This window comes from Cervus elaphus, chromosome 25 (genome assembly GCF_910594005.1).
Source record: "Cervus elaphus chromosome 25, mCerEla1.1, whole genome shotgun sequence".
In the NCBI taxonomy this organism is placed as follows: Eukaryota; Metazoa; Chordata; class Mammalia; order Artiodactyla; family Cervidae; genus Cervus; species Cervus elaphus.
This window is the reverse complement of record NC_057839.1, coordinates 20,398,093-20,470,181: the sequence shown is the minus strand read 5'-3', so window position 1 is coordinate 20,470,181 and position 72,089 is coordinate 20,398,093.

Sequence of the window (72,089 nt, the reverse complement as noted above, 5' to 3'; positions counted from 1 at the left end):
TCTGCAGTTGCTGCATGACTTCGTGCCCTCCCTGTACCTCTCTGAGTCTCAGATTCCTATGCCTGGAATGTTTGTCTCCCAGCTCTGCAAGATGCTGGCTCCTTTTCATTTTTTAAGCCTGAGATTGAAGATTTTCTTCTCAGACCAACCTTCCCTGGAGACTGGATTGAAAAACTTTCCTTGTTGTTCTCCATTGCAACCCTGGTTGGCTTCCTTCTTAACTCGGTATTTGTATTACGCATTCACTTTGTTTCCTGCTTTGCAGCATGTATCTCCGCTCTACCACATGCAGGGACCATGGCCTCCTTGGCCTCAAGTTTACCCATGCCAGGCCAGAGCTCACCCACAGAGGTCATCAAATAATATTGCCCACCTTGAATGAAAACATATGAAGTGGGATGAATACAATACTTGCCACACCTGATCATTGCAAGGATTGCGTGCATCTGGCACCTGAAAGCAATTAATTAAAAGTACCTGTTCTGCACATGCTCTTTGTGTTTTAGGGCTGGTGTGGCCCTACAGATGGAGAGTGGAGGTAAAGCAAGTGGATATTCACGATTCCAAGACATGGGTGTTACAGTCCCCATTATACAGATACAGACAAACAACTGAGACTCAGAAAGGAAGAATGATTTGCCTTCCAGCTGAATATATAGATTTGCTTTGTTTTTAGGAAGCAAACCAGAACTTAACACATGAAGTGCCCTTCAATCAATTACCTTTAATGGTTATGATGTATATATTTATTCTGGGGCTATAGTTTAATTCTGTGTGATAACTTCTAGAATAATCTATTTAGTCTGAGAGCCCTTAAAAATAAAAAATATCGTCTATCCCTAAAGATGGATTTGATTTTGAGAGTCAAGTTATTCAGAGGCAAAATAAATGATTAAATTATTAAAGAGGTCACCTAGCAGGATGATCCCTTTTGATCTATAACATGGGTTGTGAACATGACTTTTGTTCCAGTTCATTGAGAAGAATAAACCCATAAAAATACCCAAGAAAAAAAAAGTAGTCGTCTTTTTAAAGCATAGCAAAAGACAAAGAATAAAACAAAAATCTTCCACAATTAATGTACCCAAGAGCAACCATCACTAATATTTTGGTGTATTTTTTTCCTAGCCTTTTTCACATTTTTTTGAGGTCAGGATCATTCTTCATATACAATTTTATATCATGTTTTGCTGTATTCTATTTGTTTAAAATTTGCAAATGTTTTTACCATATCACTGAAAATTCTTCTGACATATAATTTATAACAGCTGCATAATAGTCTATCTTTTGGATGTTTCAGAATTTATTTAAACAGTCTCCTGATGTTGTTTTCATTTTTAACCACATATTTGTACATAAATCTTTGTCTGCATTTTTGCCTTTTCTTTTGGATGATTTCCTAAGTGGGGAGCTGGTGAGTCAAAGGATATGAACATTTTTTACAAATTTCTTCCTCTTTCTAAAGAAAATTTTATTCTCTTTTCTGGTTGCAATACAGACTCATCGCAGAAACAAACCAAAAACCTCTGACATTTAAAAACAAAAACAAAATCACCACTGTTTGTCTCTGCATACTCACATAATTTCTTCTTTCTCTTTTTTTCTTACATTACTCCTTCCTTCCCTTCCAAGTAAAACAATGGGATCATATTACTAACATTTTTTGAAACTGCTTTGTAATTTGCTTTTTTTTAACCTAGCAGTACACTGTGAACACAAAGATACAGTATTTTTGTATATGTTAAATTGATGTCCACAAAGACCTTATCAGTGTCCACTCTCATCAAGATATAAATTGTTTCCAAATATTCAACTTTTCCTATCAAATTTTTGTAGCTCTTTCAGCATATATAAAGCTCTCATATGTACAAAGGTTTGTTTCTGAATTGAATATTCCCTTTTAGACTGAAAGCTTCATACAGGCAGGTCAATTCATTGCAGTCACTGCATGCCTGTTATTTATGCACCATGCTCTGCTCAGCTTGGAGAAACTCAGGTGAGCAAAGAAGTACTGGAATTCCTACAGAGAACTGATGCCCCAGGCTATCTTAAACTAATCTTGCCAAAATTTGTCACTCCATCCTAAAATGCTGCAGATATAAGTAAAATATACACCACGCCTGAAAAAAGAGCCGGATAAGTAGAAATGTTGAATTCTATGAAATGCAATTTGTATAGAAAGAAGTTTATTTGAAATCTGACTGAATTTTAGGTACATGATACTTCCCTAATAAATAAACATGGCCCTTTAATTTTATGTTAAATGCTTAATGATAGGGTTTTAATTCTCCTTATTATGGTTCTAAAAGAAAGCGCAAATGTTACATGTACTGGCTATGCAGACAGTGGGGAGAAAATATTTTAGGTTGAATTTCTCCAGAAAAAGAGGCTGCTTGATTTACTCCAGTTTCCAAAATGCAAGCCCAAGAGCACTACTTGCTTGAAGGTTTTAATTTCTCAAAACTTAAAGCAGTAAGGCAATATCTGGCTTTTATTCTTTGATTCTCTCTCTCTCTCTTAATGAAACATTAAAAGGACTACTATACCTTTGATTGAACCATTAGAGACAAGTCAGAGGACTACAAAGAAATAAAAAGCTCTGTTTCCCAGGTACCTCTAAGGTAAGGCTGCCTGACTGCGCAGGAGCAGGGCTGAAAGTGGGTAGGGGCAATGTAAGACTTTTTCTGAGGAAAGGTACAGTTATGTCACAGAACTGTCTTGAAAGCTAATTTATAAAATGAGAAAATAAAAAGTGCTTTGTCTGGGGTGACAATATCACTAGGGGTTAGCACATTGTAGTAATTGACAATTCTACTCTTTCTTATTATTAATATCAAAGCATTAGCAGATTTCTTCTGAAATCATAACAAGCCATGATAAGAGTGTGGCTAATGCCTTACTTTGATGTTATTAAAAACTCTAATTCACAGTTTGGGTAACCTAGCCATGCCCTGTGCCACAGTATTAATGCATAGAGGGAAAAATTTGGACTCAAATTTCCTGGATCATGAAAATTCAAAACAAAGGCAATATTGCTGCCACTCAAATCTGAAAAGCCATTCTGATTCAAAGACCAGATTTCCTGATTAAAAATTTGCAATCAGATCAGGTTTTGGAAGATGCAAAGCTATGTGGGACAAGCATTATTAAACCTTTCAAAGTTCTAGTGTAGCCACTCGAGGTTTTCCACTGTGCCTTCTGGAGTCACAGTCACCTTTGAAGTGTTTGAAGCTGTGAGTCTCAGTTACTTATTATTGGGACACATTTGCCTTCACTGAACAGTACAAAGCTTCTAAAAATATGCATCTGAATGACCCTGCAGGTACATTACTACAATATTCATCTGCATTACTAACTCCTCAAATTCACACTGGATCTATTAACAAGTATATTTATAAAATGGATAAAAGATACTGGAAAAGATAATCTTGCTTCAGACACATACTTTGAGCAATATACATTTGAGAAATCACCCCATACAAAAGGTGGTCAATCCTATTTTAAGGTCTGGCCCGCAAGCAGCAGTGACAGAAAACACCAAGTAATTCTTTATAGATTGTAGATGTGAAGATTTCTTTTCCTTTTTTTTTTTTTTCCTTGACAAAGAACAAATTCTTCTCTTATAACCATAGCCTCTTCAACTAAGTTATCCTTCAAGTGCCAGACTTAAAGATGATCTGCTATGGAAGGAATCATGTCACTGTAAGTTTGCACTAATAAAAATCTCCCTGCTCTCTAACTTAAAGCTCCTTTGTTCCTGCAAGGTAAGTCCATTCACCGCTTCCCTGGGGCCATTTCATGTCCAGAGCGCTGTGGCAGTGCTCCCAGAGATGAGAATATAGTCTAGTTTTATCTTTAGAGCATCTTTAAAATATAGATTACAAGAGAGAAGCTGACGACAAAGTGCTGCAATGTGGTATTTAGAGAGCGCCGTGCTCCGCAGACAGAAGCCTGCCACTACATTAATTCATCTCGCACCATTTTCTGTTCTCATTATAATTTTATCTTAGGAATTAATACATTCTGCCATTTTCTATTCTGGTTACAATCTAGAGAAATCCGTGAGGCTGAATACATTTTGTACCACTTTGTTCTGCTTATAATGTTAAGATGTTTTGAAGAATGGATTAGTTCAATGCCACTTTTCCTACTTTATCTTGAGAATGAGAAGTTAAACAGTTAGAAAACTTTACCCAGCATTGGGGTGAATGCATTTTTAGTACCAAGATTGCATAAAGAAGGGAAAGTAGATAAAGTCTTGGCTTTTGCTTTTAAAGTCACATTGGCCTTCCAGAAATTTTAAAGAGAACATGCAAAAAGTAACAGAAAATATATGTAAGGAGTATCAGCCATATGATGAAGGCCTTTCAAAGAAAGAAAAGTTCTCATCACGAGCCATTCTTTCTCCTAAGTGAAGAAAAATGAAGTCCCTCCATCACATGTTTTTTAAAAAGCCCTAACAGTTGAAACTACACAAAAATCCTAACAAAGAGAGATTCAAATTTAGTTAGATATGTAAAAAAATGTAAAAATGTCCTCTTTATACTACAGGTACCAATGTCGCTAAGCTATTTTGAAGAATCATGTAATAATCAAGTTTATTGGTCACCAGGTCAAAATGGCAAGAATGATTTTTTATGTAGGTTTCGACCGGTGAGAGAAGTGCTCAACAAATGAAAAACTATTCTGACAAAGCATGGTCCACTGGAGAAGGGAATGGCAAACCACTTCACTATTCTTGCCTTGAGAAGCCCGTGAACACTATGAAAAGGCAAAAACACAGGACACTGAAAGATGAACTTCCCAGGTAGGTAGGTGCCCAATATGCTATGGAGATTAGTGGAGAAATAACTTCAGAAAGAATGAAGAGATGGAGCCAAAGCAAAAACAATACCCAGCTGTGGATGTGACTGGTGATGGAAATAAAGTCTGATGCTGTAAAGAGCAATATTGCATAGGAACCTCGAATGTTAGGTCCATGAATCAACGCAAATTGGAAGTGGCCAAACAGGAGATGGCAAGAGTGAAAATCAACATTTTAGGAATCAGTGAACTAAAATGGACTGGAATGGGTGAATTTAATTCAGATGACCATTATATCTACTACTGTGGGCAAGAATCCCTTAGAAGAAGAGGAGTAGTTATCATAGTCGACAAAAGAGTCTGAAATGCAGTAGTTGGATGCAATCTCAAAAAACGACATTATAATCTCTGTTCGTTTCCAAGGCAACCATTCAATATCATGGTAATGCAAGTCTATGCTCTGACCAGTAATACAGCAGAAGCTGAAGTTGAGTGGTTCTATGAAGACCTACAAGACCTTCTAGAACTAACACCCAAAAAAGATGTCCTTTTCATGATAGGGGACTGGAATGCAAAAGTAGGAAGTCAAGAAATACCTGGAGTAACAGGCAAATCTGGCCTTGGAGTACAGAATGAAGCAGGGCAAAGGCTAATAGAGTTTTGCCAAGAGAACACACTGATCATAGCAAACACCCTCTTCCAACAACACAAGAGAAGACTCTACACATGGACATCACCAGATGGTCAATACTGAAATCAGACTGATTATACTTTTGCAGCCAAAGATGAAGAAACTCTATACAGTCAACAAAAATAACGCTGGGAGCTGACTGTGGCTCAGATATGAACTCCTTATTGCCAAATTCAGACTTAAATTGAAAAAAGTAGGGAAAACCACTAGACCATTCAGGTATGACCTAAATCAAATCCCTTATGATTATAGAGTGGAAGTGACAAAGATTCAAGGAATTAGATCTGATAGACAGAGTGTGTGAAGAACTATGGATGGAGGTTTGTGACACTGTACAGGAGGCAATGATCAAGACCTTCCCCAAGAAAAAGAAATGCAAAATGTCATGGTTGTCTGAGGAGGCCTTACAAATATCTGAGAAAAGACGAGAAGGGAAAGGCAAAGGAGAAAAGGAAAGATATACCCATTTGAAAGCAGAGTTCCAAAGAATAGCAAGGAGAGATATGAAATCCTTCCTCAGTGAACAATGCAAAGATAGAGAAAAACAGTAGAATGGGAAAGACTAGAGATTTCTTCAGGAAAATTAGAGATACCAAGGGAACATTTCCTGCAAAGATGGGCACAATAAAGGACAGAAATGGTATGGACTTAACAGAAGCAGAAGATATTAAGAAGAGGTGGCAAGAATACACAGAACTATACAAAAAAGATCTTCACGACCCAGATAATTAGGATGGTGTGATCACTCACTCACCTAGAGTCAGACATCCTGGAATGCGAAGTCAAGTGGGCCATAGGAAGCATCACTATGAAAAAAGCTAGTGGAGGTGATGGAATTCCAGTTGAGCTATTTCAGATCCTAAAAGATGATGCTGTGAAAGTGCTGCACTCAGTATGCCAGCAAATTTGGAAAACTCAGCAGTGGCCACAGGACTGGAAAAGGTCAGTTTTCATTCCAATCCCAAAGAAAGACAAGGCCAAAGAACGCTCAATCTACTGCATAACTGCACACATCTCACAAACTAGCAAAGTAATGCTCAAAATTCTTCAAGCCAGGCTTCAACAGGACGTGAACTGTGAACTTTAAGATGTTCAAGCTGGTTTTAGAAAAGGCAGAGGAACCAGCGATCAAATTGCCAACATCCTCTGGAACATCAAAAAAGCGAGAGAGTTCCAGAAAAACATCTGCTGCTGCTGCTAAGTCGCTTCAGTCATGTCTGACTCTGTGTGACCCTGTAGTTGGCAGCCCACCAGGTTCCCCCGTCCCTGGGATTCTCAAGGCAAGAACACTGGAGTGGGTTGCCATTTCCTTCTCCAATGCATGAAAGTGAAAATTGAAAGTGAAGTTGCTCAGTCATGTCTGACTCTTAGCGACCCCATGGACTGCACACTACCACGCTCCTCCATCCATGGGAATTTCCAGGCAAGAGTGGGGTGCCAGTGCCTTCTAGAAAAACATCTACTTCTGCTTTATTGACTATGCCAAAGCCTTTGACTGTGTGGATCACAACAAACTGTGGAAAATTCTTAAAGAGATGGGAATACCAGACCACCTGACCTGCCTCTTGAGAAACCTGTATGCAGGTCAGGAAGCAACAGTTAGAAATGGACATGGAACAACAGACTGGTTCCAAATAGGAAAAGGAGTATGTCAAGGCTGTATATTGTTACCCTGCTTATTTAACTTATATACAGAGTACATCATGAGAAACACTGGGCTGGATGAAGCACAAGCTGGAATCAATATTGCTGCGAAAAATATCAATAACCTCGGATATGTAGATGACACCACCCTTATGGCAGAAAGTGAAGAACTAAAAAGCCTCTTGATGAAAGTGAAAGAGGAGAGTGAAAAAGTTGGCTTAAAACTCAACATTCAGAAAACTAGATCGTGGCATCTGGTCCCATCACTTCATGGCAAATAGATGGTAAAACAATGTAAACAGTGAGAGGCTTTATTTTGGGGGGCTCCAAAATCACTGCAGATGGTGACTGCAGCCATGAAATTAAAAGACACTTGCTCCTTGGAAGAAAACGTATGACCAACCCAGACAGCATATTAAAAAGCAGAGACATCACTTTGCCAACAAAGGTCTGTTTAGTCAAAGCTATGGTTTTTCCAGTAATCTTGTATGGATGTGAGAGTTGGACTGTAAAGAAAGCTGAGCACTGAAGAATTGATGCTTCTGAACTGTGGTGTTGGAAAAGACTCTTGAGTGTCCCTTGCACTGCAAGGAGATCCAACCAGTCCATCCTAAAGGAAATCAGTCCTGAATATTCATTGGAAGGACTGACGCTAAAGCTGAAACTCCAATACTTTGGCCACCTGATGCAAAGAACTGACTCATTTGAAAAGACCCTGATGCTGGGAAAGATTGAAGGCAGGAGGAGAAGGGGACAACAGAGGATGAGATGGCTGGATGGCATCACTGACTCAATGGACATGAGTTTGAGTAAACTCCAGGAGCTGGTGATGGAAAGGAAGGCCTAGTGTGCTACAGTCCATAGGGTCACAGGAGTCTGACATGACTGAGTGACTGAACTGAACTGAATACAGTTTGGTGGGCTCCTCAGGTGGTGCTAGTTGTAAAGATCCCAGCTGCCAATGCAGGCAATGTAAGACTCAATCCCTGCATCAGGAGATCCCCTTGAGGAGGGCATGGCAACTCACTCCAGTATTCTTGCCTAGATAATCCCATGGACAGAGGAGCCCGGCAGGCTACAGTCCATAGGGTCACAAAGAGTCAGACACAATTAAAGCAACTTAACACACACATATACAGTTTGGGGTAATATTACAATTTTATGGAAAGTCCAACTGTGGTGATGACAGTAAACTGTCCTTCAGTTTGCTAGAGGAAGATAGGCATGCTGAATATCATTAGGATGTAAAATACCATCTTAAACTATTGTTTTGTCTTTTACCTGCTTCCTTCCCCCACATGCTCTAGACCTTTCTCTAGTTTCTCATTTGCCTCTCTCTCTTATTCAACAACACACATTTGTGACACCAACTTGGGAGTACATTCTGCATTTGGGAAACAAAATAAAGTTAATTGATATCAGTATCTCCAATCAAATTAGCTGATTTAACCACAGATACACTACTCAAGTAAAAGCCCTTACCTTCATCTATTTAGTTTGTTCTTCTTCCATTCCCTTTGGTGTCAATTGCAAATTTTAACCCCCTTAAAAAACAAACAACAACAAAAAAAACCCCATTCCTTTCCAGTTTCTCTCTATTCTCTTCAGAAACCATAACTTCTTTTTTGCAGGAAAAACCAAAGAAAAAGGCCAGCATAGGACCCTCTTCTACCGTCTCCCCAAAATGTATCAAAATTTATACCTGCTCTTCCCTGTGACCAATCCAGGCCATGGGTGAAGTGTTCCTTCTTACCTCAGGGGCTCCTCAGTCCATCTGGTCACAGCCTCAACCACCCCACTCCCTCCAGGATCTCACTCCATCAATTCCTGGCTCTCCCTCCTATCCATTCAACCTCCCCTTCTGCTACTAAAGGGGTGGACTCTTTAGCATAAACTCAAATATCAGGCCTCTTAACCTTAAAATATGACAATTAATAAATGCCTACACATTTTAAATCCCAGATACCACTCAAATTATCACCTTGTTTCTTATTTCCACTCACAGCAGAACCTTTTCTCCTCCTACTAATTTCTAACACTTTGTAGTGTGGCTTCTGCCCTGTTTCACCACAAGACCTGCTCTCCCAGCCCCAAGGTCACTAATGGCCTCATTGTTGGAATACCTAATGGACACACTTCCATCTTTATCTTGTTTCTCCACAGTGTTGACGCTGTAGACTGCATCTTCCTGCTTGAAGCTGTTTTGTTTTGGTTTCAATTTTTTTTTGCTTCAAGGACACTATACTCTCTTAATTCTTTTCCCTCACATGGCTGACCCTTCTCAGTTTCATTCACTGGTCCTTTCACACTCCCCTAAAATGTTGCTGTGTCCCAGGGCTCCACTGTTGGCCAATATCTGCTTCTCTATGTGTTTTATGGGTTAACTTGCCCAGATCTATGGAGTGTCTATTTCCTGCATCTTTATAACTTCCAAATTCAAGGCTTCCTTCAGCCTTGCCTGCCTGCCTGCCTGCCTGCCCCTGACTCCCTGTTCCGCATCTGTTTGTACATCTTGGGATCAGCAATGGCCGCTTTCATCAACATCACCTCATCTTCCTTAAGTCCTAGCCAGGCAGGGTAAGATATGGAGCTCAGATCACTTTCAGATAGCTCTGCAAGGAATGATTTCACTTTTCACGACTGAACAGTTAGACAGAAAAACAAGGGGCTTCCTTGGTGGTCCAGTGGTTAAGACTCTGTGCTGCCAATGCAGGAGGCAAGGGTTCAATCCCTGGTCAGGGGACTAAGGTCTCATGTGGCATGGCCAAAAGACTTAAAAAAATTTTTTTTCCTTAAATACAAAAAAATGAATAACACAATTTCTATTTCTCAAGCCCTTGTATTATACATACTGGAATTCACCCAGTTCTATCAGGCTGTCTTACAGATAACCTGGGATCACCAAGATAACCTGAGATCTCAAAAAATTACTGAGCTCACTAAGCATGTTACCAGCATCACAGATTCCCACCTACCTTGTCACCATTACCTGGCTACTTACAAACAGTCTCTGGTTCTCAGACTATGAACATAGCCAGGTGTCAACACTGGTTAGAGTCCACACAGTGACACTGGAAACAGTGGCAGACTTTATTTTCTTGAGCTCCAAAATCTCTGCAGATGGTGACTGCAGCCATGAAATTAAAAGATGCTTGCTCCTTGGAAAAAAGGAGCATATTCAGGCAACAATCTATGACAAACCTAGACAGCATACTAAAAACCAGAGACGTTACTTTGCCAACAAAGGTCCATCTATTCAAAGCCATGGTTTCTTCAGTGGTCATGTGGGGATGTGAGAGTCAGACCATAAAGAAAACCGAGGGCTGAAGAATTGATGTTTCTGAACTCTGGTGTTGCAGAAGACTCTTTAGAGTCCCTTGCACTGGAAGGAGATCTAACCAGTCAATCCTAAAGGAAGTCAGCCCTGAATATTCATTGGAAGGACTGATGCTGAAGCTGAAGCTCCAATACATTGGCCACCTGATGCAAACAACTGACTTACTGGAAAAGACCCTGATGCTGGGAAAGATTGAAGGCAGGAAGAAAAGGGGACGGCAGAGGATGAGATGGTTGGATGGCATCACCGACTCAATGGACATTAGTTTGAGCAAGCTCTGGGAGTTGATGATGGACAGGGAAGCCTGGCATGCTGCAGTCCAAGGGGTTGCAAAGAGTTGGGCACGACTGAATGAACTGAACTGAACTGGAACAAGAATATGCAATACAATAGGGGAAGGTTCCAAAGATCAGAAAATGGTTCACATAGCAGTCATCTTTCTTAAGAGTCTTCCAATAAGACTAGTTTTGCCTGTCAGAGGAGCAAAGATTTAAACATCATAAAATCAACTCTCAAGACACTTAGCATCCATTTTATACTTAGAGAAGATTTCAACAAGCTACAAGTGTATAATTTTAAAATTCAGCTTATTCAGCAGTGTGAATATAGAGAAGATAATTGCATGTCACCAATTTAGAACCATCAATCGGAAGAGAAGTTATCCAAGATCTCTCATGGTATTTAGGATAAGGTTAAATAGAAGGAAAAGTCTTTTATAAATATGTGAAGAAAGGGGGCTAGGGTTATTTCTATGTACTGTTTATATTTAGTTGCCCCTTTTATTCTAAAACTACACCATTGTTGCTATTTGTGGCTTAAATACAACCTACAATAAGGAAATGAACAAACCATACCTCTAAAATGTTCAGCTAAAGTCAACTTTAAAAACTCTCCAACGGAGGCTCTTCTGAAGAGACAGCATTGACTTTGTGTTGCCTGGATAGCCATTTTAAAAATAAATCTACCATCTGAAAGAACTCAGACCTAATGGTACCCTCCAAAGAAGATACTTGATTCTCACTGGAAGTGGAGTAGCTGATTCTCTCTTCTGTGGACTGAACACAGATGGGACTTTAATCAAACATAATTTGAAATGACACCTGCTATTAAAACATTATTATGTGTGAAAAGCAAGGCTTTGAGACTGAACATATGAATAGACATTTTCACGCCTTCCATTCACTTTCTCTAAACTTCCAAAACAGGTTTGCAATAGCCTAGGAGAAGAACAGTGCTTAGGTGCTCAGGGACCACCTTTAGTAGTACAATGAAAGTAGTTCACTCTTCCATCTCATTCAATCCTGGTTCTTGGCTGCAATTAACTCTAATTGCAATGGCAGCCAGTCTGATGGAGACTCTGGGCTGTTAGGAATGGAGCTGAAACCACTCATTTCCCTGAAGACCATGGACCTTCAGGGGGTAATGACTTTGTGTCATTATATCCAGAACCAAACTTCAGCTGAGAGACTAAAGGTTAACAGTTCTATTTCCCATTACCCAGCAGCTCTGGCTGGTAGTTCCTATTCATGTTGTGATAGCCTCCAATAAGTTTCTCATCAAATCTTACTGCTTCAAGCTTAAAAGACTCTCTCTTTAGTGAGAAACAGCATTTTTTTCCCCAGGAAAATAAGTTTTAGAAATGTTAAAAAAAAAAATAGGAAAAGTGCATGAGACAAGGCTTAAAGACGGCATAGCACTTTTTGATGTATTTAAATGAGAAAAAGAAAAACATAAATATATGTCAGCTCAAGCAAGAAAAACCAAAATAAACTTCTTACTTTTTCCTACTATATTACAGTAGCTAGAAAGACTGTACATTTTTTCTTTTGCATTTCTTCATGTAATCATCCTTCTTACAATAGTATTATGTAAAGCAGAGGCATAAACACATTGTTCATTTAAAACTAAGCATTCAGTTATAGTCCAGGGATTACTATGGAAAGTTGTTAAATAGATCCCTGGGGCAATGGAAACTAGATTTTTTTTGTTTTTCTTGGTTCCCATCAGACTCATTTCCAAACCCTGTGGGGTTTTATCAAGCTGGGTTTCAAGTGTCCTGATCCTTTCAGACTCCAATTAACTTGTGCTGTTATGTTAGTTTTAATTCAGGCTTGTGTTGCTCATCTCCAGTGAGAAGAAAACCAACCTAAGAAATGAGGTTAAGCAAAGTGCTGGCTGGGAATTTGTTAAAAAAGAAAAAAAGAAGAAGAAGAAAAAATGGTTCCCAAGAGAGGGAACAAACATTCTAAGCTACTTTGACTATTAGAAACAGAATCTCTGATAACCTCACAGTGTCTGGTCTAAGGAGTGACAACAAAGGTAGACACCCACCCAATGGCTCTGACAGAAGCTGGACCGTGCTTGGCAGGCCTGCGAGCAGCAGGCAGATTTGTACAGCACACAGCCAGGAATTAGGGAGCAATCGCAAGAGTTGCCCACTTCCCGTTTTCTGCCTTGCATTCATCTCTCTCTCGTTCATTCCTATTGAGCCAACTCTGAAGCTGTTGAAACAGGATTGGCTATTGCTCCCGTCAGCCACCTGGCAGCCTTCAGCCACATCCAGGTTTATTTAAACCAGTGACTGGCTTCAAAAGAGAAAGCCAACAGAAAAAGAGAAAGAAAAGAGAGAAGAAAGAAACAGCATGCAGACAATAGGTAGGCAACTCGGAAGTTTTACATAGGAGCTACTGGTTCCACATCAGCAAGGCAAACAGGAAATTTTTAAAGGGAACCTAGACTTGAGTCAATCATGAGTAATAATCTTTGTAAAGGGTGACTATAGCATATGCTTTAACAAGGAATAGACTAAACAATGTGGCCTGTGTGTCTTCTTTAGTGTTTACTACATTCTTTTTGTAGAAAGCCCCATGACATTTAAAAAAAAAAACTTTTTTGCATCCAAGTTTATATTGTACCATCCTCATGCATACAAATGCTCTTATAATGGCAAGGATAATATTAATGTTTACTGTGACCACATACTTGGTATTGTACTAAGCACTTTACTTGTCTTATCTCAGTTTATTTTCACAACAACCCTACAAGAAAGGTCCCCCTAAGATGTTTATTTGTGAAATACCACACAAACCTCTCATTTAACTGATGAGAAAACTGAAGATAACTTACTTGAGGTCACATAGCCAGTAAGTGGTGGTGAGCTGGGACTCAAATCTAGGATTTTTGGCCCCAAAGCCATTTTCTTAGAGCAATCACTCTGAGAGCAAATCTCAAGATCTAATTCACCTGAGCCTCTGATTTCTCAGTCAGTTTAATGAGGATATTGGACGATACTATCTCCTAGTTCTGAAATGATCTGTTAAACAAAGCTCTGATAACTTAGCAGGAAAAAGGAGTGTTCTGGAGCCCTTTTCCATCAGCCTGCAGGAAACCCTGTAAGGGGCAGCTTTGATCTCCATTCGGTGAGTAAGAGTCCAAGATCTACAACCAGATCTCAGTCTCTCGGTGTGAACTCCAGATATGCTTGGGAATAAGTGTATCCAAGCATTCTTCCTGTATGTGATGAATCTGAGAAGGTCTAGTCTTCTATCTAAAAAAAAAAAAAACAAGGAACCCCTTCATGGATTCTATTCATCAGCTACAAGCCTTTCTTTTGCGCCTCTTATAGCAAATTCCTCATAGGAGTGTCTATACTTAATGTCACCTCTCTTTGTCTCCCAGTCTTCCTCAACCTCCTCAAATTGGGCTTTGGTCCCATGCATCCACAGAAATCTTTCTTGTCAAGGTTACCCACAACCTTCATGATGTTCTTCACCTACATGGGCCTGGAAACAAATTGTAGCACCATGATACAGAAAATTGGGTAAGAAACAAACTTATAGGTCAAAACAACAATTTACAAACTATCTTCACTGCAACTCTTAAGTGCAAAAAGCAACTACACATTGTTAAACAGAAATATTCTTTTCCATAAACTACCTTATTACTACAACAGTTTCTTTGTCTTGCTACACTACTCTTTATTGTGTTCAAGAAAGTTGGTAAGTAAATTTTATGTGAAAAGCGAAAGTCACTCAGTCGTGTCCAACTCTTTGCCACCCCATGGACTATACAGTCCATAGAATTCTCCAGGCCAGAATACTAGAGTGGGTAGCATTTCCCTTCTCCAGTGGATCTTCACAACCCAGGGATCAAACCCAGGTCTCCCACATTGCAGGCTGATTCTTTACCAGCTGAGCCACCAGGGAAGCCCATACACCCTCCTTTTTATTACTGCCACTTATCAGTCTATCATATACTGAAATTTTATTATATTCGGTAGCCTAAGCTAAATAAGATTTCACCATTTTGTAGCCATAGAAACTCACCTAAACTGCCTTCCTTCCTCATGTTCAGGTAGGAAAACAGGTTAGATGGTTCATGATTCACCTAATGTCACACAGCTGGTGTTGGTAGACCCAGGACAAGAAGGCAAGCCTGTGGATTCAAAAACAGGGTCCTTCTCTAATATTATAGGCCTTTGATGTATTTCCACACAGGAGTGGATCTGACACAATAAAATATGCCTTTTATTAGTCAATAAGATAGCAAGACAATATTCAAGAAAGAGAATTGTGAATCTCTTTTAATTCACCTGTTCCCAATCCAGTATGTTTTGACCACATGGAAAATAATTCTAAGTCATTTTCAGATATATTAGCTACAATAATTGGGTTTGCAAATGTATGACCATTTAAAAATTAGAGAAATTCAAGGTTATACCATTAATAAAACCATTTTTACTCAGATGCACCTTGGTATGCCCTCTTGAGTAGATATCGAATACATGGGAGGTAGAGTTAAAGCTAGTGCACCAGGAACTTGGCCTAACATTCAGCTTGTCTTAGTGACGCCTCATCTGTCATCTGTGTTCTCCAGTGGAAATGGGACTGTCCACTGTGAATGTCACCATGACGTTCTGCAAAGCAGTGGTTGCAACATAGCCAAGAGGCCAGCTCAGATATTCCTTATGAGATATTCTCACATTGCTTAACTTTTCCTGCTATTAAACAAGCTAAATATTGGGCAAAGAATTCTTTAGAACAGGGAAGTTTGGAAACAAATTTTCCTAGATGCTCTTGGTGAACCAGTAGGGGACCGAGCTCTTCCACCAAATCCCATTCCATCTGGTCATGAGCCAGAAGAGCCTGCAGCTAGCAGGATGAGCAACAATGATGAGATGAAAAGATGCTCTCTTTAGACTGCAGAAATTGGTTTCATAAGAAACACTAAACTTTTTCTATTCCTTTAAAAGGTGGTACCACACTTAAAATGAGATTGGCCCATCTATCCTTGACCAAAATCTTATTTCACGTTCTGAATTTAGCAACAACATGTGGATGGGGGAAAGCAACCCCTCTCCCTTCCCTGCAGAAGAGAAAAGCAGGTGTGCTTATTTTCAGAAGTAAGTGAAATATTTGCCAAATCATTTGGCACATTTCAACTCAAAATGTGCCAAATTACCTGTCAAGGCTAAACAGCCTTTTTAAAAGAAAGACAAATGTCCTTCCACACACATCTGCATGGACCCACAGTGCCATCCAGTGGTTCTTCATGTCGGCCACAAGTGTGCAGGTCTCTGGTTGTCTCTCAGGGTTTGGATCCTAGCTGACTGACTACCCTTGCCTCGGCACTGGCTCCTTTGGGACTTGGTATGGGGCAGTGCATGCATTTAAAATGAACTGGATTGGAGGACAGATGATGTCAGGGTTTGGATGTCAAGGACACATCTATGGTATACTGAGTGGAAGTGGGAGTTGCCTATAAGATTTTCCAATTAGCGAACCTCCCAACACCAGGAGAAATCTACCAAACGCATCTAGATCTTCATGTTCAGTCCCTGTGCTTCTTATTGTTAAAAGGACTGGGCCAGCAAGAGTATGGAAACCTACTTTACTTTATTTCCACTTGGTAAAGAGTCAACATTTTAATTCCCTGCTTACCCAATTTCTCCCTTAAAATGTCTTTTTAAAGAGACGGGATTTCTCTTTCAAGAACTCTTACAAGGAGTCCTGGGTCATATAATCTGATGATAAGCAGATAAAGAGGAAAGAAGGCAGAATGTGAAGGAAGCAGGAAAAGAAAAAGGACAGAGAATGCAGACTTGGTTCTCTTTCTCTATAGACAACGGGAAGGTCAAGATGATGCCAACCTCTTCTAATGCTAGTTTCTATAAACTGCAGAACAAAGAGGGTTTTGAAGGGAAAACAGATCATATGGTGACAGCAGTAGCTGTCTGTGGGGGAGCAAATGTAATCACACTATTCTTCAACCTTTCCACTAAGCCCTTAGATTGTTTCACTTGGTGACACCAAGTTTGGGGATACTGCCTATAGGATTTTCCAACTAGTGAACCATAAAGAGATAGATTCCTTTTCAGATAGCAGCTGTCCAATGCTTGTGGCAGAGCACGAAGCTGGCCCAATCAAAAGAACTGAGAACTCTTTCATACAGGCCCACCAGGTTGGCCCTGAAGAGGTCAGAGTTCCCACTGGGGAAATAAGAATCTGAATGAAGATTGCAGATCACTACTAATAGGTTGATTCTTTTCCCATTGGTTTTCCCAGTAATTTTTGACAGAGATTTGTAATATGGTTCAGCTTCAAAATCTCTGAGCCTGTCAGACCAGATTTAGACATTTCAGTTTGTTACTTCTTCAGCTAAGATTCCATGAAGAAAACTTCAGCTGCTCTGATCAGCAGACTGCTTCCTTCTCAAATAAATTAAATCCATCTGGTTCAAATCATGATCAATCTGGGTAGACCACACCCACTCTGGAACCGAACCCTCCATTTTCCATTTGCTATTTAATCTTATTTGGTTTCACTACATAGTATAAACTAATCAGAAATGAAGAAATTTTAGAGATCATCCACCAGGCCCCCCATTTTACAGATGTGGAAATTGAGGCCCATTTCCCAGTTTGCATTTTCTCAGTGAGTACAAGCTTTTGGCCATAGATAATAAGAAAAGGGTCAATTACTTTAAAATTCTCCCAGTAAATAAGAATCCCCAAACTTGGTATTACCAAGTAACACAATCTAAGAGTTTAGTGAAAAGGTTGAAGAATAGTGTAATTACATTTGCTTCCCCTCCTGCTACATTCCAACAGAAGATATGGAATCTTCAATGTTAAGTGGAATGAGACTCCCAATTGCACTCTGGAACCTGAGATTCCAGGTTGCCCAGCTCTGGTGTCACTAACATAGTCAGACTGATTCATTTGGAATTTGTAATGGTAAATTGTGGTTTTCTATATTATTGCATCTGAGATGGACAATGTCTTAAAAAAGACAGAGTGTCTGATCAAAGACTTTGGAAAATAATAATATACGAATGCTTTCTGAGCAGCAGAACATCAACTGGGAAGATATGGGTTGTGATTAGGCTACTGGCTGCCAAAAATGTCTTGCTTAGCAAAATGCAGATGATTCCATATCGGAAAATGGCTCTCTAAAGCTTCAGCCTTAGATCAGAATGATTTTTGGTTAGCTGAGATTGAAGGAATGGTCTTAAAGGGACAATCTCTTTCACAGTCTTTGGACACATCAAGACACAGCAAAAGTTCTTCGATTACAAAGGACAAATACCCACTCCAACTCAAATTAAAAGACAAAAACATCATTATTGATGAGATCTTATCTCACAATCACAGAAAACCACAGGCATAAAGGAAAGCCCAGATGGGCCTCATAGAGCCTTAAACTTGAAACTTAAGTGTAAGGAACTAAGGTTCAAATATCCCTCTCTCTCTCTTGCCCTCCTTCCCAGTCAATACATATTTATTGAAATCTGTATCAGTAAATGAAATATACAAAGATTCTCTCCTTAAAGGATCCTGCATTCTAGCTCATCTCCTCCTCTCTCACACATTCCTACACCTCACTGCCATGAGCCATCTGTTCCCTTCTCTTTACAAATGAGTTTTCCTGGCTTATTCTCAGTCTCAGTTCCCCTATAACTTCAGCAGGGGTTGACTTTGGCTTACTATATTATAGAATCTGCTTCTAATCCTCCATGATCTTTCAGCTCTAGGGTGTATTACCTAAAAGGTAACAGCCATTCTATGAATTAGCTGGCTTTGGGTCAGATATCATCCCTACTCCAGGTGATGGGTTGCAAACATGATATCCCAGACCTGATCCCTCGGTCTCAAACCATTGATGGATGCAGTTTTTGATGGGGTCATTGATGGACAAAGTTCCTAGAAAAAAATGGGCTATTACTGATGTGGACACCCCAAGAGACATCTGCTACTCTGTAATGTATTTTATTTCTCTGAATTTATATAAATGTGCTTTGATAAAATTTAACATGGCCCTGACCATTAAATCTTCCTTTGCTATTAGCAATTTCAAGATGATGGTATCGATTTCTGCCAAAATTCATATCATTTTCACATTACTAGCCAGTTCTTTTTGTTCACCAGAATTGGGAATCAAGTAGAAATTTTCCTCACTGCTTCCTGTAACTTCTAAACTATGAATTTGTCAACAAGTCAATAATTTACCAGATGCTTTACTTTCAGCAGAATGACACTTTCAGCATGTGTCCAACTAGAGTAGTAATGAGATATTTTAGCAATCCTGTTTCTGTACCAAATTTCAGAAAAATATCATCCATATTATAGTCTGAGATTCTACAAGTCTATGCCCAGTTTTGAGACTACGGTATATGACAATCATGATAATACTTTGGTTTCTCCTTTCTCTTATCCTCTGGCAATTCTTTTTTGTCAGGTCTTATCCTTAGGTTTTAGTTCAGTTCAGTTCAGTCACTCAGTCGTGTCTGACTCTTTGCATGGACTGCAGCACACCAGGCTTCCCTGTCCATCACCAACTCCCAGAGCTTGCCCAAATTCATGTCCATCAAGTTGGTGATGCCATCCAGTCATCTCATCCTCTGTAGTCTCCTTCTCCTCCCACCTTCAATCTTTCCCATCATCTGGGTCTTTTCCAATGAGTCAGTTCTTCTCATCAGGTGGCCTAAATATTGGAGTTTCAGCTTTAGCATCAATCCTTCCAATGAACATTCAGGACTGATTTCCTTTAGGACGGACTGAATGGATCTCCTTGCAGTCCAAGGGACTCTCAAGTCTTCTGCAACACCACAGTTCAAAAGCATCAATTCTTCAGCGTTCAGCTTTGTTTATAGTCCAACTCTCACATGCATACATGACTACTGGAGAAACCATAGCTTTGACTAGACGGACCTTTGTTGGCAAAGTAATGTCCTTAGGTTTAGGTATCTTTATATGACTCTCAATAGGGTTACTTTGTGGAAAAAATCCCATGTAAATCCCATTTGATATATTTAATCCTCTAGTAACAAGATGGATATCTGATATAACAAGACCTCACCAATGATTTTGTAAATGCCACTGGTATTGCCCATTTTAAGAGGTCTTCCCTGGGCTTATAAAATCTTTCCCATTGCCCTTTGCTCCAGAAATTTTAAATGATATGTTAAAGAATGGCTTGAAAGCTATCTTGTGACACTTCAATGGTATTGATAAATATAATGGGTCAAAATTGGGTGATGCTCAATTTTACATATAGAAACATGCAGAAGGTCAAGTAATAGGTTCAGTCTTTGGATGTCATACTCAGGAGAAGCCTCTTTAAGTTTTAGTAGTGTGAACAGCTTGTTGGGTATGTGAAGAATGTACTGGGTAATTCTGAAATGAAATTAAACCACACTGAGTGAGCAGAATCACAGACAGCTGCCATCAAGCTTTTTAATATTAGGGTCTCCAATTTCAACTTTACAAGTACAGGTGAACAGACATCCACCATGACCATCAACTTGTCACATATTGGTACAGCTATTATACATCTGTCTGATTCCTGGCAGAATAATTTTTCTCAACAAATTTGTCAAAACAGAAAAGCTATCTGTTGTTGATGACAGTAGAAAATTATAAGGAGAAGTATAAGGTCACCAGAAGACAACTAATAATTTGAGCAAATTTAGAGCTTTAGAAATAAATGATTTCTCCCGCTAATACTATTATTCTTGATTAGGAACATCTCTAAAAGACCATGATACTTCTCCTATAAGATATGTTAATGAAAATACATTCTTTTTATTCAATGGGATTGATTTTATTTTGCCTGTAAATGTATTAGCCATAAGCTATTGCAGTTTATGTATGGACACAGTAACATGGAAACTTACAATACCATATGTAAAATAGATAACCAATGGAAATTTGCTGTTATGACTCAGGGAACTCAAACCAAGGCTCTGTAACAACCTAGAGGGGTGGGATGGGGAGGCAAGAGGGAGGGGACATAAGTATACCTGTGGCTGATTCATGCTGCTGTTTGGCAGAAACCAACACAATTCTGTAAAGCAATTATCCTTCAATTAAAAGATAAATTAATTTAAAAAAATAAAATGATTCATACTTTACAAAGAGTTTCTACTGGAATGATATCATTGAGTCCCCACACGAACTCTGTTAAATAGTTAGAGCACTTCTTATTGCTATCATTCAATATATGAAGATATTGAAAAACTTGAGAAATTACATGATTTTCTCAAAGTCATATGACTTGCTAGTGTGCAAAGTGACCAGAACCTTCCAGGTGTTCTGACTCCTGACACTTCACCACAGTACTGCATTTTCTTTTCTCTTACACCCAGCAAATCTCATCTAATGGTTATTCTCTCGGTCCAAAATGGCTGCTCCAGCTCCTGCCTTCTCATTTGACCTCAGCCATGAAAGTAAGATATAAGATACCTGTTTACCATCATTGGTCAATATTTAGCCACATGGGCTATATACAGTTAAGTAATGAGTAACATGTAGTCTTTTTTCTGGACAACCATGTGTCCGGCTTCCCTGTTGGCTCAGATGGTAAAGAATCCGCCTGTAATGCAGGAGACGCAGGTTCAATCCCTGTGTTGGGAAGTTCCCCTGGAGGAGGGCATGGAACCCCAATCCAGTATTCTTGCCTAGAGAATTCCATGAACAGAGGAGCCTGGCAGACTACAGCCCATGGGGTCGTAAAGAGCTGGACATGACTGAGGGACTCACACACACACACACACACACACACACATGTCCTGCTATAATTCAGGGGAATCTATTACCAAAAGAAGAAAAGAATAAATTTGGGGAGACAATTAAGTGTCTGTCATATAGTATATAGAGAGAACTCCAAGCAGAAGTGGCCCCATGGTGAGTCTATATTTGGTGTGATATAATTTTAAAAGCAATGTTTTCTGGGGTTGACTTGGGCACTTCTAAATGACTCCCAGAAGGTCTGCAAGCAATTTCTTTCCTGACACATGAGCAGGCTCACATTAAAATGGAAGGGGCAGGTACATGAGAAGGAGCTGTTGTAGATGTTGCGTTAAAGCCCCTTCCAGAATAAAATAATTAAAGAACCTTAGTTCTCTGTATTTTTTTTAAATACCTCTAATCTGATGTTTCACCAAAATGATTGTGTTTGAAGCCCTTGGTCTTGGCTCCCAGTGTGAAATAAGATGTGTCACAGGGCAGTCAACATTCTTTCATTGGTAGGACAGTTTCAAAAGAGAAATCCAATAGCCAAAAGAGAAAGACTGGTGAATAACAAAGGACAGAGATGATAGGTAGAAACTGAGGAAAGAATCTGTTCCATAGAAAAAACACAAGAAGGAAATGAACAGTTAAAGATGGTACATGACAGATAACATTTTTTATTTCCTGGCGGCTTCGATTTTTCCTTTGGATTTTTGTTTCTCTCCATTCCACATACATTCACTCTCCCTCCTACTGTGATTTCTAATTCTTTTTTCCAGTGGATTTTGAATACTCTTACCTTGCATCTCTTAAATATGTCTGTATTGGTAGCCCCTTCATACTTTGTATATGTACATGTATAAAAAAAAATCCGATGGCATCTCAAAAGGCAATGACTGAATTCATTCAATTAGCGTCAGGAGAACTGTGCTTCTCTTTAGGGAATTTCTCATGTAGCCCCAGTGACAAAGCACAAGAGCAATAGGTGAGATGAAATTCTTCCTTTTGCTTAGCCGCCGAGAGCCCAGGCCTGCCATTTCACCAAGCATTGCCTTTCCCACTCAGCAGGGTAAAGCAACAGCCCCAAGGGCAATCTTGTAATTATACACAGCTCTGCAGTATGCAGATTGAGCTCATTTATCAACTCTTCACTTATCTAGGATGATTATTTTAAATACAGTAAAATTCACTACCTTAAAAAAAAGTGGTCAGTTCTGCTAGTGGACTCAGTTTGGTCTGAATAAGGTTATAAATCTAAGTATACAGCTCAGCCTCCAGCAGAAGTAAGCGCTTTCCCCCAGCCCTGTCTTTCTCATTCTATAGCACAGATATCATTTGTCTCTAACATGTTCTCATACATGAACAATCCCTCCTTAAACTTTCAGTGCTGGATGCCTTTAGATCATTCTCTCTCTGGAATTTCTAACACACTCAGAAGCCCACTGCTCCATCTTCCTCCAGGAATAATGATGTGAACCAGAACCTAGCTATACAGAGCTGCAGGAATTTGTGCCTCCAGATCATATCTGGACTCCTGATGCCTCAGCCCCTCTCCTCTCCCCGGCACCCCTACAGATGTGCTGGGAATTAAGGCTCCTTCCTTAATTCCTTCCTTCAGGCCGGGGTCCTAGACCCAGCATGGCTGCTGGCCTCCACTACTGCCTCCAATAAGGCCTTCTCCTGCAGAATGAGCCAAGATGATGTGGTGTTCCCAAGGATCTCTGGGTATTCTGACTTTCTCCAGATTCCTGGTTCCTCATCTTCCAACCCTATCTTCCATTCCACTGTGACATAGCCCCAGGAACAGGATTCCAGCTTCAGGCCATCTGTTTAGTTTTAACAATTTTTTCAACCTAACCCCTGATCCTCTATAAGATGGGACCATCACTGAACTCTCCCTTGACAGAATAGGAGGATGCCATCTTCCTCCTGCCAGTCTTCCAGAGTGGAGTCCTGACATTTACATACAGATTCCCTAGAGGTCAATGGCTCACCCTCCTGGCTACTGAACCTCAATTATCATGAGAAGATGAAATACAGATAGTCCCTATTTGTTGGATACACATACAGGTCCTATGCTAGGATTTGTTGTGTTAGTGGCAGAGGGTCCCCCACCCACTGGCTCTAATCTTTGCTCCAACTTACTTAAAAATGTGATACTGTGGTCAAATAGTGTGTTGTGCCATCCTCTAGGAGATCTTCCCGACCCAGGGATTGAACCCGTGTCTCTTATGTCTCCTGCAGTGGCAGGCAGGTTCTTTACCACTAGCAGCACCTGGGAAGCCCAGGTACATATGTCATATATGTACTTCATTTAGGCTAATTCAAATATACATTCTCTCTCCAAAATATATAAAAATGACATTTCTTACATACTGTCTATATATTTACTCTCTGTATTTTAATTTGTTCTCTCTATTGTACCTATATAAACATATGTTATAAAATAATAAAAACCTCAGGTCCAGGGCCAATCATTGCTGAATAGCATCCAAGCTACCAGGTAGTACCTCTGGACCACCTATTCAGTCATGTCAAATCCCCATCCTACCTAGCCTGGGCCACTGGCAAATATTCTCAAGTCCTTGCTTCAGTCCCTTCCTACCAAATTCATGATATCAAGAATACATAATGCCTGAGTCACCAGTTGACAATATACCAACAAGGGTATTATCTTATTTCATACACTGAGTGAAGCAGTGAATCAATTGGTTTGGATACCACTTAATCTTACTGGCCCTCAGAAAAGGAAAATGGTTAACATTTGGCAGCTAACCATTTGAACACTTCACTGGTAGACCCAGAATATTAATGACTACTCCTTTCTGGACAGCTAATTGCCATTAGTTTGAGCAAATCACCTAGCCCTTCTGGGCCTGAGTTTTCTTATACAAAGTGAGGTGGGTGAACCAGACGACCTTTCTTGTCCCTCCTAGCTCTAACATTCTGTAGTTCTTTCCACACACACAAAAAAGACTTTCTCCACCATGTAGCTGGCTTCTGTTGTTGCCCTGAGACTGGGTCCACCATTTCCTAGAGGGCGGTAGTGCCCAGCTTGGTGGGAAGTCCTCCAGCCAGTCTGGATGCTCCCTCCACACCAAGTCCTGAGGGCATCGTCTGATGTGGTCCTGCTGAGATCACGGCTTTCCACACCACGGGGACACCCTGTCTGGAATGAAACCCATGGCAGGTGTCGCTGGAGAGATTTACCTCTTTCCTGTCAAGGGGCAATGGCATGATTCTTATATATTTTGGTTCCTTTATTTCACATCTCTTTGCACAAAGCCAAAAGAGAAAAGGTGGTAAGAGGGGAGAAGGAGGCCGCAGAAGGATGAAATCTTAAAGAAAATTAGTTTGAATTTGCTTTTGGATAAAAGATTGCTTCACAGTGGAAAAATTATGATAGATGTGTACAATGTTTCATCTTTAAAATTCTCAGATTATGTGAGGTCAGGGGTACAGCAAAGAGTTCATGCATCCAGGCTTCTTTCCCTGTAACTCTGACCCAAGTCACTTGGATGAATCTGAAGACAAAACTTGACTGGACCATTTTCCTTCTCCTCTGTGTCCAAGCTGCTTTGGGACCAGATGTTCTCTGACTTCTCTAACTTCTTTAACTAATCTCATCAAACTGACTTGATACACTGCTTTGCCTGGTCTTTAGCAGACTACCTCCTGGGACTGCCTAAAAGCAGATTACCCTCATGGTCCTTTTGAATTTGCAGCCAGATGAAATTCAGTTCAAGAAAACTGCAAAGGCAGCCTTTAAAGGGAAAAACAAAGGAGATTTGATGAAAGGGCAATCAGCTGTGTGAGGAGCAGAGGAGACAAAGAAGAGGGAGTTGGTCACTGCTTTGGTTGACATTAAATGACTTCTAAAGAAATAATGCCAAATGACCACCTCCTGCACACAGCATCCAGTCCACTGGCATCTCTCCCACAAGGTCTTCCCAGATTCCTACCTTCTTCTGCAAACTCCTAGAGCCTAGAAATAATCTTTCTGTCTCCCATCTCATATTCTCTCAGGGCACTGCCTACTGGTAGACTTTCTATCATTACAGTATTTCCTTCTAGACATACGGATGGTCAAAAATACATGAAAAGATGCTCAACATCACTAACTATCAGAGAAATGCAAATCAAAACTTCAATGAGATATCACCTCACACTGGTCAGAATGACCACCATCAAAAAGTGTACAAACAAATGCTGGAGAGGGTGTAGAGAGAAGGGAACCCTCCTACACTGTTGGTGGAAACGTAGATTGGTACAGCAACTATGGAGAATGGTATGGAGGTTCCTTTAAAAACTAAACATAGAACTATTATGTGATCCTACAATCCCACTCCTGGGCATTTATCCAGAGAAAACCACAATTTGAAAAGATACATGTACCCCAGTGTTCATAGCAGAACTATTTACAATAGTCAAGACATGGAAGCAACCTAAATGTCCATCACAGAGAAATGGATAAAGAGGGTATGATACATATATACAGTGGAATATTAACTCAGCCATAAAAAATATCAAATAATGCCATTTGCAGAAATATGGATGGACCTCGAGATGAGCATACTAAGTGAAATAAATCAGACAAACACAAATATCATATGATATCACTCGTGGAATCTAATTTTTTAAAATGATATAAATGAATTTGTTCACAAAACAGAAACAGATTCACAGATTTTGAAAACAAACTTAATGGTTACCACAGTGGAAATGTAGGGGGGAGGGATAAATTAGAAGTTTGGGATTAATATACACACACTACTGTATAAAATAGATAATGAGCAAGAACCTACTATACAGCACAAAGAACTCTACTTAATATTCTCTAATAACCTAAATGGGGAAAGAATTTGAAAAAGATCAGACACTTGTGCATGTATAACTGAATCACTATGTGTACACCTGAAATTAATACAACATTGTACATCAACTCTACTCCAATACAATTTTAAAAATGAATAAACAAATAATATCCCCTTCTAGACTGTAAGTTCCTTAATAGAAAGTATTCCTTGGGAATCCTTATATAACTTGTAAATAATAAAAATTAACATAAATACACAAATTAAAAAATTTAGCTACATATAAATAAAATCTTGTACAGTGTCTGGAACACAGTAAGAATTTGATAACTATTTGGCAAAATAAAGAGATGGAGGATGAATGATACATCCTCTGAGTCTGCTTCTGACCCCCTTACTATTCTCTCATCATTTGAGCTTTTGTTTTTTCTTATAGGATAATTTACCAAAAAGGGGGAAAAAAAGAAATCCTAAAAGAAAGGCTACATGACTTCTGTCTTTGTTGGCTCAGGCTGCCATCACAAAATACCATAGATTGGGTGGCTTAAACACAGATGCCAATTTTCTCAGAGTTCCAGAGGCTGGAATTTGAGATCAGGGCACCAGCATGGCTGGGTTCTGATGAGAACCCTCTTCCTGACTTGGAAAAGGCTACCTTCTTGCTGTGTGCACACCTGGCCTTTCCTCAGCGCATGATGGAAAGAGGGAGGGTGCCCTCTTCCTCTTCTTAGAAGAGAACCAATTCCATCACGGGGGCCTCAAGACCTCATCTGAACCTAATTACTTTCCAAGGCCCCCACCTCCTGATGACATCACATTGTGAGTTAGGGTTTCAACGTATGAACTTGGGGTGAGACAGAACATTCGGTCCATGACCACTTCAACCACTGCCACTTTCCTGCTGCTGCTCCTCCTCTGCTCACCTCTTGCACTTGAAGAATATAAACAGAGCAAGCAGCAGGGGGGGTGGGAGTGGGGGGAGCTGGAGGGGGGGGCGCTAGCTCACCTATCTCCCTGGTGTGTTCCGTGCAGCAGTTACCCTCCTGCAAGCATCTCTCCACTGGAAGATTAGAAGTACAAGAAGACGAGCCTCCTTGCTGACCTGAATTGAATTGTGGCAGCTGATAAGGCAAGGCAGCTCTGGGGCCTGCAGCTGGAGGATGCTTAGGGAAGAGCTGGGAGCTGCTCCTGCTTCCCCAGCATCCCTGGGCACACAATCTGCTGGATTATTGACAATGCTGAGTGATGTGGATGGCATTTATTAGTTTTCAATAGCTGCTATAAAATGAACTTCACACCATCTGCAAAATTAGGATTCAGAAGCAGCCCTGGATATTAAAATATTTGTGGCTGCCTCTGCTATTATATAAGATTTTACATTTTATAGGTTCCCATGGGACCAGGAGTGTGAATTAAGATACATATTTAGAAGGCGGTAAATAAACTTACGAAAGCAGCAGTACAATTAAGGGATGATCAAAAAATTATGTGTGGAAGGGGAAATAGTTTTTCTATACAGAGAGTCAGAAGCTAAATGGGGTTTCAACATTCTCCTGTCACTATTATGACATTAATAGCAAAAATAATACAACAAAATTCATGAGGAAGATTTTTTTTTAGCAAGATGAATATATAGCTCTAGTATAACAGAGAGATCTAGCAAGTGATGGGCTTCCTCTCTCATCTCTCCCACTGGACCATGGAGCTTGTCTAGTTATTCAAGATCATCCTATAGTATTCTCTCCAACAGAGTAAATGTTTTGATCAAAAGAATTCCGTAGAAACCATACCAAGGCCTTATTCTAACGCCACCAATCTTCTAGCATAATTACTGTATGTGTCACTTTCTCTTTTGCCCACATTCCCACTGCAGATACCATCACACATGATTCAAAGATGTAAATCAGAGCCAATTACTATCAATACAAATTCCCCAGGCATCGCAGTGTGACTCCCAAACCCTGGCTGGACAGGACCATCACCCTTTTAAATGAGTGGTGCTCATTTTGGTACTGACCCTGGGGCAAGACCAGTGGTAGGGGGAAGAGCCCCTGGCTCTGGTTCAATGTCAAGAAAACTGCAGTTCTCACATTTGTCTGAAAAGTTGCCTCCCATATCCCTCCTTCCACAGGCCCTTAGAGACAACACGGAGGAAAGCTTCTCTCTCATCTTCTCCAGCAAGGAAGTATTATGTCAGCCCATGCTTATCTATGATGCCTGTGATCAGGCCTGATGCCTCAGAACAAGTCAGAGTGTGATTCTGACAGTAATCAGTCTGGGTGCCCCAGCCTCACAGGGCCAACCCTCAAACCAGGTCTTGGAAATGGACACACTCGGAAAGAGGAAGCAATGGGTTAAAAAGATGAATATTTGCATGATGTGACAGCTCAGGACGAGGCCGCCACACGAGCCCTCATTCTCTCCCCCAAATCTGCTCTTTTTTTCCAATCACACTTCCACATCAATCAAGCCAGGCCTGGGGACGCCAGCCTCTCAGGCTTTGCCTTTGAAATGATGCTTGTGCTAATGGCGGTCAGAGCCCTAAGAGGCCATTCCCTGAAGTATCACTGAACTGAAACATAATCCGAAAGATAGAAAGGCTTTGGCCTGCTACTTTATATTAGAGCAAAAATAATCATGGTAATAGCTTGCATTTTCCTTGATACCTTTCATTCAATAATATCCAGCCATTTGTACATGAGTAATTAAGAAAACACTCTTTTGTGGTAAGTTACTAATTCAGCTCCCATTTTAAAGAGGGACAGAAAGAAGCTTAATGATTTCTCCCCAGGGGAGACCGGAGGTAGCAGAAGCACTGGGTATGCAGTGATTTGTAGCATAAGATCTCTCATGTACGTCTCTAATCCCCAGTATTGGGCTCACAAAATTGCTTCAGAGCAGAGTTAGTCTTAAGTCTCTGGGGTGGTGTTGCTGTGTTCCATTCATGAGCTGCCTGGTTCTGCTACGGAAGCAGCTGCATTTCATAGCTGTTAGTGAATATCTTTGTACTCTCCTTTCATCACATGATATATGTCATTCTGCTCACTGGTGTTTCCAATCACTGAGAGCAGCAGAACCATAGAATGAATTGGAGTGCTGTAATTTTTCCCCCTCGTTGATGTGAGGGGAGGGAAAGAGGAGATGGGGAGGGAAATGGGCAAGGTGGCATGTTCTTTCAAACCTCCCAACCACTGCACAATCCTATGCTTCTTATAGCTCAGGACTGATAATTCAAGTTCCCTCGTCTCTCCAATTCTCTGTCTCCTGCCAGTCTCTTCAACAAGCCCTGGCTGCTTCTCTTCTCAGAAAATCAGGCCATAGACCAAGAAGGTACCACATCACCTGGGTGACCAGGGCACAGGGCCTGGGTCTCTGCCTGCCTGCATGCTCATCCACTACCTCTTCAGGAACCCTGCCATTTGTCAGAGAGAAGTTTTGGATTGGGACTGGGAAATGACATTTGATATTAGAGATGGGATTCTTGGGCGATAGTGGTCATTATTTGTTATTATCCTTTTCATGCTTGGGATAGAAGGCAATGGCACCCCACTCCAGTACTCTTGCCTGGAAAATCCCATGGACGGAGGAGCCTGGTGGGCTGCACTCCATGGGGTTGTGAAGAGTCGGACACGCCTGAGCAACTTCACTTTCACTTTTCACTTTCATGCACTGGAGAAGGAAATGGCAACCCACTCCAGTGTTCTTGCCTGGAGAATCCCAGGGACGGCGTCTGTCTGGGGGGCTGCCGTCTGTGGGGTCACACAGTGTCGGACACGACTGAAGTGACTTAGCAGCAGCAGCATGCTGGGATGCTGTGTATCAAGGCTGTTGTAACTGGAAAATACGTCATTAAATTTCTATCTCGTTCATGTGAAATTTAAGCTGACAAAGGGAAAAAGACAATTACCAGATTGCTTTTAAATGCGTTTTTCATTCTGAGGGCAGCCAAGAACTTGGGAGAATACTGGTTGTAGGTATGCAATTTCTTTGTAAAGTAGACAGAACTTGAAGATGGAAGATGGGATTTATGGTTGTTATTAAAATGGTTGCTGGGGTTCTTGAAGGTAACTATGAATTGTGTTCTTAAATAACTTCAATAATCATAGCAGTAATTAGTACAGGTAGGCACACTTGAAAGTATAACACGCATGTAGATAAATATACTAGCAGCTATATAAATGAAGCACTCCGCAAACATAAACTGCTATATAAATGCTAATTAATTACATAAGTAGGCATACAAGATGGGACGGTTATTCATATCACTGCAAAGATAAACAGGCAGTGCATTTGACAGCTAGGCTTCTCCCTCCTCCCACCTCCAGCCTCCTGGAATGGTAAGCCCCTGTCAGGGAAGGTGGGCACTCTGTGCTTCCACTGTCCAACCTGCCAGCCACACAGGGCTCCTGAGCACTTCAAGTGTGGTCAGTCCCAAATAAAATGCAATGCAAGGCTAAGAGAGACACCAGATTTTGAAGGCTTAGTTTGAAGGGAAAAAAGAAGGCAGAATGTCCCATTAATAATGTTTGTATTGATTCCAAATGGAAAACGATACTATTTTAGATCTCAGGTTAAACATAATATATTATGAAAATTAATTTTACCTGTTTGTCTTTACTTTTGAAATAAGCCACTAGAAAATGGAAAATTATATTTGTGGCTCACATCTGCAGTCTAAAGTACATTTTCACTCAACAGTGTTGCTTTGGACTGTTAAACCTGTTTGTAGGAGCTTCAAGGAAGCCAGAGACATAGAAGCTACCACCAGGGCTCCATGTATGGTCTCCTGTTGTAACCTTCCTGCCTATGGAACACAAAGGAGGATAAGCCAGGGCATCTTCTTCAAGTTATGAAGGAAGGTGGTAAACCAAATGGGCAAGTAACCAACATGTATTTCCTTTGCTCACTTTCAGGTCAGTCCCCCTCACATCTGCCCCTACCCCCTTTCCCACCACATGAATAATGAGCTGTCTCCTCATCACCCAAGAACAACCTCAGACACTCAAAGTAAAGGGGCCTGAGGCAGGCTGGGGTATCTGAGCTGCTTATACGCGAAACGAAGAGGAGACAAAGCATGGGCTTACCACGTCCCCATCTCCACAGGAACCTGTGTGACTGCCAGGCCCATCAGCTCATTAATCATGCGGTGGGAAGGGGGTAAGGGCAGACGTGAAGGGGACTGACCTGAACGTGAGCAGAGGAAACATATGTTGGTGTAACTTCTGCACTAGTTTGGGCCTCCCAGGTGGCACCGCAGTAAAGAATATGCCTGCCAATGCAAGAGATGCAGGAGATGCAGGTTTGATCCCTGGGTGGGGAAGATCCCCTGAAGTAGGAAATGGTTACCCACTGCAGTATTCTTGCCTGGAAAATACCATGGACAGAAGAGCCTGGGGGGCTAACAGCCCATGGGGTCACAAAGAATAGACACAACTAAGAGGCAAGTGAGCATACACACACACTGTACTAGCTTACCTCAGAATCACCATACACTGGGCTTGCAGGGCACCTGTTGGTCCTGAATGAAGAGGACTTTCAACAGTTCATTCATAAACTGTATCACTTGGTACAGTGTCTAATTGTTGGATAATGTTGATAATCATGAGTGCTAGGTTATGGTGCTGTGGTCTTTGGGTGGGTTATTTGAAGCACTTGAACTCTTTTTTGCATGTTATTCATACAAGCTTGCATATTAAGTTCAGAAGACTGTAAATCCAAATATGCACAATTAAATCAAATTCATTAGTGCAACTGCCACAATTGTGTACAAATCTAATATTTTAAAATTCACTCATGTGATGAATCTAACAGATTTTTTAACCACTGAATTCCATTCCAATTCAGAAAACATGAATATAAAACCTGTATGGAACTGGCAATATGCATCCCTTTTTCAGCATCACAACCCCTGTGACTCACCAGGCACAGGAGACTGTTTTTAAATGCTCTTCCATCTGTAGAGATATTTATCTTTCAAGGCACTTGGTGCTCACCTGGTTCAATCTCACCATGACTGTCATTGACCAATTAGGGATCCAAAGCCCAGAGAGAAAATGAATTTGTCTGGATGGCATAAACTCTAGAGGCTGACCCAGGATTACAAAATGTCCTCTGGCCAGGCCCACTCCTCGCAGTGGTACTACCAGGGCTTGAGAACTAGAGGACACATATACCATAGGGCTGGGTAAAAGTCACAAGTCAAGCTAGAAAACTATGAAGTACAATCTCCTCCCCTCCCTAGCTAAGCATACCTTCCTAACAATCCAGCGGGCCAGGTGCCATGCAAGAATTCTGAGATTTCTCTGGTTCCCCAGACCATGACCTGGAAGAGAGTGGCCAGCTCCAGAGGGACATCGCCATTGAATCTGCAGATTCCTCTCCCAAGGCAGAGACATAGCTGGGAAGAATTCCAGAGCGGGGTCTTCTAAAGCATGGCTGAGCAGGGCACCCCAGGCTAGCGTTGCAGGGCACTCCTCCTGGCCTGACTCACATTCTGCCTTTGTGTCCATGTTATAACACTTCCTCCTGCACAACTGAACAGACATCTAACCCTGTTTCACACCAATAATAATTATTACTCCTGACAAGGGAGGGCATTCCTGGGTCTCAGGACACAGCAAAAAAGAGGTGAAGTGCTAATTTCCTTGGAACACTCAGATCTCATTGCTTCTCCTCTGTCACCCTTACAAACACATGCATACACATATGCACACATGCCCTGAGAGACATACACACACCCCATACTCATACACAAATACACCCAGACAACCCTTTAAGTGGAGTCAGGAACCCTCCATGAGGCAGAGTAATCATTCTCTTTCCTGTCATTTGTTTGTTTGTTTGTTTTGAAACACTGGAACTATGCTGATTTGCATGATGTTTTCATAAATTTGCATCCCACATTGAAGAGGCTTTCTCTCTTCAGCATCCCACACTGCTGTGGAAATGTGGCCAGCTTTCCCTGTGTTGCAAAGAAACACAAAGGAAAGCTTTATTTCTGCAAACATTTATTACAATGAGGCTTTTAAATGCTTCAGAACATAGAAGGATTTTGTTTTAATTAAAGTACCATTGTGAGAAATGTTTATAAAGCCATCCCTTTCTTATTGTGGTCACTGAACAGCTTGGGAGCATGAGAGCAGGTGACCAGGGAGATGCAGAATGTCCTGCTCTGGGAAGGATATTTTTAAATGATCCATCTGGGACGGTGCCGAGAAATTCTCTCCGGATTTCTGTCTTCTGAGTCTCTGAAACTCTGCTTGCCCAGTGGTTTGCATATGAGAACTCCCAGGGTGATAGGGCCATATTACTGAGGACCTCTGTCCACCCAGCCTGGCTCCTGGGTCCCTAAGTGGGGCTCAGACAACTGTGTAAACTGTGTTATGTGCCTGCTCAGGCTTCATATTTTTGGAACAGTGACTACACTATGTATGTATGTCCACCTGAACCTAATTATTCAAAAGAATTAAGAAAAAGGTCTTTACCAGCCCTGTACATGAATGTGATAACAAAGACTCTTGCTGAAAATTAAATCATGTGTGCACAAACCTCACGGTCTCTCACATAATGGCCTTGCCCATGTGCCCTCCCCTCCCTCTCTCCAACCCAGTAAGTCATCCATTTGCCTTTGCCATGTTCCTTCTGCCTTTTCATGACAAGATATTCACAGAATTAAAAGCGCAGAGAACGAGGTGGGGAAGGGACCCAGGACCTCATTGGCTCTCCAGCTGCTGCACAAAGAATGGCCAAAACAGAAAACGGAAGAAATGACAGCTTACCAAGGGGAGGGAGAAAAACTGAGAGGAAAAGTATAACACAAAGAGAGTGACTGTCCTTCTGGCCACTGCTCTGGGAGCTGACATGGCCTCAGGGTCCTGAGTCATGGATTTCTTTCCTGGGAAGAAGTGGGAAGTTCCACAAGACTGGGACTCGGGCCGACCCAGGGAACTCCTGTCTCTGCCACAAGAGGCTATGTGGTCTTGGCCAGTTTGCTTTAGTCTCTCAACCTGAATTTCTGAATCTCTAAACTGGGATAATAATATTGTAACCATCCTGTTTAGAGAATAATAGAATGAAATCATTTCATACATTATTTTTGAGAGAAACCCATGTTGGACTTGTATGAAACTGTATCCTTCAGACTTTACATTGCCTCTCACAGAGTAAAAAAGGAATGCCAACTGCAGGGTATTTTCTGTTTCTTTTTTTAAAGTCAATCCATGAACATTTCTAGACCTTCTAGCGTGTGTTCAACCTGTACCAGGTAAATTATGATATGCAAAGTTACCAGCCGCGCTATCTCTTCCAGGCCTCCCCAGGCCCCAACAACCCCCTCCACAGGTCTGCTTCTAAGGTCCCGATACACCATTTTCAAATGCTGAAAATGATGATTTGACTGCTCTTGTCAGGTCTCTGGTCATTTCCACCCTTGTGACCAAATCCAACAGACCCTTCTCTGTTCTCAGCTTATTTGGCTGTATCCTCTTTCCTGGACCAAATCCACAGACACTTCTCTATTCTCAGCTTATTTGGCAGCATCCTCTTTTCTGGAGCACTCTCCTCTCTCAGCTTCTGTCACATCTTTCTCTCTCCTGACTTTCCGTATCTCAGTGGATCTTTCCTTTTTCTCCACTGTTGTCTCTGTCTCCTCTCTGTTTCACATGTGACTATTACTCAAGGCTCAGATCTATCCTCCCTCTCCTCTTGCCTCCCTCCCTTCCTTCCTTTTCTGAATATGCTCACCCCAGGTGGTCTAACATTCCCAATGTTTAATTTTATGGACATGCTAGTGAGTACAAAATTTATAATTAAAGCCCATACTTCTCAGAGATCCATGCTTACGTATCCAACTTCCTATGTGGTGTTCTTAACTTGAGTATACCAGAAACCTCTCAATTTTAATATTTTTAACATATTTGAAACAAAAGTCTTTATTTCTGGTCCCCAAACTTGCCTTTACACCTTCCCATATAAGTACCCAGCACCTAAAGCAAAACTAACAACATATGCAGTCTTGGCCAGTTTGCTTAGTCTTTCAACCTAAATTTCTGTATCTTTAAGCTCGAAGAGCAAACTCATTAGGAAAGACCCTGATGCTGGGAAAGACTGAAGGCAGGAGGAAAAGGGGATGACAGAGGATGAGTTGGTTGGATGGCATGACTGACTCAATGGACATGAGTTTGAGCAAGCTCTGGGCAATGGTGAAGCACAGGGAAGCCTGGAGTGCTGCAGTCCACAGGGTCAAAAAGAGCAGACACAACTAAGCAACCGAACAACAACAACAAAGGCAAAATCATTGGTTCATTCTTGATTCTCCACTTCCTACATTGTCAGTATCCAACCTTCGAGCAAATCCTATAGAACCAACCTGAAAAATGTGTCATGATCCTGTCCATCTCCACCACCACCAGCCCAGGCCCAGATCACCATCATCTCTCACTGATCCCTCTACTTCCAACTTTTTTTCATCATTTACCTCAATCTTTTCTCCACATAGCAGGAAAGTAAATCACAATGTAAATTTGATCAACGCTACACAAAACATTACACAAAAATTGGATCATGCCACTCCTCCACTTAAACTTTTTAATGGCTTTCTATTTCACCTGAAACAAAATCCATTTTCTTTACTATAGGCTCTTGGGCCCAGCATGACCTGGTCTCTGTCCATCTTTCCCACCTCATCTCATGTCAGGCTCTCCCCATGGCTCAGTGATTTCTGGCCACATTGATCTCTCAGTTACACAAACATACACAGTAGTGTTTCCTACACACTGTAGCACTTCTCTCTCACTTTTGCATTTGTTTAAATGCTATGTCCTCAAGAGACCTCCTCCAACAACTCAATTTAAAAGCAGATTGCTCCCACGTGCTTCCATTATGTTCTACCTTAGCTCTTTCTTTGTTCCTTTCTTTCTGTGTTCCTTGTCACAATATTTATCTTTTTCTGGTGAAACTTCTGTCTCATCTGTGACCTTCTGCAAAATGTGAGCACCATGGAGGCAAAAATGGACCATACTGAACTTGCTCCCCATTGTGCTGTCACTGTTTAGCATGGTGGGAATGAAGGGAGGAAAAAATGAAAAATTTAAATCTTAATGATATTATCAAGAGTTTTCATAATCCTTTTCCTCAAGTTATAGTTCCAGCTTGATCTTTTTTGGACACACTTGAGACATCCATTCTTGTGGAAACTCCTAAATAGCTATCTCTGGTAGTTTACAGCCTCTTGCAGGCCACATTCAGATGTACAGGAATTAGACCCTCCAGAAAATGAAGTTGACATGATGTATGTCTAATTTGACTTCTTTGTGAAAACAATGTTCCCCAAATAGCTTTTTGTAGCAATAACTGTCAACCCAACAAGTAATTAACTTAAATAGGGTAATTTTATAAATTATTATCTACATCAGTATACTTCTGAGCATAAAAATGTACTTTAAATAATAGCTGAAGGATAAGGAACATAAATTAGACTGTCCTAAGAAAACCAGGAAAAGATGCCCTAACATTAAAAGACGTGCTCATTCACTGTGTGGTTCAAATCTTCCCAGAGCTTGCAAGTAAACAAGTTAATATAATGGTTAATCATAAAATTATATTCATAATGATATGAACCAATACCCTACTCTACAAAATTCTTACATTTATGTCCACAATTATGATCTATTTTGTATGACAACAAATTAGCAGGTAAAGGAACCCATTTATAAATATGAGGGAATCCAGAAGGATTTCTTTGGGGAGGATTTGATAAATGTCTTTCAGGAAATATTTGAAGATTTTTAGTCTCTTGACAGATGCCTTTTGGATAAATCAATGACAATAATGTTCGCTGAACCCTTACCATACCCCATATCAAATGTAAAAAATGTACTTCACATTTTCAACTAAAGGAATACACATAAGGAGACTGAGGTTCAGAGGTTTGCCCAAGATCACAAAATAGGAAGCACCAAAGCCAGGCTCACCCCTAGACAGGCCTTTCCAAGGCCTATATTCTTTACCATTGTTTGCCTCTAAGACTATTTGTAGTCCTGACTTCTTTTTCTTGTTGTAATTTAGACACCAGACTCTGCACTCCCATCTACACTGTGATGCTCTTCTTCCATTTGACAGGGGGCTCCTTCCTGTGCTGTGATGAAAACTCACCAGGGTATCTCTGGCAGAATGCCTAGGGACTGCAATGGGCCAAGGGCTGCCTGTCTATACCTGCCTAGAGGAAATGAACCAGAAAGTGTTACAGCTGAACGGGATCTTGGATACTTCACAGTTCCTTCCCCTTGCTTTATACATGAGAAAATCAGGAAGATGAGTTGACTTACCCAAAGTCACACAGCCTAGTAGCCAAGAGCTGGAAGTAGAACCCAGGTCTCCTGACTCGCAGTCCAATATTCAGTGGTACAGAAATAATATATGGAATATACGATCTTTAGAAAATATTTCCATATAAATATTTTATAGACTGTAAATTATATGTATATATAGAAAATCAACGTAAATATTTTATAGGCTATAGCACAACTGTCAAGTTTGGAATTAAATCTATGGTTCTGGAGCAGCGCCGCACACACACAATATGATACAGTACACTGAGGTCTGGGCAGCCATCCCTACATTGTGTCTGCATTTTCCTAGACTGGCAGAGTTCAGGCTGCACAGCCAGCTGCCTCCTCGGCCCTCACATTCTCAATTGTACAACTGCCAGGGGAGTGCAGTCCATGGGAAAAGGGGCTGAGCAGAGACTGCACATCCTACAGACTTTTGCAGCTACCCCCAGAGAGTAAAGCTCTGGCCACCCTAAGACCCATGCTAGGAAAAAACAGAAGCCAGACCTCCCAGGCCACTCTGGGGTGCTGCAACACTGCTTTCCTCTAAGAAACCATGAGGCTTGAGCAAGGAACATGCTAGCCAGACAACAAATACGCATGGAGCACACAGGGAGCCAGTGTAGATCTAGGGTCAGGAATCTTTCCTGATGTTCTGCTCTGCCCACAGTCTATGGGATCCTGAAGGCCTCTGTGGAGCAGGGAAGGAACTCCAACTGGGGTGGATTTTATGCCAGATGAGTAAGATGAGGACTTAGATTCAGAATTAGAAACTAAAGACCTAAAAACATGCTATGCTTCTTACACAGTTGAACATGTAAAGTAAAACTTCAGGCTTTTTATGCTGATAAAGTGAAATTTTAAATTCCTTTTGATCTTTTTGGTTAACTCTCATCTCTGGCAAAAAAAAAAAAACTTCTAGAGCTTTTTGACATGATCAAGAAATCATTAAAATATAGTCCCTAGAACCCCAGAAATTAAGTTTTACGTGTAACACTTGAAACTATCAAATTGTATCCAAATTTTAACTTTTTTTTTGGAAATTAACTCTTTTTTTTTTTAGGATAACAAGGCCATTTCCCTTCACCAGTGAATGGCTTTTATTTATTTATTTTTTCAATATTGTATTGGTTTTGTCATACATTGACTTGAATCTGCCATGAGTGTACACGTATTCCTCATCCTAAACCCCCCTCCCACCTCCCTCCCCATCCCATCCCTCTGGGTCATCCCAGTGCACCAGCCCCGAGCACCCTGTATCATGCATCAAACCTGGACTAGCAATTTGTTTCACATATGATATTTTACGTGTTTCAATGCCATTCTCCCATATCGTCCTGCCCTTGCCCTCTCTCACAGAGTCCAAAAGACTGTTCAATACATCTGTGTCTCTTTTTCTGTCTTGCATATAGGGTTATCGTTACCATCTTTCTAAATTCCATATATATGCTTTAGTATACTGTATTGGTGTTTTTCTTTCTGGCTTACTTCACTCTGTATAATAGGCTCCAGTTTCATCCACCTCATTAGAACTGATTCAAACGTATTTTTTAATGGCTGAGTAATATTCCATTGTATATATGTACCACAGCTTTCTTATCCATTCATCTGCTGATAGACATCTAGGTTGCTTCCATGTCCTGGCTGTTATAAACAGCGCTGCGATGAACATTGGGGTACACGTGTGTCTCTTTTGATTCTGGTTTCCTCAGTGTGTATGCCCAGCAGTGGGATTGCTGGGTCATATGGCAGTTCGCCTTCAGAATGGGAGAAAATAATAGCAAACAAAGCAACGGACAAAGAATTAATCTCAAAAATATACAAGCAACTCCGGCAGCTCAATTCCAGAAAAAGAAAAGACCCAATCAAAAAGTGGGCCAAAGAACTAAACAGACATTTCTCCAAAAAAGACATACAGATGGCTAACAAACACATGAAAAGATGCTCAACATCACTCATTATCAGAGAAATGCAAATCAAAACCACATTGAGCTAACAAACACATGAAAAGATGCTCAACATCACTCATTATTAGAGAAATGCAAATCAAAACCACAATGAGGTACCATTACACGCCAGTCAGGATGGCTGCTATCCAAAAGTCTACAAGCAATAAATGCTGGAGAGGGTGTGGAGAAAAGGGAACCCTCTTACACTGTTGGTGGGAATGCAAACTAGTACAGCCACTATGGAAAACAGTGTGGAGATTTCTTAAAAAACTGGAAATAGAACTGCCATATGACCCAGCAATCCCATTTCTGGGCATACACACTGAGGAAACCAGATCTGAAAGAGACACGTGCACCCCAATGTTCATTGCAGCACTGTTTATAATAGCCAGGACATGGAAGCAACCTAGATGCCCATCAGCAGATGAATGGATAAGGAAGCTGTGGTACATATACACCATGGAATATTACTCAGCTGTTAAAAAGAATTCATTTGAATCAGTCCTAATGAGATGGATGAAACTGGAGCCCCTTATACAGAGTGAAGTAAGCCAGAAAGATAAAGAACATTACAGCATACTAACACATATATATGGAATTTAGAAAGATGGTAACGATAACCCTATATGCAAAACGGAAAAAGAGACACAGAAATACAGAACAGACTTTTGAACTCTGTGGGAGAATGTGAGGGTGGGATATTTCAAAAGAACAGCATGTATACTATTTATGGTGAAACAGACCACCAGCCCAGGTGGGATGCATGAGACAAGTGCTCGGGCCTGGTGCACTGGGAAGACCCAGAGGAATCGGGTGGAGAGGGAGGTGGGAGGGGGGATTGGGATGGGGAATACGTGTAAATCTATGGCTGATTCATATCAATGTATGACAAAAAATAAATAAATACATAAATAAAAATTAAAAAAAAAAACCACACTGAGGTACCATTTCACGCCAGTCAGGATGGCTGCTATCCAAAAGTCTACAAGCAATAAATTCTGGAGAGGATGTGGAGAAAAGGGAACCCTCTTACACTGTTGGTGGGAATGCAAACTAGTACAGCCACTATGGAGAACAGTGTGGAGATTCCTTAAAATTTTAACTTTTAAAAAGATCTTTCCTATAACTTTCCTTATATTCTCTCTTCTATGAGCTGAATTGCATTCCCCCAAATTCATATGTTGAAGCCCCCAATATATTAGAACATGATTGTATTTGGAGTTGGGGCCTCTGAAGAGGTAGTTAAGGTAAAATGGAACCATCAGGGTGGGCTCTAACCCTGTCTGACTGATGTCTTTATAACAAGATGTTTGGTCACAGGGACACCTCTGCACACAGGAAAGATCATGTGAGGACCAGTGAGAAGGTATCCATCCATAAGCCAAAAAGAGAGATCTCAGAGGAAACCAAACCATGAACTAGACTTCCAGCCTCTGAAACTAGAAGAGAATTGATTTCTGTTCTGTAAACCAGTCTGTGATACTTCATTATACCAGTCAAATAAACTAACACACCACCACCTCCACTCCCAGTATGCCCTTCAGAATGAAATGCAAGGACCTAAACCACTAGATTCTAATAACAGGTTCTATTAATGAACATACTGTGTTGGTTACCTTTATATTAGTACTCTGCTCTTGACCTAGTACTAATTTTGAAATAGATTATAATGGAACCACATCTTATTTCTATGTATCAGTAGAGTTTAAATATATGTTAACACCAATAAACCACATGTACTTTTATTCAGAAGTTACTCACAGACATCCAGAACTAAAAAGCACGCATCAGATACTATGATTATGCACCTAAGTGTATAGGTACCACTTCCCTCTATGAGGAGGCCGGTAGAACTTCCACAGATCTGGGCAGTTTTATCTTTCAGGGATCATTGCTTCTTCCCCTTCCTCAGGGGAATGCTACCTTTCCTGGCCTCTAGAGTAAAGTCAGCTCTTGGTTCTTAGTCAAGATTAACTAGCTTGTGTATTCACCATAGGAAAAAATAGTGATACAAATTAACAACAACAAAAATATCTATATTTCAGGAGAGATCAACTGTTTGAAACTATATACCAAAGATTCAGGGCAACTGCCACCCCAGCCAACTGTAAACACTCCTATCTGCTGGAATCCCCAGGTTTCCATCCATGCACAGTGAGGGAAGCAGCCCAAGGTCTGACTAGCAGAATCTTGGGAGTTCTCACCAACTGTAAACTCATGTTAGTGCACTGTCCCTTTCTTTGATTTATCTGGGTCAACCAGAGGATTCTTAACTACCTGCTTCTCACATTTTTAATCTGAGATTAGAGAAAAAAGAGAAGTATGCTCTGTAGAGCAAAACTTGAATTTTGCTGCAAAAACACCCCAGGATCTGGACTTTTGATTTAATGCTAGAACCAGACTTACGGAGAGTGGATGGGGAATAAAAGCCACTGAAGCAACTGACATTAAGAAGTTGGGTAATTTACCTTCAGAGCTGTGTGGCTTGACTGTGATGCATGGGATCTGCGGTATGAGACGCTAGGCAATGACACATGGTGTGGTTGCCTGGCTGAGAGGTGCTGAATGATGGCAGTAGTGTGGGGCAGAAGCTGCTAGCAAAAACAAGATCAAGCTGGCATTGCACTTTATCACCTAGACCACCTGCTGGACAGTTTAGAAGGCAAAGGACCATTTGCCAAGTGACAAACTGATGTCATCTCGTTCTAATGTTCAATGAAAGAACCCTGCCAAGAAGCAGACAATAACAAGACTATTTTACCACTTTTCATTAAGCAATTTGTGATATTTTGAGTCCCCTAAGTATTATGCTTGCATTATTTTTATACTTAGATAGCATCTGTAAAACACAAAATGTGTCCCTAAATATTAGATGTCATTTTAAGTAAATTGGTGTTCATTAAGTCCATTACAGACAAAGTTTTGCCTGGATTTGTTTAGCTGCTATTGGGGGTTATCTATAACGCTTTCCACTTTTCCTGCATTTAACCTCTCATGCACATTACCTCAACCACCTGACAGCTGATGCTACATGGGTACATCTCATGATGATCCCCATGGCTTGGACTTGACATTAGAGCTGGACCACCTGGAGCCAATAGATGGTCTGCACATTTCAACACAGAAGCCAAGTCCACAGAAATTTCACAGACATCTCCCCTCCGCCCCCCGCCTGGCAGACATTCCTTTATCTTTGTCTTTGGAAGATGTATGCTTACTCTGCCATAAATGAATATTTCTTCAGAAGAGGCTGGCTTTGTCTCACTGTTCTGATCAGTATTTCCGTTAGTCTCTCTCTCTCTCTCTCTTATATACACATACACACACAAATGATAACTTTCTACACAGGATGCTTTGACTTCATCTCCACATTTTACCATTGTCTTTTTCATGCAGATATCTATGCACAGATTATAATACTTGATTTATACGTGGTTTTGTTAGGGGAAGCACACTGACTGAAACCACCCACCCTGGCCAGGCACCATAGTAACCATATGCATGAGTTATTCTCCAACAGGAGGTCCTGGTAAGGAACACAGAACAATAAGCCACCACTAACCTGAAGAGTTCAGGGGAAGTCAAAAGGAAATACCATGTGTCCAACCACTTCCCAGAATCCTTCTTGCAGGCATCCCTCTTGGCTGAGCAATGTGTGAGCCACCAGGAAGGACTATGAGTCAGAATGATCAGCTAAAAACAACCGGGAAACTAATTCCATCACCATAAAACCCGAAACTGTGAGCCATGTGGCAGAGCGGTTCTCCTGGGTTCCCTTACCCTCCAGCTCTCTGCCCAGACGTCCCTTCCCAATAAAGTCTCTTGCTTTGTCAGCATGGGACTCTAGTATCCATATGCTCATGCTACTAAGAGGGCCTCCTCTACAGCTCTGCAACTTCCTAAAATACTCTAGCAATTTCTTCACCAGCTTTTTTATTTCACTGACAAAATTGACGCTGTTGAGTGAAGAGTTATAGGACTGGTGAAAAGCTGAATTCCAATAACTTCACACATTCAATGTGGTAGCTTCAAAAGAAGCAGGAGTATCAGAAGACATGACTATGTTAAGTCCTACAAATGGCCCTCAGCAAGCTCTCGTCTAGCCAGGCTGCCCTCTTCCTCTAATTCTGTTTACTTCAGAAGTCTCTCAAGTTTCAGAACTACAGGGATGAAAGTGACAAGTATAAAACTCATTCGAATTACCTCCAAGTGTGGGTCTGTTTGGGGAACAAGATCCAGTCCCATCACATTCCATTGCATGCCAATAATCTTCAGGAGTGATTAGCCCACCTGTGCTGTGGGCTTTGAACAGGTACCTCATCTCAGCACTAGATGTGCAGTCAGGGGAGCAGACTGTCACCAAAACCATTCTTCACTGCAAGACTCAGCAAGCTTCTCTGTAAACAGACAGATAGTAAACACTGTAGGCTTTGTGGGCCATGTGGTCTCAACTTCTCAATTATTTCATCACAGAGCAAAACTATGCACGGACAAAACAAAAGCAAATAAGCATGGCTGGCACGTACTGAAATTTGATTATCATAGAGTTTTCAGGTGTCCTGACTACTTCTTCTTCTGACTTTTTTCAACTATTAAGAAGTATGAAAACCTCACTTAGTGCACTGCCTATACAAAACCATCCCAAGCTACTGAAACACAAGCAACCGACGGGGACACACAAAGCCCCCCTATGCAAAGTCTACCCAGCTCCCCCAAGAGGCGTATAACTTCCCCTGGGGCATAATGTTTGGCCTGGCAGGCTTGCTGGAGGAGGGAGATTTTACTGATCTTCCTTTACTGTGCAACAGTGAGCTTCTCATTACAGAGGGGACATCCGGGGAGGAGACGAGCAGGTTAGAGTTCCTGGGAGGAAGGAATGCTCCGTCCCCCAATTCTTGTAGTCAGCGTCCCTGACAGCCTGAGTCCTGTCTCAGGGCTGCTCATCTGTCAGACAAGGTTTCCATGAACTGTGGATGATATTAATGAGCATCTTTGCAAAAGCTCCCTGTACTGTATGCCAAGAAATAATCTTCACCCTGACAGTAGCAATTAGCAATGAATGTTCTCTCTCATTCCTTTTAAAAGATTGGTGTTTGAAGCCAATATGTGTTTTATAGATTAGCTATCTTTTGCTACAAGAAACAAAGGTGGATGAGAGTGATCTATATGTTGATCTCAAGTTTTCATTTATTCCCTTTGAGAATTTCAGCCAAAGTTTTCTTACTATCAGAGAAGGCAATGGCAACCCACTCCAGTACTCTTGCCTGGAGGGTCCCATGGACAGAGGTGCCTGGTAGGCTGCAGTCCATGGAGTCGCGAAGAGTCAGACACGACTGAGTGACTTCACTTTCACTTTTCACTTTCATGCATTGGAGAAGCAAATGGCAACCTACTCCAGTGTTCTTGCCTGGAGAATCCCAGGGCCAGAGGAACCTGGTAGGCTGCAGTCTATGGGGTTGCACAGAGTTGGACTCAACTGAAGTGACTTAGCAGCAGCAGCAGCAGTTTATTACAATAGCAGAGGAGGAAAGGGGGGTTTCTATTTCTTCTCTCTTAGTAAGTGGCATAGAAAGTGTTAGTCACTTAGTTGTGTCCAACTTTTTGCAACCCCATGGACTATAAGCCCACCAGGCTCCTCTGTCCACAGAATTCTCCAAGCAAGAATACTGCAGTGAGTTGCCATTCCCTTCTCCAGAGGATCTTCCCCATCCAGGGGTTGAACCTGGGTCTCCTGCATTGCAGGCAGATTCTTTACCATCTGAGCCACAAACCCAAGTGGCATAGAGACAAGACTCAAAAGCTTTAAGAGAGGTCAGCAACTCTGTTAATGTCTGTCCAGCCCCACTCTTACCAATTTAGGGCATGAAACTGCCTTTCAACTACCCGGAATGGCAGCTCTTCATCTGAGGGTTTTACCTGGCACCATAGCATAGAGTCACTTTGCTACTAATGTCACAGACTGGAAATGTGGGGAATTAAGGCCCCTCAGAAACAGCCATGACCACTGACCAGCAAGTATTGGTATATAAACGCCCAAATTCCTCACTCCCTGGGTGGGGTAATTCTGAGGCAAACATTCTACACTGGCTCCCAGGGTTGTTTCTGCTGCCCTGGATAACACTGGTTTAGTAATGCACCTTTCACTGGCTGCTTTCCCTTTCCACCTTCCTTCCCCACTCTTCTACTGGTTCCTCCTTCAGCTCTTCAGTAAATTCAGTTCAATTCAGTTCAGTCGCTCAGTCGTGTCCAACTCTTTGCTTCAGTAAATTACCTGTACTCAAATCTTTGAATCAGGATCAGCTTCTGGGAGACCCAGTTCTATACTCTAATAACGACAACAAAACCATCCTGCCTAGTCAAGTGTAGCCAAGGTCAGTAGTTTTCTCAGTGCACTTCATGACATCCTGACTCACCAGGGGAAGGATGATCGAACAAATTCCAAATGTCCAGAAGATGTGCCTTGTGTTTTCCAGAGAAAAGAGAAGGATGTATGTTCTTTGCAAAAACCACAAGTCCTAACACAATGGGGTTCTCCATTACTCTTTACCTTGCCTCCTACTACTCTCCACTTGGCTGGCTGCATTCTAGCTTCTCTCCCTTCTTTGCTGGAATACGTCTGGCACACCTCTGCCTCAGAGCCTTTGCTCTTGCTGTTCCCAGATATCAACATGATTAACGCCGCCACCTCCTTCCAAAAGGTCTTCTTTTAATGTCATCCTCTCTTTGATACCTTCCTGAACCATCACCGTAAAACTGCCACCATCCCACCCAGCCCTGATATTCTCACTCTATCCCCCTGCACTGCTTTCTTTTTCTCCATTGCACTTATCACCTTCCAGCATGGCTGGTCCCAGGCCTTTTCTCATGAAACTTTTCTGGGCAGTGAGAAGAGCCTGTATTCAGTTATTTTATAATTAGTCTACCTGCCCTCCACTAATTCTGTATTATTTTTGCTTCTGAATTTGTTTAACTCAATAGACTTATATACAGAGAAATTACCTTGAAACTGTTCTTGGGAGCAACTTTTATAGGAAAGTTGTGGTAGAGTTACTGATTTGGGTAACCTGTGTTTGAGTCCCAGACAAGGCGTGGTCTTGAGCAAGTTACTGACACTCAGTTTCTGCATCTATAAAATGGGGGCACTAAGGCCCACTCTGCAGGATGTGATAAAGGTTAAATAAGGTAAATTACATAAAGTGTACCTAGCCAGTTGGCACATAATTTTATTATTGTCCAGAGTCATTTTGTAGAGGTGGCTCTGGCCACTGAAGCTCAGTTATCTCTTAGAGATCAACACAGGACTCAGCAGAACTCAAGTCTCTTCCCAAATCCTAAGTCTTGACAAGGACCTTGGGCATCACTTTATTCTCTGAAACATCGTGCATCAGTCAGTCCCACACAACGGCTTCTCCCTATTCAGCACAGTTTTTCGGGCCCAAATCTTCAGGAGGCTTAACAAGGCCTGACCCAAAGACAAGAAGAGAAGTTCTGGCTAACCCTCCTCGCAGGACAGAGTTGGTTCTCCTACTTAAAGCTACAGATAAAAGCTTGCTTCAGTAACACCCTTACCTGCAGCCAATAGGGTAGACCACTGCACTCATCAGTAGCAATACAAAAGTATAGATCAATGTCTCTCATTTGAAGAGGTCATCTGAGAGAAGTTAGAAATCCAACATGTGATCAATAATTCTTTAGCCAGACTATGCACATAACATCTCAACTATCCCACAGCTTCAAGGGCGTGACATCAGACACCATATCTCTTTGCTCACTAACCAGCCTGCTTGCCCTATTGAGCTACTCATTGTTTGTAAAAGCTGCAGGCAAGTCAGGTCGTTGCACCTGCCTGCTCCTTGGATGTCTCATGAACCCACAGCTGTTCTGTTCTGCATGGGGTCCTGCCTTTAGGCACTGCACCCTTAAAACCTTTCTTCTTCTACCCGGTTTAGGGTTCTCTTATCTAACAGCTCCTTGAGAATTCTGGTTATCTGTTGCCTGCACTTAGATAGCTTGCATGAATGCTGGCTGCAGACACTCCTTGGAATTATTAGACTGTGAATATATTTCGGACTCTGATCATTTGTGATTTCCAAAGGGTGACTTAAAAATGTTCAACCAGACATAAGTTACAAAGAACACTGAGGTATAGCAGAAGTCAGAAAATCTACATCCCTGTCTCAAAACTGCCATTACCTTCATGTGACTTCATCAAGCCTTACACAGCCCTGATCCTGACATTCCACCAATTGATTTCATCTTTCAATACCTGGTATTATGAAAGAGCCAGAAAAATAAGGCAGGATCTCTGTTCTCAAAAACCAAACATCTAATTGAAAACACAAGATCAACATGCTTGTGATGAAGGATATAAAAAATATAGGGTAAAATCCAGGGTTAAATTATGTGGCATGGATATCTGCAGGTTTCAGAGCCCCAACACAGAAGCTCAAAGACGGCCAGAGCAGACAGGGAAGCTCTCCAAGAAGAAGTTGGATTTCATCTGGGTCTTCAAAGATGAACAGGCTTTCATGGCAAAGAACAGTGGGGATGACATTCCAGCTGAGGCAGAAGTGAGAGTATAATGAATTCAGGACAGTGGGAGGGTTAAAGATCCAGGTAACCCTAAGTCTGGACCAATAAGACTATGGAGGACCCTTGAAGGTCAGAGACAGGTTTTGTGTGACCAACCTAGAAGTCAGATAAGGTCACCAAAAATGTGAATAATGAGTAGTCAAACTGCTGAAAAGAACCTTACAGTACTAATACCAAGCAACTTGTGGTCTTCTAAGCCCCAAGTCCCCTATTTAGCAAGTTCCATGACACATCTACTCCCTCCTTACCTGCCCTCCCACCACCCCCCAACACGGAGCCCACGATTTGAAACAATGTGTATTAACTCAGTAAAATTCATTTATTCCCCATTTTCACTTGCCAGTAACACTGAGTTGTCCATTAGAGCTTCTGATAAACATAAACTGACCTGTATATTTGCATAAAGGTGACATAATCATAACCTAAAAATCATTCAATCACATGCTTAGTAAGCTATGTTCTCCAAAGATATGATAAACGGTTTCTGATTGGGAGTCAATAGTTTAAGTGAAACTCCTTATTTTGGAGATAAGAGAAGTGGGAAGCAGATCTAGCCTTGCCAAGACCTTTAAGGGCATTGGAACCAACCAGAAGTGTGGGTGCCAGCACCTGGTCCAGGACTGCCAGCCCCAGTGGATGTGAGGGGTGAGACCGGAATGACGGCAGGAGGCTAAAGAAATGCTTCATTAAGACAAAAGCCAGCATCTGCGTTAGGCTATGGTAAGGAATAAACAGATCCAAGGCATTCTGAAGAAGGAACTGAAAAGACAGAGTAACTGGATTCATGATGTGAAGGGGAGGATGCGGCAGATCATTGTAAACCACAGAAACTGGCCAGCAGGAGACAAAAAAAACAAACAAGCAAACAAATAAAAACAAACACAATAAGGAAGGTTATGAGTAGCTCAGAGAACCTGGGGCTTCCCTGGTGGCTCAGACGGTAAAGAATCTGCCTGCAATGCGGGAGACCTGGGTTTGATCCTTGGGTTGGGGAGATCCTCTGGAGGAGGGCATGGCAACCCACTCCAGTATTCTTGCCTGGAGAATCCCAGAGACAGAGGAGCCTGGAGGGCTACAGTCCATGGGGTCGCAAAGAGTCGGACATGACTGAGCGACTAAGCACAGCACAGAGAACCTAAGGATAATCTGAAAATCCCGGTGAACCTTGGGTCCAGGTTATAGTCAGTTTCTCGAGGACGCTGCCACAGGGATGACCCCAGGTCCCTGTCAGTAATTTTGTCAGTGTGCTCGAGATTCAAAGTCCGGGTTTCTGGGCAGAGTAACTAAAACAATGGTGGTATTAGCCAATGTCAGGGACCTGAGAAAAGTACATGGTCTCTGATGAATCACTTTTCTTCCTAAGTCAGAAAACCCTAAAACTTCCACCTCTGTGAGTTAATACGTTGCAGCTTTGCTCTTTAATATTTCCTATCTCCCAGTTAGCCTAGTGTTTGAGGTTAGATTCTCCCAGAATCACACTCTGAAACAAGGATTTATTTGAGGTGATCCAGGAAGCATTGGTAAGGGTGGAAATGAGATAAAAAGGGAAGAAAGTCAAGGCAGGTGTGTTGTGAGCAGATAATCATTGTGAGCCACAGGGGCTCAGCCCCACTGGGGAGCTTCAGGAGACTAGAGAAGCCCCCTCAGAGTTGTCCCATCAGAGGGTAAGGAGATGAGGGTATTTGTCTACCAACTTTTCCCCCGTCATCAGTGAGGATGCTGCTTCCAGGGGTCTTACCTTATGGCCTGCTCTGGATGAACTGAGCATGCTTACACCCTGAAAATGCTCTTGGCAGAGAGATGCAGAAGCAGCTGTTAGAAAAGCATGGCCATGGAAGGGAGCAGGGGAGGCCAAAGTACTCTGAGCAGGGCATCAAAATCGCATCTGCTATTTGAGTTTCATTAACAGTTTGGCTCTTCCAGAATTTTCACCTCAGAGACACAATTATGTTCCATCAGAGGAGCCCAACCAGGGCAACATGAATGAGAAGCTCAAAAGCAATAACACAGAGCTCAGAAAGAGCCCAAGTCTGGAACTGCCTACTAGACTGTGTCTCTGCTCAACTTCCTGCTCTTTCTGTTGTTTCCTTTCTCTGGCTTCTTTTTGTTTTCCTCCTAAAGCCAGGGATCCTTTTCTAAATAGCATTTTAACACCACTGTCCCCAGACAGCCATGGTGCTACCCTCTGCTGGAACATGTAGGGGAGATGAGTGGAAAAGTGTTACAATTTAAATTAGAAGTGTGAAAACAACACTGGAAAATTCCATCTGAGGCTGTGCCTTTTGCTCAGGAGGAAAATCAGCCTTCAGGAGAACGGATGCTCATTTTGGTGAGTCAGTGATGGAAAAGGTTTTGCTCTGATTTTGCTTTCATGGCCTTTGGAAGGTCTCAGGTGGCATCTTGCCTTGACTCTATGAATCTCAAACCAAGAGTAAGTGTGACGAGGGTAAACTACCGGGTGCCGTATGTGTGTCAAGGCAGATCCACAGGCTCAGGGCTAATCCCTTACCTGTCTGGAGTGGTCCGTTAGTTCATTTGTTCCAGTCCAACAGTCAGACCTGGCCCTGCTGTGCTTGGGACAGTTACTTGACCTCACATGTCAGCTCAGATCATGATGGGAACATGACCAGGGCATATTCTCTGGACATTCCACATGTATTAGTTATTATTCAGTCACATTACTGTGTGTGTTTTTATTAGCCACTATCTAACTCAGATAAATTGGAAACAGTTGGTAGGGGCATTTCCAAAGTTACTTCCTTTCTCATCTGTCTCACTTTTCTTGCCTAGGTAATGATCTGATATCTAATTTATGCCATTACATATGTGAGATGAAGTAACAAAATGGAATAAAGCCAATATTTATATCTTCCATTTATTTAATGGGCTTCCCTGGTGGCTCAGACATTAAAGAATCTGCCTGCAATGTGGGAGATCTGGGTTTGATTCCTGGGTTGAGAAGATCCCCTGGAGAAGGGAAAGGCTACCCACTCTAGTAATCTTGCCTGGAGACTTCCATGGACAGAGAAGCCTAGTGGACTATAGTCTATGGGGTCACAAAGAGCCAGACACAACTGAGCAACTAACACTATTTAATATTCAACATACCAGGATTTTAAAAAGCGATTAGAGCTAACTCCTGAAACATAATATGTTTAAGAGAGTACCATACTGTTTTAATTTTTTTATAATTTAATAAAACCCCTAACTACAGGCTTTAATAGCTTAACTGAGACATGCACCCTTCCTTAAATATCTTTATTTCCTAGATGATCTGGCCTAGTCATCCACCCCAGGGATTCAACTACATTCTATTCCCCAATATTTTGCCTACACATTACCTGAGTCTTTAAGTAATCCCCTCCAATGAGAATTCCTGCTCCCAGTTAGACTCCTCTCTTTTTATTCTACTTTCCACTTCGGTCTCTAAGAAGGCAGCACAGGAGACTCACAGCATGTGTTAACAAGTTAGGTAGAACCAGGTTAGATGGTACCAGGCTTAAGTATCAGCTTTGCTCTTAACTAGCTGCATGACCTTAAATTAGTTACTTAACACACTGAGCTTCAGTTTTTCCATCTACAAAATGAAAACAAAATACTCTATTCCTAGCATAATTTGTTTCCCATCTCCCAAGCTCCATGTACATTCCAACAGAATGCTGAGGTTTCCCCCTTATCATCAAACCAAAGATCCTACTTATTTAAATTGCAAATGAACATAAAAAACCAACATCATAAAATCTGTGCTTTCCTAGTTATCACCTTACTTGAGAGGAGATTTTTATACTTCATGCTAAAGAAAATCATTTCTCAAAAGCAAGTTCTGGTCTTCCTCATGATCATATGTCTTGTCTTTATTCATCCCAGAAATATCACTAAATTAATATTAAGGAATAAAAAGTTATAAAACATGTAAGGACTATATTCATTTCTACTTGACAGAGCTAGTCTTGACCATAAGAGGCTGAGCATCTTACTAAACTGGAGCGTAAACTGGAGTGGGCCAGGATACGCATGGGGCTGCCACACAGCAGGGCAAAGGAGGACTGTTGGCTCTGGAAACTTGCTTCCCAGGAGCTGTTGTGGGCAGCAACAGCATGGAAGTGAACATGGTCTTTGACACCGACCCCAAGTTTGTGGAATAGCTGAGGTCAAATTTGGAATAGCTGAGATCACTAGCCCTTCTGGGTTTCTTCTTTTCTCCACAGAGTTAAACCTGTCTTCTGGGTTTTCCTTGGATACCAAGGTCTTCAGGGCAACCACTGCATTATTTGTCATTGTTCCTCATGGTAGCCTTAATCAATAGGCAAAGATGCAACAACTACTGCCATTTATTGAAGCCTTACTGGGGAACCACAATTTGAACAGTTGCTTATGTAGAATTCTGGTTCTCATCATTTTCACACCATGGCCTGCATGGAAATTGGTGATATTTTTATAGGACATTGATATAAATGGGTGAGCCGGCTAGGCTGCAATGACTGGTTTCAAGCACCAACTGCTCTAGTCATGAACTCTGAGGGTTGAGGGACAATATCTCAACTCACTTTTTTTTTTTTTTTTCATCAACTCACTTTTATCCCTGTCAAAATATAAAAATATGCCATGGCCCTGAGGGGTTCTTTCATTTACTTTTACAATAATGTGCTTGCGTTCTTAGTCCCTCAGTCCTGTCTGACTCTCTGTGACCCCATGGACTGCAGCCCATCAGACTACTCTGTCCACGGAGATTCTCCAGGCAAGAGTACTGGAGTGGGTATCTATTCCCTTCTCCAGAGAATCTTCCCAACCCAGGGATCAAAGCCAGGTCTCCGACATTGCAGGTGGATTCTTTACCATCTGAGCCACCAAGGTAGCCCATGAATACTGGAGTGGGTAGCTTATCCCTTCTCCAGGGGATCTTCCTGACCCAGGAATCAAACCAGGGGCTCCTGCATTGCAAGCGAATTCTTTACCAGCTGAACTACCAGTGAAGTCCTTTACAATAATACTTGAAGGTAAATATTGTTACCTACTATCACCTCATGAATTCACATACTAAGTAAATGGCAAAGCTAGGATTTGAATCTGGTCTGTTTGATCACATGCTTCCTTTTATCTGTTACAGATCAACCTGCTTTTATAGCTGTTGATGTTGACTTTATCAGGCTTGGAGACGTGGTTGAGGGTCTTCTTAAAGTGGGGAAGTACCTGAGTTCTGAGGGCCGGGCTGACACATGGGCCATGCATTAGAGAGATGTCCCTGTATATTTTCACATGGGAATCTGAAAAGATCAGTCCTACAGACTTCTTTGTAGGCTGACCATCTAAAGGTGATGAACAGGCAACACCCCACACCTGAACTCTGCAGGCCTATTGTTATTGTTCAGTCGCCCAGTCACGTCTGACTCTTTGTGTCCCCATGGACTGCTTGCTCAAACTCATGTCCACTGAGTCAGTTATGCTATCCAATCATCTCATTCTCTGTTGTCCCCTTCTCCTCCTGTCTTCAATTTTTCAAGCATCAGGGTCTGTAGGCCTGAGGCAGGGCTAATAATTTGTATTTCAAACAAGTTCCCTAGAGATGCTCATGACATTGGCTAGAGACCAATAGCTTTAAACTAAAAGTAAATGTGGCTGCTTTTTATGGAAGGTAAAGTCTTCTCAGGGACAACAAATAAAAGGACAAACGTCTCAAACATTACAATTCTTCGCCCCAGCTATTTACACTGCCTTCACGATGTAAATGAATTAAGGTGCAAAGTCATCAGAGTGACTTCACCTAATGTCCCATATCAAAGCAGCAGCTGCATTCAGCTATCAACTAGCATCCCAGGATCCCAGCATCCCAGACACCTGGACTATCTTCCAGCTCAGGGTGACTGAAAGAAACCTGTATTGGTAAAAACTTGCAACCACTGGTATATTTAATCTTTGATGTTTTTGCCAACAATTCAATACTCTTCTACTCTCATAATTTTTTTAACCCAAAGCATATATTAATTGGCAACCAAAAAGTAACTGATCTCATCTCCATTCTCCCCCAGTCAGCTGAAAAGAGCACACCAGATAGTAAATCCTTTCATTTGAGTTCTGGGCTTATTCATGCCATGACATCATTACAATGATGTAGGAGCCTTGGTTTTTTAAGGGCACCTCTCCCTTAGTCACAATTTCTTTCTTCCTTGTAGCCTGAGCACAGCTAACACAATTAGCTGGGCACGGACTGGTGGCCCCTGAGCTATTTCAATCCCCATCTGGCTTCATTCCCTGTTGGAGAGCTTGTCAAGGCAATCCGTCTCTGCATTTGAGTGGGTCTCTCTTCACTTACACTCCTTCAGGGGGAAATTGAATTTCTTCTGGAATAGGTTCATTGGTTGTTTAGAAGGATGCAGGTAAGACACAGGCAATTGCACCTTTATCCATGAACTTTAAAGAAACCATAGATTTCAAAAGAAAATAAATCTTTTAATACTTCTACAGTTACTCTCCCTTTTAACTAAATAACTGGCATTTAAAAGAAACCATTATTGAACATGCCTCCCGAGTCCTTTTGTAAGTGTTAACAAGAGCTTCTAAGTGACAAGGGCTCCTATCTTTGCAGAAGGTAGGTCCCATTGTGAGTATTTAAGAAAAAGTCATATTTAGTCAAAATAGGCAGTCATTTTTATTTCTTCTAAAGATTTGTACACCAGAAACAAGCTCAAAAAATACCAAAATGCATTTGTAAGTGCCAGAGTCAGTTTCAAGCTTCAAGCACTCCTGTTAGAATCCATGTTTGAGAGAAGGTAGTCCAGAAAGCATCCTGGAGAGGCACCAGGCAAAATAATAAAGTTTGAAAACTCTTTTCTCTTTAAGTCCAAGTATTTTTTTTTTTTTTTACTTTCTTTGATGTTATAAGAAAGAGATTCTAATAATGACATTTTGTACCAAGAGTCATTAGACTGAAGTATCGGCCTGAAGCAAAATTTTATGGCCAAGTTATGAACCTGCAAACAGAACCTTAACTATTGTGATAGGAGCTGACTGCAGTAATAAAAGTGAATTTGTTAAATAAAATATGTTTATAATTCACTGGGCTTGGAATCAGGTAGGTGGGAAGAGACCTCCAGTGAGTCGTTATGATTTTGCAAAAGAGTCAAAAGCGCAGTTCGCTCTGTAGGCAGTTGGAGGAGTGCATGCCCTATAGTCATTATTACAGTGTGCGATTTCATTTATTCATGGGGTGCCACAGATGCGTGCCCTTCTGAGCTGCTAAAACACAGTGGACAAAAGCAGGAAAATGGAATGAAATCCTGGCCTTAAAGAGACTGCAATTGAAATGTGTGAGCAAGTCCCGTTGGGCTAATGACAGGAAACACTGAGAGAACATTAATGCAATAAGCCTTTGCAGATCATGGTGGGTTTTTGAGATGATTTTTGAAAGAGGTTAGGAGGAACAGGATATAAATTCATTTGGAAGTTATTCTGGGCAGCCAAAGCATGTGAAAGAAAACAAGGCCGAGCCAAAATGTAAGACTCTCATTGGGGCATAAAGACTAGAATTGAACAAAGGAGGGAACAAGGCCTACTACTGCAGAGGAGAGAATTCAGCTATGCTGTAGGAAAATAAACTTGGCTACTATACCAAAGAAGAAAAGCTAGTTCTTGTTTTTCCCACAAATGGATGGTGTATAAAATCACCATCACCATCACTAACTCATATGAGGATCAAACACAGGTGAAAGGGGCATAGAAAAGAGAACCAGAATTTAGGGAAGGTTGTGCCTCCAACCAAGCCTGGATGTTTCTAGTTTTAGAAAATTTAGTAAATTTTTAGAACTAAAATTGATTTTTTAAATTTTAAAATTAAATTAAATTTTAATTTAAACTAAAAAAACTAAATTTTTAGAAAATTTATAAAATTCAAAATAGATTTAAAAAAGAAAGAGCTATGATATTGTGTATTCCTTGTAATTCGTATGTTGAAGCCCATTCTAGCACCTCAGAAGGTGGCTGTAGTTGGAGAAAGGACCTTTACAGAGTTAATTAAGTTAAAGTGAGGCCATTAGGTGGACCTTACTACAATATGACTGGTGTCCTTATAAGAGGAGGAAATTTGGATACACAAAGATGATCCAGAAATGTGTGCACGCAGAGGAAAGACTGCGTGAAGACACAGTGAGAAAACAACCATTTGCAAGGAGAGAGGCTTCACTAGAAGCCATACCTGATAACACCTTGTTCAGACTTCCAGCCTCCAGAACTGTGAGAAAAAAAAATTTATTTTGTGTGAGCCACCCAGTTGGTGGTGTTTGCTATGGCAGCCCTGGAAAATCAATACAGAGATGTGGGTTGGGGAGGAGGAGGGATACAATGAAAGTTTAAATATCAAGAAGAAGTACATATTAATATTACTGTAGGTCTTTTGTGATTTCCAAGGGGAGGGCTGCGGGGCAGGGACAGATTGGAAGTTTTGGATTAGCAGATGTGAACTATTATATACAGGATGGATAAACAAGGTCCTACTGCTTAGCACAGTATCCAACTGCTTAGTACATTCAGTATCCCATGATAAACCATAATGGAAAAGAATATGAGAAGAATGTATACACAGATATGTATATAAATCATAAAACATATACAACATGTTTTACATACACGTTTGTATACGTAAAACATATACAACTAAATCACTTTGCTGAACAGCAGAAGTTAACACAGCATTGTAAATCAACTATATAAAATTTTTTTTAAAAAAAAGGTCCTAAGAAATGATTCAGCACTACATTTCTAAGTCTTTAGAAATATTCATTTTACAGAAAAGAAAGCTGAAGGTCAGATAGGGCAAAACTACTGTGCAGAGTCATAAGCAGCTTCTTAACCAATGCACTGTGAGAACTATCTCCCAGCAGTGATCCAGAGCTCTCTTTGTTCATTCACCCCAGTACGGCCTTGCTGGGTGCAAGCTGAACAGCTGCCTGCACTCTGGATCTCCGCCATCCATCCTCCTGCTATGACCAGAACAATCTTTCTAAAACCCAAATATCACCTTGTAATTCTCTCACGACCTCAAGGACACTCCCCCGCTGGTCTACTCCTCTACCCAAAAGTCACCATTTCAGGTCCCCAGTCAGGGCTGTACTCTCTCATCCATCCAAACCTCAGAGTGCTTTCCTTCTGCCTGGAGCAGACCCCATACCCTGCACTTTGGATGGTAAGCTCCTATTTATTTTTCGTCTTTAGGTCTTCTTTGGAGATCACTTCTTCCAAGAACCCCAACTCTGGATTAGCTAACCTTTCTAAATTCTCCCTTTATTTCTACCATTTTAGCGCTCATTGTTTTATAATGTAGCTGAGGCTCCAACAGGCCACAACCAGGAAAAGGGCAAAAATCAATGTCTGTCTCATGCTTAGTAAATCCTAGTTAAGGAAATTCTGCATTGTGTCTGCTTTAGAGAGACTTCGTTGGCACTGCCTCATATTTCAGCAGACATCTGTTAATCTGAACAGCCCACTGTATCTATATAGATGCTTAGTAAAGACTAGTTCAATGAATGAAAAACAAGTTAATACAATATTTACTCTCAAAGAGCAGGAGGGAGGCTGCATATTGTAGCTGCCTCCCCAGTAAGTTCATCTGACCCATTTTACCCATCCTTACCCACAGAAATTGTAAGGCCACAGAGCAGAAGATGAGAATATTCCCAGAGGTCATCCAGGAGATGGGCCTGCTGAGAAGGCAGTTGGAAACCTTGAAGGAAAGTTAGAAGACTCTTGAACAGATACTACTAGAACTGGCCTAGCTCTGGCCATGCCAGGCTATGCTGACAACATCCCCCAAGGAGGTCAGGGAGAAGAGAGGGGAGCAGACGTGGGCCTGATGAAACAGTCTTCAAACCAGCCACAGCCCTGCACAGTGCAAGGCTGGGTGACTTGTCAAGATCACAAAGTTAGCCAGGCAGGAGGGTAGGAACTGGGATTTGAGCCCAGGAATCATGGCTCCAACGTCCATGCTATGAACCACGATGGTGCACAGAAGGATGTACCAGTGAGAATTCTTCCACTGATGAGAATTGGTGGTTGAGGGTCTTAGATCCAGACCCCTTCCCTGGAGTTGCTGAGTCACTGCTCTGCTTCCTTGCACTTTAGACATAGCTGGAGAGGTCCAACAGGTCCTTCCAGAAGCAAATATTTTTCTCTCTGCAGGTCTGGATTCCTACCAGTGGACTGTCACAAGTCAGCATAGGCAGTTGGCAAATGTAAGTAATTAGTGAAAATCAGGAGTCACAGTCTTGAGAATAATTAATGTTGTCTTCTAATCTCTTTCCTCTGGGGGAAACTCTGCATACAGCTTAAAAGAAATGTCATCTACGCTTCATTGTTTCCAGAACCTGACTGTGAAAAGCAGCTCTCTTCTTTCAGAGCTCTATAAAAGCATCATCTAAAGGGTCTTTCCTTCAGTTACCAGCCAAGTCCACACACTTTCCTGCAGATATGACACCACATAGGCCCAATAATGTTAGAACTACCAGGATCCCCCTGTCCTCCATCACCCCACTGTTCCCTCATTGTCAACCAGCACCTAAAAGACTGATTGGGACCCCACAGAAGAATACAACACAAATATCTTGAGGAAAATACAGAAGAGCTTCATGGACATGGTATCATGTGGCATGCAATAAAGGATGCGAAGAATACCCACAGATGAAGAGGGGCAGAGATGACCAAAGGTGAAATGCTGGGGCCAGACAACAAAGAGACAATTTGCTGCAATGTTGGTTTTCCAAGGTGAGAGTAGGAGAAACTACTGCAAAGGGAGCCTAGAGCTATTTGATGGTGAAATTTTAAGACCAACCAAAGAAATGGTTTAATTTGGAAGGTGTAAGAGAACCAATGAGGAGACATGACATAAACTGTTATTATCTTAGAACTAGAAGAGATCTTAGAGATCTTTCAAGTCCTTCATTTTACTGTTACGGGAACAAAAAGGAGAGAGGACTTGCCCAAGGTTCACCCAGAACTAGAAGCCAGTCTCTTGATTCACAGTCCAGGATTCTCTACACCCAATTATGTCGTCTTGGCTAGTCCATTAATTATGTCTGATTGTATGGGATTAACCAAGGTAACTTACTATTTGTTTTTTTTTTCTGTTTATCATATTCCCACTCCCACCTCACAAATGGGTTTGTTCACATGGTTAGGAGGTCGCTAGAAAACTACCATATCTTCACTGGTTAGTTTGTCCCAGCCTCTAAGTTAAATGCTTTACATACATTTTCTCTTGTAATCCTCTGAATACCTCTATCATGTATTATTGTCCATATAATAGTTGGTCAGGTACTTTGCCAAAGATCTCACAATCACAAAGACACGAGGTTAACAAGATATGGAAACAACCTAAGTGTTCGTTGATGAATGAATGAACAAAGAAAATGTGGAATATACATATATAGGTTATGCTTAATTGCTCAGCCATATCCGACTCTTTGTGACCCCAGGACTACAACCTGCCAGGCTCCTCTGTCCATGAGATTTTTCAGCAAGAATACTAGAGTGAGTTGCCATTTCCTTCTCCAGGGCATCTTCCTGACCCAGGGACTGAACCTAAGTCTCCTGTGTCTCTTGCACTGCCCGTTAATTCTTTACCTGCTGAGCCATTGAGGAATCCCTTATGTATATATATGTATATATATATACATATATATATATATATACACACACATATATACACACAATGGAATATTATTCAGCCTTTAAAAAGAAGGCAGTTCTGCCATTTGCTACAATATAGATGAATCTGGAGCAGCTTAGCTAAGGGAAATTAGCCAGACACTGAAAGACAAATACTGCATGATCTCACTTACAAGTAGACTTTATAGAAGTAGAACTCACAGAAACAGAGAGGAGAAGGGTGTTTGCCAGGGGCTGGAATTCGGGGGATATTAGTCAAAAGTTAACAAAGTTTCAGTTATGCAAGATGAATAAATTCTGGCAATCCAATGTACTGAATAGTGACTATAGTTAACAGCACCGTATTATATACTTGAAATTTGCTGAAACAGTAGATCTCAAGTGCCCTCATCACATGAGAAAAAAAGCAAACCGTGTGAGGTGACGGATGACTAGCTTGATTGTGATCATCATTTCACAGTGTATATGCATAACAAAACATCATGTTGTACACCTTAAGTATATATAATTTTTATTTGTCAATTATTCCTCAATAAAGCTGAAACAAGCAAGCAAACATTGGAGAGAGGGAAGCAAGAAGAGGTGAGGCTGCAAGTTGCAGCCTCGTTTTCCTTTCTTCCAAGACCAAGTTCCTTCCACTATGCCAAGTGTGTGTCCCGCTTTAGGACATGGTGATACCCAGGATCCCTTGAAAACCCCTGAAATCATCCAAATAGGCAGACATAATTTCACTTTTCCCACAACTGAACACCAACTGTCCTGACTCTACTCTGGCCAGAGTGGCCACGGCAGGGTATTGATCCACACCTGCCTGACTCATGCACTTTACTGCATTCTCGCAAGCATCAGCCCAGCAATGTAGGATCCTTATTCTCATCTGTGCAAGCAGCAAAGCTCCTGGGCTTTGGTCAGAAACAATTCACCTCCCCCATTCTGGGTACAGAGAAATCTCATCATATGCACATTTTAACTTGAGGGAAATCAAGCACACATGCTGGGCCATCAAGAAGCATTGTGGTAGTGAGGGAAGGAGAAAGAGATTTCACTCCACCATTCTACTCAACAGTCATATATCCTAATGTGGGGCTGAGAGAGGAGTAGAAAATTGCCATCCTTCAGGCAGTCTGTCCTGGGGAGCTTTTCATACTGACAGTATATCACCACATGGAGTTAATTCTAGCATTTAAAAATATCTTTTTCATATAATCAAACCCTTCAATTCAAGCCAACTTCAACCAATGCTGAATAGAAGAAAGCAGTGGGCTGTTTGAGTGCTGGAAGAAAAAGCAGAGTGTTTTATATATCTCCAATGCTATGACTTCCTAAAGAATGTTCAGGGTAATTTGCACTATATGATGCTGTCTTTTTGCACTCTGCCTTCATAACCTAACCTCCAGTGAGATAGAAGCCCACACCATGTTCAAGTTATTATGGAGAACTCTTTTCTGTATCTTTATATTATATATATAACCTCTGTGTGTATGTGTATATATATATGTGTGTGTGTATACATACACACACACACACATATATACATATATATATATAAAATCTCTTACTGTTTGCTAAGTCCAAAGCTACTAGGTATGTGTGGTGGTGGGAAAAGGGGGGTTGATGAAAGGGCTGACTAGCCTTTAGGATATATGGATTTTTTATGGCGCACTAACCAATCTAGTATTATTCTTTGTTCATTCTACCAGTGTTTTCTGAGCACCTTCTTATGAGCCAGATCCTGTGCTAGAAACTGGGAGCAGAGTTAGGATTTACTTAGTGACTTGGTAAGTTTTATTATAGAAGGAAGGACAAAGTACCTTGTTTTCCTGGCGGCTCAGACAGTAAAGAATCTGCCTGTAATGCGGGAGAGCCCGGTTTGATTTCTGGATTGGGAAGATACCCTAGAGGAGGGCATGGCAGCCCACCCTGGTATCCTTGCCTGGAAAATCCCATGGACAGAGGAGCCTGGCAGGCTATAGTCCAAGGGGCCACAAAGAGGTGGACATGACTGAGCAACTAACACTTTATCACTTTACTTATTACAGAAGGACGCACAAAGTGCCTTGTTTTCTCTAAACTCATAGAATGGGTGCCACAGGCTGTATTCAGTTGATCAGAAAGTTTGTTCAGGTTTTCTCATAAAGTGATATAGAAAAACCCAAATGTACTTTTTGGCCAACCTAATATTAGCATTTCATCACATGCTCCTATCTTGCAGTTAAATTCACTTTAATCTTAGGTATGTTAAAACCATTAGAAATGACAATGGTTTTACTTCAATAGCTTTAGAAAACAGGAGCAAACTCTTGCATTCTTCATGTGCTCATTTGTTACGGACTGAATTTGCCCCCAGCAAAATTACATGTTGAAGTCCTAACCCCAGCCCTCTTTCTGTTTTGCCATCTCATTTTTCAAATTTCACCCCTAGAAAATAGTAGGCAAAATACTCTCCAGCATTGGTGGCTTTTCACTGTCTACTAAAATCATTGTAAGACCTCTTCCCTCTAGTCCTCTATAACATACACTCGTCCTCCCTTGCTTGCCTTCTCACTGATGGCTCTCCTGCCTTTAAACTGGCTTCTGCTCTCTGAGCATCCTCATGCTCCTGTTTTCCCACCTCTGCTCTCTTCTGGAATGTTCTTTGTCCCACATTCACCACAATCCTATAATCATTGTCAAGGTTCCTCTCAATAGCCATGAACTTGTCCCTGGTCTTACCAATCAGATGAGACTTCTCCCTCCTTTGAATTTCATTTGAACATCCCTTTTGGAATTTGTCTGACTTCACCTTTCACTTACTTACAACTGTCGTGTCTTAGACCTCCTGCTTAATTGTGGGGTCTTTAAAAAGTGAGGGTTCACTCTTATAGTGTTGGTGGGAACGTGAACTGGTACAGCCAAATGGAGAACAGTGTGGAGATTCCTTAAAAAACTGGACACAGAACTTCCATTCGACCCAGCACAATGTTCACTGCAACACTGTTTACAACAGCTAGGACATGGAAGCAACCTAGATGTTCATCAGCAGACGAATGGATAAGGAAGTTGTGGTATATATACAAAATGGAATGTTACTCAGCTATAAAAAAGAATGCATTTGAGTCAGTTCCAATGAGGTGGATTAAACTGGAGCCTATTATACAGAGTGAAGTAAGTCAGAAAGAAAAACACTAATATAGTATATTAACACATGTATATGGAATTTAGAAAGACAGTAACGACAATCCTATAGCAAGGTAGCAAGAGACACAGGATGTAAAGACAGACTTCTGGACTCTGTGGGAGAAGGCGAGGGTGGGATGATTTGAGAGAATAGCATTGAAACATGTATACACCATATGTAAAATAGATGACCAGTGCAAGCTCAATGCATGAAGCAGGGCACTCAAAGCCGGTGCTCTGGGACAACCCAGAGGGATAAGGTCGGGGGTGGGGGGCAGTCAGGATGGGGGATGGGAGCACACATGTGCACCTGTGGCTGATTCATGTCAATGTATGGCAAAACCCACCACAATATTGTAAAGTAATTATCCTCCAATTAAATTAATTTTAAAAAGTGAGGGTTCATGGTCCCTTTTGCCACCTCAGAATGATACCACACAGTGCTTTGCCCTTAGAAGGCACCTGAAGAAAGAGTCCTGGAATGGGGTTCTGCTCTTCTGAGTCATTTGAAAGACAATCTCTGATCATACCTTTCCTTCTCGGTTCTTTGGAAGCATTAATCATTCTCTATGAACAAAGTACCTGTGGCCAGTTGTGTGCTGGATAATCAAGGCCAGAAATAGCCAATGTCTCAAATTAGAATATTTCACTTGATCGTCCAGATCCCCTTAGAATTCAGAAAATTGGATGATACTGAAATTTCCTCATAGCAACTACCTGAAAGGGCAAATGTGTAGCTGGCCTTTCTGTGGGTGGGGGGGGCACACCTGTTACAGCCCTCTGCAGTCCACTGCGCCCACCTCTTTCCCTTATGTCACCCACTGGGCCGTCCAGGTGTTTGAATTTGAAAGCTCTGGTCTAAATCATGTTTTGCCATCTCCAAAGAATCTAGTATTACATGCTGCTCAGAACAAAACCCCTACACTTAAAGCCTCGCAATCTTTTTTAAAAAAGCACACTCCACTGAAGACTAACACTGAGAATCCTGAATGGTTTCCTGATGTACTTCTTCTTTCTGAAAAGATGTCTCCAAGTACCTTTAAAAATTGTAAACTGACTGCACACAAAGGCAACATGAAAGTCACTTCAATGAATATAAAAATAAAACAAAATTGTAACATGTGAAAATGTCAAACCCTCATTAAAATACTAGAAATGTCACTTAATAAAAGAGGCTTGGAGAGTCACATTGTTAAACTGAGATACTGGGGACTTTATGCACATATTTTTAACATATAATCAAGAGAAAAGGCTGAACTGGGAACTGTAAGGAAAATAACTTTGCCGCATGTACCTAAAATGTAGTAAATAAACAATGAGCAGAGATACATTTTTACTCTTTGAATACAACATCAGGTCCCTAGAGCTGAGCCACAAGTCAACAGCATGTATTGTACTGAGAAAAAGAATTCACTTTATTAAGTATCAAAAACAAAATCCTCCAAAACTGTCTTCTCTAATGGAAATCATCCTCACTGCTAATTTGGAATTTGGAGCAATAGCCCTTTATTAAACTATTTATAAACAGCATTTCATACGTCAGAATATATAATCATAAATCAAGCTGAGATGAGCATTAGCCTCAAACAGACTTAGTTAGAGAACCTCAATGGGGATTTTTAAATACTCTTCCTTCCAATTTTACCCATAATGCCTTGCAATGCAACTTAATTTTGATATTGAATCTTTCATAAAAGTTCTATCTTTACTAATTCAAATATCACACTTGCAAAATTCAAATAAAAAACAAAACATGGCCAGGGAAAAAAATTAACAGGGATAGTCAAGGGACTCCAGATAAATTTTCAAATGAAAATAGAAGGTATATGGAAAGTCAATAAAGGGATGAGACAGAAAAGCAGGCTCCCATGTTTAAGTTGCACAGCAAGAAAATTTTCATCAGCTGTGGCCTGAACAAACAACAGATTATGGAAGAAGTTACCTATAACATGAGGGAGTATCAGGCCAGCATACAAAATGAGCTTTATAACTGGATTCTGGAGTTTTCTTGGAGTGCATTTCTAACCAGGTGGTATAACTTGATGGACAAGAACACTGGCTCTGGAGTTGCGTATCTTGGTGACAGAGGACAAGTTACCCTCTGTTCATCTGTTTCCTTGCTTTTAAACTGGAAATAATGGTGCCTAGATCATATGACTACTGTGGGGTTAAAGAAGCTAATACATGCAACATACTTAAGGGGATTGTGGTTACACTGGCATCCTTCATGTTGGCATCAAGGCAGATTGGCACAGTGTAAAGTCCAAAAAGGCATTAAACTTCAAAACAAGTATACTCACTCTGTTGACTCTTACCCTTTGAAATAAGTAACTTGCATTGAACTAAGTCATAAAACAAAATTTAACATTTTTGAGCAAGGAAATAATAAAGATCTTCAAAAAAGTAAAAGAATAGAGAAAAAACAAATAAGTGAACCACTTTAAACCCTAACTAGACTGATTTAGAGTTACTGAACTAAAATAAAGTCAGAAATATTAAAATGTTTTCCAAAGAACAAGTACAACAATTGTTTTATTACTTTCAGTCCCTGGGAGAGAAATGAAATGAGAAAGAGGCAAATAATTGTTCATACAAAGTCAAATGATTAATTTGTTATCAATGACAAACTGTGAGTCCAATTTTATTGAACAACTCTCCTCATTCCTAAATGCTGTCCTCAGTCTCCATAGTCCAGCTTTTCCATTCAGTCTTTGCCACAGCCACTCTTATTTAGGGGGATTTTCCCCTTTGCTTACAGTGGATTTGGTGACAGTAGATTGCATATGCCAGGAGATGAACTGTGATCAAAGGAAATAGATCAGACTTGAAGACCAGAGAAGTTCTCAGAAACCACTTAATAGGTCTGAAATGTAGGCGAGGACATCAGATTTGTCAAGCAGTGGTTTCTAATAACAAGAAACAAGAGAATCAGCTAAATCTAATTCCAATCCCAAAGAAAGGCAACGCCAAAGAACGTTCAAACTATCACACAATTGTGCTCATCTCACACACTAGTAAAGTAATGCTCAAAATTCTCCAAGCCAGGCTTCAATAGTACGTGAAATCAATAACTTCCAGATGTTGCCTCCAAATAATAAAAATAAATTTAAAAAATAAATTAAAAAATAAAAAAATGTTAATCTATGAAAAAAATAAAAAAATAAAATAGAGAAATACTTTAGAAGCATCATTTGAGAACTAATGAAAATACTTCTAGTAAAAAAGGTACAAATTTAGAAAATAAGTGAATAAACTATTTGCTAAAATTTATAAAAATAAAAGTATTTTGTTCTTAACAAAAAAAAAAGAAGAACTTCCAGATGTTCAGGCTGGATTTAGAAAAGGCAGAGGAACCAGAGATCAAATTGCCAATATCCAATAGATCATAGAAAAAGCAAGAGAGTTCCAGAAAAACATCTATTTCTGCTTTATTAACTACACCAAAGCCTTTGACTGTGTGGATCACAACAAACTGTGGAAAATTCTGAAAGAGATGGGAATACCAGACCACCTTACCTGCCTCCTGAGAAATCTGCATATAGGTCAAGAAGCAACAGTTAGAACCAGACATGGAAAAATGGACTGGTTCCAAATTGGGAAAGAAGTACGTCAAGGCTATATATTGTCACCCTGTTTATTGAACTTATACACAGAGTACAGCATGCAAAATGCTGGCTGGATGAAGCACAGCTGGAATCAAGACTTCTGGGAGAAATATCAATAACCTCAGATAGGTAGATGACACCACCCTTATGGCAGAAAGCGAAGAGGAACTAAAGAGCCTCTTGATGAAGGTGAAAGAGGAGAGTTAAAAAGTTGGCTTAAAGCTCAACATTCAAGAAACTAAGATCATGGCATCTGGTCCCATAATTTCATGGCAAATAGATGGGGAAACAATGGAAACAGTGACAGAATTTCTTTTCTTGGGCTCCAGAATCACTCCAGATGGTGACTGCAGCCATGAAATTAAAAGACGCTTGCTCCTTGGAAGAAAAGCTGACCAACCTAGATAGCATATTAAAAAGCAGATACATTACTTTGCAAACAAAGGTCTATCTAGTCAAAGCTATGGTTTTTCCAGTAGTCATGTATGGATGTGAGTTGGACCATAAGGAAAGCTGAGTGCTGAAGAACTGATGCTTTTGAACTGTGGTGTTGGAGAAGACTCTTGAGTTCCTTGGACTGCAAGGGGATCAAACCAGTCAATCCTAAAGGAAATCATCCCTGAATATTCATTGGAAGGACTGACGCTGAAGTTCCAATACTTTGGCCACCTGATGCAAAGAACTGACTCACTGGAAAAGACCCTGATGCTGGGAAAGAAGGCAGGAGGAAGAGGGGACAACAGAGGATGAAATGGTTGGATGGTATCACCAACTCGATGGACATGAGTTTGAGTAAGCTCTGGGAGTTGGTGATCGACAGGTTAGCCTGGCGTGCTGCAGTCCATGGGGTCGCAAGGAGTCGGACATGACTGAGTTACTGAACTGAACTGACAACTGTTGTGTTAGGACCAGCTATGACCCAGAAGTCAGAACAAACAAGAGCCAGACGAGAAGCAAAACAAGTATCACACAGTCTGGGCAGTCAGTTGAGACCCAGACACTCTGGAATGAAACTGGCACTTAGTAGGAAGTCAATAAATAAAAGAGTAAATTAATGACTAAATAAATGAATGAAAGAGAGGATCATGGAAAAGCAAGGCTGATACAGAGAGTCAACTCAGTGGAAAAGACCTTGATGCTGGGAAAGATTGAAGGTAAAAGGAGAAGGGGGTGACAAAGGATGAGATGGTTAGATAGCATCACCACCTCAATGGGCATGAATTTGAGCAAACTCCAGGAGGTAGTGAAGGACAGGGAAACCTGGCAAGCTGCAATCCATGGGGTCACAAAGAGATGGACACAACTTAGCAACTGAACAACAAAAGGACAGGCATAAGTTGTGGGAAGGGTGGGAGGAGAAGGCTTAGAGAGAAGACTTTGGTAACAAAGAAAGACTCTTTTGCCTCTATCTGAGGGCCATAAGGAATCTTCTTTAAGTTGGAGGGTGCAATCAAGTGTGGCCAGCTAGAGAAATGCCAGTGTGAATACACAAGTGCATTGTACTTATGAGTAAGGAGTAATGAGGGAAAGAACCAAACTGTCACTTGTAACTGACTCCTCTTCTTAAACTTAAACAGCATCTTCCCTTTTCCAAATGCCATTTTATGCACAGGTCTCTAAGCAGGCCTCAGACCACATCTGAGGGTTTCAGCTGGGTCTCACAGGAATTCTGCTACACTGTTTGCTATTCTCCAGGGTTGAAATCCTCTGGGGTCTACCTTATTCCATTCCTGGCCTGGTTGAAGACAAAGGAGAGAAGGAAAACGGGGAGGGGGAGGGGGGAGTAATAATTTTTTAACAGATTTTAAGAGAAAATCAAGACTATGTATTAAAGTAGTCATGCTCTTCCTCTGTATCTCAGTTTCTGTCAATACTTCTCACTCAGGTTTTCCTTAGAATGGGGGTAGTGGATATGTGGTGCTCTGAGATCCTCCCTTAGGACTGACGCTTCATTCTCTACGCTGCTGGGAATACTGACCGCTGGTAGCTTGCTAGAGACTGCCTTCGGCCACAGCATTATGCCTTCTCCCAGAGAGTAGCCCACAGCTGATAACTGGTTGATACAGATTTACAAAGGCCATCCCAGCTCCAGAGTGCCCTGTAGAAGAGGCACTCAGGTACAACGCCAACCCTCTACCAATCTTGACTCCCTCACTTTCCTACAGGAAACACACAATTCTCTACTTCAGAGTCTGCTTCCAGAGAGCTTAATCTAAGAAAGGGATACTACATTTGGGGACATATAAAAATTATATTCAAGAGAAAAATACACCAACCATAGATCCTACTTCCACAAGCCACTGACCAGATAGAAATGATGTCAAGTGATGGATAGCCTTAAGGAAAGCTTCTAAGCAGCAGACTTAACATTAAGAAAACATGGAGTTGTTCCTTTTTGTATGGACTAGAATAGATAACAAAATAAAGGACACTATCGAAACAAATGCAAAACTGCTACCTCGAAATAGTTTATGATTATATATAATCACATTGCTATGTAATTGGGATGTTCTCATTAAATACAGAAATAACAGTCCTTTATTGAATCCAAACAATTTCAGTAATGTTGTAATCCTCAAAAACTCAGCATGAGGAGCTTGTGTAAAGCTGTGGATAGCTGGAATTTAATGACTGTCTTGGGGGTTGGTAAAACTGTGTGGTGTTATTTGGATGAGTGTGTCCAGGAATAATTGTTTCATTCATACTGAATACCAGGAAGGCTTTTGGAATTAAATAATTTATATTGAATTAAGTTAAATAATCTAGCCAACAAACCTAATGAATCATGAACCGTATTCTGATTGGTGGAGAAGAGGCATTAGACCCCTGAGAGTAGCTGTTTTCTCTACAAAACCACCCAGGCATGCTGCAGATAAATTTGCAAGTTGGCCAATATAGTTGCAAAAGATGAACTGAGTGTACAAGATAGTTACTGAATTCCCCAGAGTCTGAGCTGACCAGTGTGGATTTGGTGATGAATACTAAAAAATTATTACAGAAACAATTTAAAGTTAACCCTCAAATTTATGAAATCAATGCAAGTTATGCTGCTTGAGAAATTAACTGTGCTGTTCATTATAAGACTGCTAATTAGTATTAGGGAGAAGTGTGCCTTTAAAGCAACATACATAAAGTAGGAATGTTAGATTGGCTTTTGTCAAATTTTGAGCATCTATAAAGATAAAAGGAATAGTCAAGAACAAGAGTAGGAAATTTTCTATGAAATACACGTATATAAAATCACCTTTTATTTGCTATACCATTTTAAATAGTAAACACAAGGTTAGAATTAATATTTATCTCTGAGTACCCCAAAGAACATGATAAAGAGCTAAAGAATGAATGAAAAAGATGACCAGGTATTTAGCATGTTTTCCAAAAACACAATTAGTCTAAGCATTTACATGAGCTCTGCTTGATATGTGCATGGAGATATGATCACTGTCTTTATAAGCTGGAGTTTACAAGATGTGTTCTGAAGCTTTTTATTTTTCTTTGCAGGCTGTTTTTGTCTAGGAAAATAGTTACAGCATCAAAATTCCTGCTAACTGTGTGGCCATGAGGACCAGGAGGACGATTTCCTTGGAACTGATAACCAGGACCAATAAAGCAGCACTCTCCCTTCTATTTCATTCTATTTTTTCCACAGATTTGAAATCATGATTCAAACAACCAAACATAAGATCTGTTTATCACTGTATATATTTAAAGAATTTATAACTTGAACAAAGCTTTAAGATATTAAAAAAAAAGAAAAGCGTGTACTTTTCTCTCTAATCTTTATCTTGTAGTAGCAATCACTAGAGTTCCTAACATTGATCTTTTTCTTGAAGGCAGAACATAACTTTCCAAGTTTTTTCATTTCAAAAGGCTTTTCCCAGACACTCTCATGGTCTAGACTTTAGTTGGTAGGTCCTCTTGCTTAGAAGCCTTACCTACCTCTCTACCACTTATCTATGGAATGGCTATGAAAGTAGTGAAAGTGTTAGTCACTCAGTCACATCCAACTCTTTGCAACCCCATGGGCTGTAACCTCCCAGGCTCTTCTGTCCATGGGATTCTCCAGGCAAGAATACTGGAGTGGGTTGTCGTTCCCTTCTCCAGGGGATCTTCGCAACCCAGGGATCGAACCCAGGTCTCCTGCATTGCAGATGGATTCTTTACTGTCTGAGCCATGAGGGCAGCCCAATGACTATAATCACCCTTCCAAATGTCTATCCAAAGCTCCTGCTATTTCATTTTTAAAAGCAGCAACATCTGTATCCAGTACTCAATTTCTCATCTCATAGAGTGGATACCCTTATCCAAAGTTGGGTATGACGGATACATTGCCATAGGGGAATAAAATTGAGGATGTTTCTGAAAATCACACTTAAGAAATCAGAAAAGCATTTAACCTTATTGACTTAGAAATGCATTTTTGTAAGGATTAGCAGTGTTAAAAACGCAAATGCTTCAGAGTACAGGAGGGACTGTTGTAATTATCAGTGTCCTGCAGGCACTTCATCGGACAGGAATGCAAAAAGGAAAAAATACCCAGCGATACTTGCCTTGAATAGATCTTTCTTCTTGGTTACTCATTCACACATTCTGCTATCTTTCTAGACAACCTCAGAAGAAGTGATGGCCTTGTAATTTGATACCAGTGATGGTCATTCAATGGCTATGACAGCCATAAAGTAACGTCTACATTCAGATGGAGCCCCACCACTCACTAGTTAGGCCACTTTGGGCAAGTTTTCTCAAGTCATTTCATTCAAGTGTCTTCATGACACCCATCACAACCTGACTTGTCTTACTTTATTTATTGTTTTGGTTTAGTCTCTCTCTCGTCACTAAAATATACACTCCCTGAAGGCAGAAATTATGTCTTTTCTGTTACCAGCTCTCCTCCAAATACCTGTAGCTACAGATAGTGGGCTCTAAAATATTTGATGAGGGAATGAAGTTAATAAATTTCCTTAAGCCTCAGTATCTTCATCATGAAACAGAGAAAAATAATACCACCTGTTTTAGAAGGATGAGATAATCATGCATAGTAAGGTCACATACAAAATATAGTACCTAAGTATTACCAGATAAATGTAAAATATTATCTTTCCTGTCTCTTTCTCCCCACTGCAGTATGTATCAGCATCACAGTACGTTTATCATTGATGATCCTCAACCATACCCTCTTATAAAAATATTTTCTAATGCTTTCTGTACTACCCTAAAGTGAAATTCACAGATACATAACCTACCTATCTACATCATTTAAAGTGTATATAACACATCATTATCTGAAGAAAAAAATTTCTTTAAAATTACTCAATAAGTTACTTTAAAAAATAAAAAATAATGTACATTTCTACAATGTCACCTCATACTTTTCAGAAAGGCTATTATTAAAAAGAATATAAATAACAAATGTTTGCAAGGCTATGGAGAAAAGGGAACCCTCATACACCATTGTAAGTTGGTGCAGCCAGTGTGGAAAGCAGTATGAAAGTGACTCAAAAAACTAAAAAT